Here is a 72,089-nt window from a genome sequence, read left to right as displayed (position 1 = left end):
CTGGGACACGGCAAACTTGTAGCAGTCCTCGTGCGGCAGGCCCATGCCCTCTACAGGTCGCAGGTACTGCTGCAGAGGGCACAGGGGACAGGACAGGGACATGTCAGTAGACACAGAGTCACACATCGATGCTGCCTCCAAAAATGACCGCTATTCAGGAAATATAAGATATCCTAGAAGGCAGCGAAATTAGTCGTTTCCGTTTCAAACCGCACTTGCTGCCTCGCTCCCCAGTTAGATATCTTAAAAGGCAGCAGCTTTTCCCGTTTCAAACAGACCCATAATCTATCTCAAATTGTCAGCTGAAATGTAAGCTCTCAGGACAGCTCACAGAGGAATCACAGCGCCCTCTATAGGTTACTAATCGATATGAATGAAAATACTTGTTCAGAAATCTCCCTTCACCCCAACACATTTTAAAAGGTGTTATATTTATTGTCTTGGAAATGGAAAAGATTATATGTCTCCAACAACCACATCCACCAGAGTTCTTGAGGACATACGTGTTAAAGAACTTTCAACAGACCAAAAAAAATTCAAATCGTCCTTACCTGTGGCAGGATGGAGATGCGGAAGGACTGGTTGCGGTTTTCGCTCATCAGGTACAGGGAGATGACGGGGAAGATGTGCCAGGGGGTAGTGCCCGCCTGCCAGCACACCAGCGCCTCTCCCAACCAGAAGCCTGTGGGGAACAGCTGAGTCTGCAGGAGGACAAGAGAGAGCAGCATCTTACAGGATGAAGGCATTTTTCCAAGGCAAGTGATTTGCAAAACATATATTTTTATAAAACAATTTATAAGTATAAGTAAGTATATATACTCTTTTGATCCCATGAGGGAAATTTGGTCTCTGCATTTATCCCAATCCGTGAATTAGTGAAACACACTCAGCACACAGTGAACACAGTGAGGTGAAGCACACACTAATCTTGGCGCAGTGAGCTGCCTGCAACAACAGCGGCGCTCGGGGAGCAGTGAGGGGTTAGGTGCCTTGCTCAAGGGCACTTCAGCCGTGCCTACTGGTCGGGGTTCGAAGCGGCAACCCTCCGGTTACAAGTCCGAAGCGCTAACCAGTAGGCCACGGCTGCCCCAATTTATATGCATCTTTACAAAATAAAATACGAGACAGGACGAATAAAGCATTATGTATATGGCAATACAATAACATACACACAATAACATTGAAATAGGCATGCATGATCCTAATAAAATTATAGCACAAAATTTGAATGCTTCTATTTTGGTTGAAGACATTTTCCTTATGTACATGTATAAGGATATTGTCTTCCTTACTATTGCTTGGAAAAAAGCACAGATGCACAAAGCAGAAATAGCAATAGAAATGGTATAACTGATAGTAGAGTGTAAACTTATATGTCAACAAAAGTTGGTGATTGGACAGAGAAGTAACTGAATCAAGGAACAATCTGTGCCTCTGTATGTCAATGGTTAAACAATGGAAGGACTCACTGACTGACTGACACAGAGACACTACTGTGCTGCATGTGACTGTGACACTCTGCAGTGATCAAAAGCACCACTACAGAACCCTTCTTTCTTTTATGCTGCACATGAGGAGACAAGAGCAGAGGGAGGAGAGATGAACAGAAGTACTGACAGAGGCGGCTGCTTCAATGGCCTTCACTGCTGCCTGGAAAACTTTATGAGGGAGGAGAGATGAACAGAAGTACTGACAGAGGCGGCTGCTTCAATGGCCTTCACTGCTGCCTGGAAAACTATACGAGGGAGGCGCAGGTCTGTTGTGCCGCTGTCCACAATACTCGTCATAGTTATACTGCAAAAATACACCACAGGAGAACAGAAGTAAACAATAAACATACAAATCATATACATGTACACAATAAATAACACAACACAAACAAAATATGTCAAATATACAAAACATTTTCACAGACCACTCTGATCTACCATTACATTTTTAAAGTATCATACATAAACAATACAATTACAATAAAATATATCTTTTAGAACTGTAGGTTTTCAAGCATCCCTAACTGTAGAGTGAAAACAATTAACCGACCTCTTTACAATCCATGCTGAGATCCTGTCCATTGACCTCAATGCGCACAATGATGACCTCATAATACCACTCCCGACGAATAGGAGTGTACCACAGGTCTCCTGTATACAGAGAAGGATCCGTGCCACCAATGATCTATGGGAGGAAGATGTTAATATGCAGGTTTATAGCCTTGCTCATATGTTGAAAATTCATTTAACAGGTCTTACTAGACCCTAGACAGTAAATTTACAGAACTATATTTTCAGCATCCTTTCTTTACTTTACCAACAGTGGAAAAAGGTGCAACGTTTCTCTTCCTAAAAATGGTGATATTCTATTTGGGCCCCAATCTACTTCCTCTGCATTAAGATAACATATGGAATGTTAAAAAGGAAGTCTTGTGGGGCCAACTATGATGCTGATAATGGAACTCTCTCGAAAGGGTCCATAGAGCCTTTCAAGTGATACCCAGGGGGCAAAACACCCGTTTTTTAGGAAATCAGACATGGGCTGCTGTTAAAGGTTGTCATATAAAAATGAAATCTATGATGTCTGAGGATCACAACCTGGGTGGACAACCCGGTCAACAAGCTGCTGGAAACTTGTAGGATGTGTTTAAAGTATGCGTGTCCCCCGCAAAGAAATGCGCGTTTGAAGCTCTTTGCAGTTCCCTATCAGGCAGCTAGCAGCAGCCGCGATCAAATGTCATCATCCATAACTGCTTTCATATCTCTGCTATATATCATTTTAGTTTTGAAATCAACAGCCCTACCAACACAACGGGAATACAGCTTTCAAACGACATCTTGATTGTACAAGCACTATGAAATAAAGTTGTGATCGTGTAACGTTACATTGAAAGACTTTGAACTTCTGTTGTTGCTAATTATCCATTTTTCTCCACTAGCACTAGTTCTAGCTTAGCCTGCTGCAAAGAAAATAGCTTTGATTGATCAAATAGTTTTAATGTATACTACTTACCAAAAGGTGATCTTGTAAAACAGACCATGTAAAGTTAAAACAAATAAGACATCAGTCGGTTCTGTCTTTGTATCCTTGCACATTTACTGCGAATTTAGTCCATAAACGCATCAAAAACACAACGTCTTCTTCTGCAGTGGTGCACGATTATGTTAACGCTACTTCCTGTATTGTTGGCAATCCCATGTAAAATAGGCTATTTAGGATACTTGGATTTTCATTTCACCACTAGATGGCAATAAATAACCACTTATTGCTGCTGTGGACTGCAAAGACATTGGCTGCGATAAAATATCGAGAAGCTGGCGAAATCAAGGTCGAGAAATTTCATGGTAAGTTATTTTCAGTTTTCATTATAAAACAATCTTATTTTAAGTCGCTATAATATGAACACTATAATAATGATGAATAGCTTGGGCAGTAAAAAATCAGATCCTCACAGAAACAATGTTTCAAGGACTTATTTTTTAAAACAGTAATAGCCGGTAACTCACCCCATGGGGGCATCGTTTCTTTCCATCCTAATTAAAATGGTCATGTTATGTGTCCTGATATCCATATCCATTGTGTTTTACTACACAAATTGGCTAAGTGACTTAGACATAATATATGAATTTAATATTAAAAAAAAAAATACCTCAGGATAGTAACGGATAGCTAATGTTACCCAGTTAGCTGTAGGCTAGCTAGTCAACAGCCAATCGTATCTTATGTAAAAGCCTAGGTCTTAGGCTAGCCTCCTATCAGTATTTTTTTACATGATTGTTGTGGCCTAAATGTGGACTGTAGTTGATCGACAGTGTTAATCAACTGTATTTAAATATTTAAATGGTCAAATCTTCAGACCACTTAAGAAATGTGTGCTTAGCCTACGTATATACCTAGACAAATAGGCATAGGCCTACCTACTACAATCCTGTGGCTCTTTAGATAAGAGAGTAGCATCCCCCCCTTCCATGCTGGTACATTACATGTGTCAATATAATTCAGTGAAATATGAAATGTGTAATTGACAAGTACAACTTTAATGAAATATTTGTTATTTGTTGGCAAAAAAAAAATCCCATTTATTTATACATCCCCACACACACACTCAGGGGGCCCAGCCCTCATGTTTTTGCTATTGATTTAGTCAACTTGTTTGAACTAGGCAAATAACTATGCTAATTTCAACTCAATTTTCAGATCTGGTTCCTGCACTATGACAAGCCAGAGGAAACGTGTGGCAGAAGTTGCCGTGTCACTAAAGCATGAGGTCAAAAGACATTCACGCACAGACTACACCAAGTGCATTATATGTCAAAGTCAGAGCACCATAGAGCTGCAGTTGATTCAGGCCTCAACAACAACCAATTTCATCCAAGCCATGAATGCTCGGCAAGACAATGGAAGACAATGGAAGACAATGCACCAAGATGGCACAGGAAATGTCGAAACTTGTATTTAAATGAGAAGATCGTTAAATATGCTGAGAGGAAACGACTGGGTGAAGCAACTGGAGGATGCAGTTCATCACAGCATGGTGCTGTCAAGGTCACCAGGCAGAACAGTGGGGTATTTGATCCAAAGACGATGTGTATCATCTGCAATAAACAGTGGTTTCAGGGAAAGCAGCCAATGTCTAAAGTCTCTACAAAAACCACCCAAAATGCCATAGAAGAAAAGGCAAAAAAACTGGGGAGAAATGACATATTATTAAGACTGATTGGGCAAGGACATGACATGATAGCAAATGATATAGCCTATCACAAATCATGCATGAACAAATTCAAGGCTCAGCGTGTTCCATCTGGAGAGTCCAAGCCAAACCCTTATGATGCTGCATTTAGTCGTCTTGTCCTGGAGGCCCCTCTTTTCCAAGACCTGTCGGGATTCCTTCTGAAGTCACTATGTGACCACTACCGCGACATACTGAGGGAGCTTGATGTCAAAACTGCAGATCTTTACCGAACCCACACATTGAAATCAAAGTTACAGCAACACTTTGGATCACACATTTCAGTCCTTGACCAGACATGGGGTTCAGGCTTCATATGTGCATCCAGTGTACCCCTTGGTGATGCTCTTGAGAAGTTAAGACGACTAGAGGGTAATATGGATGAGAAACACCACATCCTACAGAAAGCAGCTAAGATCATTCGAGCAGATTGTCATAAGTGCAAAAAACAAAATCGTGAGAGGCACTCAACCGACATATCTTTAACATCTGCAAGTCATATGGTGCCAGACTCACTATTCAACTTTACAGCTATGCTACTCCATGACCGGGTGCTCAAACTTTCTGAAGCAGGAAGAGTCATTGTTGATCAGGCAACAACAGAGAAGTCCCTCATCACCTCACAGCACATCCTGCAGAATTTCTTTGGAGTACCAACACCTTTGGGCATAGCCACTTCGTACCATATATTCAATCAGACACGCAGCAAGTCGTTAATTACACTGAGCAATAGACTTGGGGTGGGGATCAGCTACGAGCGTCTGCAACGTCAGCTGACAGCAGAAGGTGAAAAGGTGATGCTGCAGGTAGAGATGGTATCTATATTCCTGAGGCCATGACCAAGAACCACAGGATTCCCCATGTCTTTGCCATGGACAATTTGGATTGGAAGAAGAAGACGCTGGATGGGGGAAGTTTCCATGCCACAACAGCACTCATTGTCGAAAATAGAGAGAGTAGCAGAGTGCAGGAGGGTGTCAGACTCCCTACTTCAACAACCGATAGGAGAAAGACCCTTTCTGATGTCCCTGACGAACCAGCTCCTATATGCCACATCTCAACTAAAGACAGACAGAGATCCAGGTCACTTGAACACATTAAGAGCCTTGACAGTGTGATGACTTCCTCAGATGGCACAGCTGAAGACCTTTTGCTTGTGTGGCGCCTAGCAAGGATAACTAGAACTTCACAATTGCTGGAATCTCCTCCAGAGGCCGAAACAGTACTGCCTGGCTTCTCTGCCTTCTGTGCGGATCTCCTCCCACACAGAGTGGCCAGCACCATTGGTTATCTTCCTCTTATCCCAGCATCTCCATCTGATCCATCTGCCCTCAAAGAAGAGAGGAAGCGGCTGGTCAAGACATCACATGCACTTGGGGATAAGTACACCATCATTACTGGAGATCAGGCCACTTATGAACTAGCAGTTACATTCAGAGACAAACACAGAGCAGAGTTTTGCAATGTAGTCTTACTGCTGGGGGGATTTCACCAAGCACACAATTACATGAAGGCTGTTTGCAAAATTATCAGGGATGCTGGTGCAGAAGATCTTCTTGTTTCAGCTTGTCTGTGTCAGGAAGGGACCGTCAAGAAAATGGTTGGTGAGAAAGCTGACTATTACCAAACTATTCATGCCATCAGGATTCTCAGTGAAGCCATGTGGCGCCTGTACTGGGAAGCATTTGAGGCATGGGTCACAGAGACAGGCACAGAGCATTGGCAGTCAGAGGTAGAAACGGTCTTGAAGATGTTGTTTGGAAAAGCATTTGAGGCATCCAAGGTCACCCAGAGACAGGCACAGAGCAGATGCTGCAGAAATCACTGCATAGACATCCAACTGCAACTTTCTGGTCTTTTCTGGAGATGTTGTTTTAGATGAAAATGACACCACTGGGTAGGACATCTCTGTGAAGCAACTACCACCTCACTGCAGCAGGTCACTACAAATATGGGCAACAGTCTTTGCCTCTGTATTTGATGACGAAACTGGCAGAAACGGCCCCATAGGTACATGCTGCTATGATGACAGGGGCATTCGTTGGAAGGAGAGCTGACGGCAGCCATAACAGTGTGTCTCCAGACATGCTTCTGGAGCAGACTTACAATGCAGATGCCAAGGAAGCGAGTGGACTAGATGGAATTACACTCAAACCTGCAGCCCGAACAAAGTGGGTCTACACCAAACCTCTCACTGCAGCTGTCAGCAGAGCTGAAGTCCATGTTACATCTCCATTCATCCAGCCCACACCATGAATCTGGCCATAGTCGTGTCACCAGGGATGCAGAAATGGTTATCAAGGTTATTGCAGCAGTGGAGACCAACCCATTCACAGTAGCCACACCATGCTTGATAAACATATCAACAGGACAGTGTGCAGAACCCACAGTAAAGGACAACCTAACACATGTGAAGGAATTGGGTCTACAAGCACTGTCTGAGTCACTGTCCAATGCTCAGAAGAGAACAAGCATCGTGAAGCTCAACACTTTCCACACACAAAACAAAAAAACAAAGACATCTGGTGGAAAATCTTCAGCACCTGGCAAGAGCCAAGAAGTCACTGCCCTTCTGCGTAAGACACAGATCATTGCCAGTGGTGGAGAGCTCAACATTATTTACTTCATTGGCAAGCATGAGTGCAGTGACATCCCCCCATCCCTCTTCCAGGAAGATGGCAGTATGAGGACTGATACCAAGGCGAGCTTAGTGAAGATCCTGAAAGAGGAGACCAGAGTGACCATCATTCCTGATCTGCCTCAAGGTGACAGAAAAACATCAGTTGTCATCGACGCTATGTGTGCCATACGCCACTGGTCTTTTCACAAAGGTGAAACATTTGGACACATTGCTGATAGATACAAAAAAATGCTGATGAATGATGTACCTGCTGGCACTGAGATTATACACTTCTGTTGTGACCGATACAGTGGACCCAGCCTTAAGTCTGCTGAACAAAGCCGGAGGTACACACCAAAATCTGCAAAGGTATATGAAGTTAGTGAGCAATTCACAGCTCCAGATCCACAGGATTTTTTTTCAGTATCAGCCAATAAAGCAAATCTCCTTCATTTCCTCTGTGAGAGGTGGTGTGAGCATGAACAACTTGAGCCTCCTATGAGTTCCATTATCAGCATCATAGTTGGCCCCACAAGGCTTCCGTTTTAATATTCCATTATGTAAGAGATAATGTATAGAACGCCGGTCATTATGGGGGAAACTAGATGTACCGCAGAGTGGTACAAAATATGACCGCCACCCAGTCCAGCACATTTTTTCCACAAAAATAAATCACGCTGAAAGGCCTATATAAGTCTAACTGTCTCACTAAATTGCATTATCCACACTCAATTCTCACTGGTATCTGCTAGACAACAAGTACCAAAACATGATTAGTTTATAGATTTCACATGTAAAATTCATTTTATACAACCCGACCCCCATCTTGCCTGTTCATAATTCTGAGAAATTCTTGAATTGTGTGCCTGTGTGCGTGTACATGTTTATGTTTATGTGTGTGTGTGTGTGTGTGTGCGTGCTTGTGTGTTTGCCTGCGTTTGTGTGTTTGTGGATGTGCATGCATGCGTACATATGTCTACTGTGTGAGTATGTGTCATACGTATGATTATTGTGAATGTATGTGTGTGCGTGTGTATCTGTTTATGCACATGTGTGCACATGGAATGGGTTAACATGACCCCTGGAGGCAAACATACGGAAAAAATTGGTCATCCTAGGCCCTACTGTTCTCAAGATATTCACAGAAAACTGTGTCTGCCCTACCCTCCTTTCGGGGGGTCCAGTACAGCGGGGGGGCTACAGATCAAAACGAAAAACGATGGTTCCATGCTATCCATGTGGGGTTACATGCCCACCAAATTTCGTGGTACCCGGTCTTTCAGTGTCCCGGAATCCTTGTTGGTGTAATGGTCACTAAATGTACACATAAATTATTTTATTGTAAGGCCCCCCATGAACGAAAGTTCACAAAACTTGGCATGCATTCGGAGGGTGTCATAATGATCCTACACTTTCAATTTCGTGCAGTTTTGACCATGTCAGCCAGAGATATTGTGATGAAAACACCAAATTTTTTGCTTTTTAATTTTTAAGTAGGTGGCGCTATACATGAAATAAGTGGTAATGGGATGGGTTGACATGCCCCCTTAAGACCAACATAAAAAAAAGGTGGACCTCCTAGGCCCTACGGTTCTCGAGATATTCACAGAAAACTGTCTCCGGCCACCTACAGGCCAGTTGGTGTATAACATAAATTAATTTATTGTGTGGCCCCCCATGAACGGAATTCCACGAAACATAATGATCCTACACTTCCAATTTCGTGCAGTTTTGACTATGTTAGGTAACAGATACCTGCAATTACAACACCTCATTTTTACTTTTTTGTGTTTAACTAGGTGGCGCTATACATGAAATGAGTGGTTATGGAATGGGTTGACATGGCCCCTCCTTTCGGGGGGTGCAGTCCAGCGGGGGGGCTACAGATCAAAACGAAAAACGATGGTTCCATGCTATCCATATGGGGTTACATGCCCACCAAGTTTCGTGGTGGGCTTCGCTGCGCGGCGGTCATAATAAGTCCCGACAGGGCGAACCGGACCCCAACGCGCCAGCGGAGGGGTCTTGTTTCGCCCTGAAGGGACTTATTTTCCCATAATGACTGGCGTTCTATACATTATCCCGCTTATTGTACAGCTACTTGCCAAAATGAAAAAATAAATTCCACGATTTACACTTATTTGTTACCGTTTCGTCGTGGCTTTTGCTGAGAAACAAATAGTTCGCAACACACGCTGAACTTGAATCAAACATTCTTTAGAACACAGCTGATCAACCGTCTGCTTTCACTTTTGAATGAAATTCCAATGCAAGAAATGACCGGAATACTTGCGGAGTGATATGATCAGCAGCACAAAACCCGTTGCCATTGACAGCGGTAATTATATGTTTGCAGCGATGTTTGCAGCGGTAATTATATGTTTGCAGCGATGTTTGCAGCGGTAATTATATGTTTGCAGCGGTAATTATATGTTTGCAGCGGTGTTTGCAGCAGTAATTATATGTTTGCAGCGGTAATTATATGTTTGCAGCGGTGTTTGCAGCGGTAATTATATGTTTGCAGCGGTAATTATATGAATTTATTTTACCGTAGAACGTTACGTCTGTCTCATTCTCACCACGCTTCCCTGTGGCACATCACACATCACACACCACACATCACACATCACACACCACACACACATCACACACCACACATCACACACCACACACCACACACCACACATCACACACCACACACACATCACACACCACACATCACACACCACACACACATCACACACCACACACCACACATCACACATCACACACACACACATCACACACCACACACCACACATCACACACCACACATCACACACCACACATCACACATCACACACCACACATCACACATCACACACCACACACCACACACACATCACACATCACACACCACACACCACACACCACACATCACACATCACACACCACACACCACACATCACACACACCTGGAAGTCTTGGTGAATCCAACACCACACAGCTGCAGGGAGAAAAGGTCGGGTACATTTGTCTGACGAACCAGTGAGTCAAAGAAAGGCTCCAGCGTCTTGTCTGGCTGTAGGGTAAAAACACAAACAACCACTCCAATTAACACTGGGTCCACATGCACTTAGTATGTGTGTGCACTTGCTCGTCTTACAAAACACAACTCACCCGTGCGATTTCAGCATAGGCCAATCCCAGGATTCCTTCCCTGTTGGAGCCCTTGATGAAGAAGTGGTCCGACTTGGTGATGGCTGCGATGTTGGCCCTCAGTGAGGCGTTGGGCCCATGGGGTAGGGAGACCACATCAGTGCCCAGCTCCCCCTTCCAGCACCCCTGTCTGTAGGGAACAGGAACAAGAAGTGGAGGTTAAGTGCCACGGACAGAGAAACCTTCTAATGCATTTTTAACATCCAAATACAGCCATAACAGGATCGCAATAGCAACTTAAACTTTAAAGATTTAGCAATTTAATTACACAATTTAATGGCAAAAGGTCTGCAGCATGTTGGTACTGTATATGATGATTAACTGGGTTAAATCTATCATAGGCTATTGTGGATAACTGGATTAAAGCTACCATCACACGTGATGCCAAGAAACAATTCTCAATTGAAAAAATATAATGTCCGCAACACTGCTTTGGACTCCCAATTATTTAATACACTGTACATTAAATAATTGGGAGTCAAAAGCAGTGTTGCGGACATTATATTTTTTCAATTGAGTATAGTTTTCTTTTGCCAGAAGGTGGGATGTGCACACATTAACTGTTTGCTGAACGAAGAAACAATTCTCAACCATTATAGCAGTGCCACCTCTGCCCATGCAATGCAGTGGTGACTAAAGAGCGTTTAACATGGGTGCTAACTCACAGCGCCCGATGGTAGTATCTGCGGAGGAAGGAGCTGCTCCGACCCATGGTAGTATCTGCGGAGGAAGGGGTGAGGAGCTGCTCCGCCCGATGGTAGTATCTGCGGAGGATGGGGTGAGGAGCTGCTCCGACTGATGGTAGTATCTGCGGAGGAAGGGGTGAGGAGCTGCTCCGACTGCCAAATTACTGCTGCCCGTATCTACCAGGATATGCAACTGCAAGGAAAAACACAAACATTCCATGCCCTTTAGCTTAGTCTAATATGATTTGTAATGCCACATACTGTGAAGTGGAGGTGGATCCTAGCTACTGACACAGGAGATTAATGATGATGACACACAGAGCACAAGCCACGAGCAGAGCATCATGGGTAATCATGATCTATCTTAGACAGTGATTGATCATAAGAGTGATTTGAAACTGTGTTAATGAGAGATAATTAAATGTGAAACACATATAACATACTCTCAAATTGTGACTGTCAAGATTAAAAATGTATGTTTTTTTCTCTCTGAAATAGGTCCTTTTTTTCAAGATAAACACAGATTTCTTGGCAGCAGACTTTCAACATCTTTCCACACACTTTTCATCAGCCGACGATGCAGTGGGCTACTATAACAGCCATCTGAGCAGCCTCCTGGACCTCCATGCCCCTGTCAAAACCAGAACAGTCACCTTCACCCGCTAAGCTCCCTGGTTCACAGATGGGCAGCAGGGCGGGTCCTTGAGCGGCGCTATAAAGCCTCTGGCCTCAATTTCCATTCCTGAGCGGCGCTATAAAGCCTCTGGCCTCACTGTCCACAAACAAATTTACCGGGAGCAACGACAAAAATATGCACAGTCCCTCAAAGATGCAAGGTCACAGTTTTACTCCGATGGCATCAGAAACAGTCCAGGAAATTCCAAGCAGCTTTTTTCCACTGTCAATCACCTACTCAATAAATTCACTTTTTCACATCAAAAATTGCACGTATTCGCTCTGCCCTTTCTGGTCCTCCCAGCCTAACTGTTTCTCCAACATATACTGTATCGCAACCCCTAAACTGTTTTCCTGAGGTTTTATCAGAAGAGGTGCAGAACATCATCAGGAAGATGAAATCCTCCACCTGTCCCCTGGACCCTCTCCTAACCTCCCTGGTGAAAACCCATATCACTGTCCTAACCCCCCTGATTACCGCTGTCATCAACCATTCCCTCCAAACTGGTCACATTCCCCCTGCCTTGAAAAATGCCATAATCAGACCATTGCTCAAAAAATCCACTCTTGATCCGGAAGTCCTATCCAACTACAGGCCCATCTCCAATCTCCCTTTCATATAGAAAGTACTTGAGAAAGCTAGCCTGACGAGCCAGACCCACATTAAAATGTAGGGTCTGGGCACTCACCGTTCGCAGTGCTCAGTCCAAGGTTCGGGATAATCGGTTGTCTTTCAAATTCACTCTGCAAGCAATAGGACAGCGCTATGAGTCATGCGTTTCCCACCAACGGAGCTAGTTGGCTAGTTCAAACTTTTGCCAACTTAATAAAAGCTTAACCCGTGTCACACTGTTCGCCAACAGCAACATCCATCTTCTTTGTTTTCAAGTAGCAGGGAATTCAAGCCAAACCGTTGCAACTCTGCCATCAATCATTATGTTAAGCCCGCCTAACGACTCTATACACGATTTGATTGCCCTGATAGAAGTTTAATTTTTCGAGCTCACAAGCCAACGGAGAGTTGCTAGACTAGCCCTGGAAGTAAATGCAATTTGCTGCCGCTAGGGTGCGTCTAGATTTCTAGGCTATGAGAAAGCAGTTGCCACCCACCTTCAGGACCACCTCAAACACAATAACCTCTTTGAAAAATTCTAGTCCGGTTTCTGCTCCACCCACAGCACAGAGACTGCCCTGATGGTGGCTCTCCCTCCCTCCTCATCCTCCTGGACCTTTCTGCTTCATTTGATACGGTTGACCATGACATTCTTTTAAACCGGCTCTACCATACCACTGGACTCAATGACACTGCTCTCAGTTGGTTCAAATCCTACCTCACAAACCGGACAGAATACATCTCCCTGGGCCACTCCAAATCAAATCCACACACAGTCACCTGTGGTGTCCCCCAGGGGTCAGTCCTTGGCCCCCTCCTCTTCATCCTCTACCTCACCCCCCTTGGCCAAATCATCAGCCGTCACAAAATTTAATTCCATTGCTATGCTGATGACACACAGCTCTATGTAAATGCCACAGCTGCAACCCCATCCTCACAGTTATCCCCATCAAAACTCACCACCTGTCTGGAGGAGATAAAGATATGGATGGAGCACAACTTCCTCCAACTAAACAGCTCCAAAACTGAAGCCATACTGATGGCACTCCTCACCTGACCAAATCATCATCCATAACCAGCATCAACTTTTCTGGCTCCAACATCCCCCTCTCATCAACAGTCACAAATCTTGGTGTGAAAATGGACTACCAACTCACTTTTGAAGCCCATATAAATCACCTCTGCAAGACCTCATTCTACCACTGTTGGAGCCATTTCTGCTATTCAAGTTATTTGTAATTTATAAGTTAGTATGAGTATAATTTATGTATGATTATTTTATAGTTTGTAATATGTAGCACATTTGTGTCACAGGGTGCTTGATTGTGGGCACGGATTGGGTGCCTCTGCTTCGCCTACTTTAGATACACACCTACACAGGTGAAGCAGCTGATGAGTTTGAATGGGCTGGCGGGAGTGGAGGAAGAGAGTTTTTTGACCGTGGTCGTGATCGTAGCCTACTCTAATTTATGTAACATATGCATTCGAACATAATAAATACATAATAAAACATAATAAATACTGAAGGAATAATGATACCTGCGCGTACAAGACCTTGTCTACTCTTGGCAAAAACGCGTCGGATGCCACAATAACCACCTCCGTAACATTTTCCAAACTCCGCCCCATTCTCTCCCTCTCAGATGCTGAAAAGCTGGTTCATGCCTTTGTCTCCTCCAGACTGGACTACTGTAACACACTTCTCATTGGGATCCCTAGCAAGAGTCTGCAGAGGCTTCAGTACATCCAAAACTCTGCAGCTAGGATCCTGATGAGAGTGCGGAAACATTAGCACATTACCTCCATTCTCCACTCACTCCACTGGCATCCCGTCTCCACCAGGATTGAGTACAAGATTTCCCTCCTCACTCACCAATGCTTCCATGGACATGCCCCCCCCCACCTCAAAGAAATGATCAACCCACAAAACACAACACGCTCCCTCCGCTCCACTCACTCAAACCTCCTCCACACACCCAGAACCAGACTCAGGATCATGGGAGATAGGGCTTTCTGTGCTGCTGCCCCATGTCCGTGGAATGCCCTTCCTGACACCTTGAGGGCACCACAATCCACTGACTGTTTTAAAAAAGGTCTTAAGACATTTCTTTTTAGCAAAGCTGTTGGTCCCCTTTAGATGTTTCTCTTTAGCAAAGCTGTTGGTCCCCTTTAGATGTTTCCCTTTAGATGTTTCTCTTTAGCAAAGCTGTTGGTCCCCTTTAGATGTTTCCCTTTAGATGTTTCTCTTTAGCAAAGCTTTTGGTCCCCTTTAGATGTTTCTCTTTAGCAAAGCTTTTGGTCCCCTTTACAGTAGATGTTTATTTTTAGCAAAGCTGTTGGTCCCCTTCAGATGTTTCTTTTTAGCAAAGCTGTTGGTCCCCTTTAGATGTTTCTCTTTAGCAAAGCTTTTGGTCCCCTTTACAGTAGATGTTTCTTTTTAGCAAAGCTGTTGGTCCCCTTTAGATGTTTCTCTTTAGCAAAGCTGTTGGTCCCCTTTAGATGTTTCTTTTTAAAAAAACTTTTCTTTTTTTTCTTTTTTCCGTAAACTGCTCACATTTTGTGTGTGTGTGTGTGTGTGTGTAGCACTTTGAGATCTTCCGATGAAAAGTGCATTATAAATAAAATGTATAATTATTATTATTATTATTATTATGAGATCCTCTACTCTTTATGTATGCCATCTACATTTGAAGTGTTCCTGTAACCTTCTTGATTGCTAGAAACCTTAATTAGGTCTAACGTGCAGATGGGTTTTGAAGAGACTAGTACACTCTCCTTATCACTATCCAAAACACTATGCAGAAGTATTGTGAATCTCACTTACAGGTGTTGTATGATGTATGATGTATAATATGATAAATTCTCAGTGCAAGGTTTTGTGGCTCCTTGGGTACCACTTGACTTGGTGAAAAATAGAAAATAGTTTAGTTATCTTACAGCCACACTACACTGAAGTTTATTTGAGGTTATATCAAAATAACATCTTTGATATGGCATCCTCAGGTGTGTGTGTGTGTATGATGGGGTGGTCCTGCAAGTCTTTTGAAGCTCTGCAAAATGTGATCCTCATTCAACCTCACACTGAGTGAATGGGAGCAAGGGAGAGACAGACCAGAAGTTGAAACAGAGAGGGCAACCTGAGCACAGTCAAGGTGTGTGTGGAGAGAGAGAGAGGGGGCCGAGGGGCAACAGGAGCCAGTGGATTCCACTCAGAGCAGGGTAATGAGAAAAAGAGGGACAGAGAGATTGAGACAGAGCGATCAAGATCAGTGAGAATTAGAGATATCTAACAGACAGTGACGGACTGGACGGTCTGGCATTTGGGCAGATGCCAGAAGGGCCGCGGCCCCTCGTGGGTCGTTTGGGCCGGCCAATCACGGCATGCTTGTCGGGTTTGCGCGGCCCATTTATCGTAAAGACGATTTTACAATATCTCTCGTCCCACTCAAGTATCAATAGTGTTACATGGCTTCGAATCAGCCATTTATCTCTGACTCCCTTTTCCTCCTCCTTAGTAGCAAACTGATCAGTATTTATATCAGACATGAGTCTATACACTACAGTCATGGTGACCCTCAATATTTACATCAGTCTACATTCTTTTGTAACCTTATTCAATCAAATGATTTAAAAGTGCATTGTTTGAAATTGGAATACAATAAATATGCTGCCTGTACTGTATCTTTTATTTTATTATTGGTTTACAAAAGTTAGGCTACATGAAGCAATGACTTCTGGGAATTTCAAAACCGAATGCATCTACTTCCTTCAGCACGGGGAATTGCCGATCTAGCATGCCTTGATCCTCGGAATTTTCCCCTTATAAAAGCTAATAAACTGCCCCCAAATGCACTTCGAAACATAAGAGAATGTCTGCTTAAATTCAGTGAAGGTGCTACGGTTGAAAATCTACAGTCGGAATTGACACATCTCGCCACGCACTGGGACAGCCTAAAAAAAAGTCTCCTCTAAACGAGTATACAGTCAAAGCGTCGGACTTTGATGATGCCGCGGAGATAGAGGAAGATACAGAAATAAACCTGGTGAGCAAGAAATGTGCTACCTGCAAGAATTGTGCAATCTGTTTCTATTTCCTTCTCCAGCAGTTAAACCTCTTTACCTGTGCCTACAACTATATATGGTTAGCAAATGAATTCCTACTAACACTGTCATGTACTTAAGTGGCATGCAAACTGAGTTTTTCCACTCTTAAATTCATCAAGAATCGCCCAAGGACACGATTGTCACAGGATATGCTGATAGCGACAGAGAAAGAGGTCCTATAATGAACTTGGAGGCTGATGACGTGATAGACAGGGTTGCGGAGAAGAGCAAGCTCCTTCGCACCTTGTTAACTGCATGACGCTAATTAAGACACGCCAGGAGCGGCTGCTCTGATGGGTTTCCCCGCTTACCAACAAAACTAGGCCTACATTCGCTACAAGCAGCCGTGGGCAGAAGACGCTTGGTGCCACAACGTTATAAACTTGACTTAAATAGTCTACAATCGGAATTTTTTATATACCCCTGGTCCCCTGTTGTCTCAATGATAATAACATCTCATTTCAGGCTATATTTCAGAGTTTGCCGTTCATTTGCATTAACATCGTATTTTGTCATTTTTGGCTAAGACATGCATTCCTTTTAGGATATTGAACATATTGAACATTCTCTAACCATCGTGATTTCGAATTGGTGCAGTTTCCAGCACAAAAACTCATTTTGTTCTTTTCATGGAGAGCACTGCTCTATGCTGTTCTATGGTGCTTTCTGCCTCTTGCGCACACATGTTTTCGTGACGTTGCATAGAAATCCATGTAGCCTATTCTAGGCTATTTTTTTTTTCATTTTCATATTTCATATTGCGTTCATTTTTTTGGAGTTGTGCATTGATATATCCATGTTCTTTGTTCAGTCTTTATGCATATTAAAGTTAGAGTTCATCACCAATGGGGCTACAAACGTGTTATGTCTGTGCATGTGAAGTTATATCTGTGTGTTGCAGGCACATGCATGCACGTGCGTGCGCGTCCCCGTGTGGGCCGCTGGTTGGTAAAAATGCCAGGGCCGTTTTTTAATCCCAGTCCGTCACTGCCAACAGAGCATCCTTTTAGGAAATACTGAAAGTGCACAAGAACTTCAATGAAGGCTGACTTTCAGTGAAGTCCTTAACTGAATGAAAGGAAATCCAAAGGTTTCTATGTGCCCAGATCATCTCTTGTTTTTTTTTGACATATCACCAAAGGCAGGGAATTTCACAACCATTGTGGTTTGTCAGCATGGATGCCTCTTTCCCTCGCTTTCTGTGCCCCTGGCATCCGGCCACGCAGTCTGCCGTCTGAGGGATGATCCGTCTTGTGCCTTGTGCCAGCTCCTCCCCCCTCTCTTCCTCTGCTCTGTCAAAAATACGCGGAAGTGTGCTCAGGTCATCTACGAGTTCTGGACACACAGCAAGCATATGACAAGGGGCAGGTGATCTGCTGATGCAGGGGAAAAATGAGCAAATAACACAATGGGAATATGAGCTGTACTAAGCAAGAACACACACACACACACACTATACACACACTATACACACACACACACACACACACCCTACACACACACACACCCTACACACACACTATACACACACACACTATACACACACACACACACACACACACACACACACACACACACACACACACACACACACACACACACTATACACACACACCCTACACACACACACACTATACACACACACACACCATACTAAGCAAGAACACATGGGCTACTACTGGCCAATCCTCTCCAATTGTTTAGAATTGGACTCTGGGCGTTTGGGAACAGCTGAGGGAGGAGGCTACTTGAAACCGCGAAGTTTCGGGTCGGTGTGAGCGAAGCCGGACTTTCAGTTGACAGTAATTAACACCCTTTTGAACAATCTAAGCTGTGCGAACGTCAGAGGGCGGTCTACGCTGATTCATCATTAGTGAGACACGAGGACAGCTGCATGCAATTCCTGTCAGCATAACAATAGTGGCTGTAGCTGAAGCGTCAGCCCTCATTTCAGCCGTCCTCGTTTAAGACGGACGCGGTCAAGACGAGCAAGTTTACCTGTGAAAGTTCACCGAGCACAGGCGCCGACAAAAGCAAAAATGTGCCATTCCACCATATCTGTTATCACCGGCCATCGCAGAAAACGACATCATGCCAAAAGGGGCAGAAATCTGCTTAACCTCCAGCAACTTAAACGGTCCTCACCTACAGAAACCTCCTTCTCCATGGGCTTGTGGAACTGTCAATCCGCAGTCAACAAAACTGACTTCATAGCTGGCTATGCCAACCACCTTTCATTGGAACTCCTTGCTCTCACTGAGACTTGGATCAAACCTGAGAACACTGCCACCCCGGCTGCACTCTCCACCAACCTTACACTATCCCACACCCCTCGCCTATCTGGACGAGGAGGCGGGACGGGCCTGCTGATCTCCAACAAATGGAAATTCACCCCGCTACTGCCTTCAAACAAATATGTCTCATTCGAATTCCATGCCATCACAGTGATCGCCCCAGGCAAAACTCTACGTGCTGGTCATCTACCGCCCTCCAGGCCAACTAGGCGACTTTATGGACAAACTTGACACTCTGCTGTCCTCCATCCCTGAGCATGACTGTCCGCTTCTTGTTCTCGGTGATATGAACATCCACTTAGATGCCCCAGGCTCAGCAGACTTTTTGGCCCTGATCCACTCCTTTGACCTCAAACTGGTTCAAAGCCCACCGACTCACAAAGCTGGCAAAGAGCTTGACTTGATCTTCACTCGGAACTGCAGCACAGACACCCTCATGGTGACGCCTCTCCGTCTTTCTGACCACTTCTTCATCCAGTTCAACATCTGCCGATGGTCCTCAGCCAATGGTCACGTTCCGCCGCAACATCCGGAACCTGTCTCCAACGCACTTCTCCTCTGTGGTTGCCTCCGGTCTACCTCCACTCAACACCTTCTCCTCTCTGGAGGTTAATGAGGCCATAGACTCGCTCTGCTCCACACTGACCTGCAGGTCTAGACGAGCTGTGCCCCTTACCACAAGGCCAGCTCGATCCAAACACTCTCATCCATGGCTAAATGATACCCTCCGATCAAGATGCACAAACTCAGAGCCGCTGGAGAGGAAATGGCACAAATCCAAACTAACTGATGACCTCAAAACTACCAGACACTCCTGACCTCCTTCTCAGCCAGCATCACTGCTGCTAAGACGGCTTTCTACAATGACAAAATCAACAGCGCTACAGACACTTTCTCAAAACTTTTCTCAACCTTCAAATCGCTATTCAACCCTCAGCTGCCTCCTCCTCCATCCAGCCTTTAGATACCTCGCCTCATTTTTTTACAAACAAAGTGGCGGCAATCAGCAGTCAATTCTCTACATGCCCACTCAACGATCTGACTCAGATACCGCACTCCTACAACCTCTAGGGACTGCTGGAACATCTTTTTTCAGCATTCACGCCTCTCTCTCCTGAGAGTGAAGTATCTAGACTCCTGACATGCAACCGTCCTACCACATGCTCGCTGGACCCTATACCCCTCACGAGCCTACTTCAGTCCATCAGCCCGACCATCGCTCCAGCTATCACACATGTGATCAATGCCTCCTAGCCTCCGCACATTTCCAACAGCGTTCAAAATGGCCCGGGTAACACCGTTATTTAAGAAAGCTTCTCTCAACCCTGCTCAAGTCGAGAACTACCGCCCTGTCTCACTCCTGCCTTTTCTATCCAAAGGCATTGAACAAGCAGTCTCCAAACAGGTCTCTGACTTCCTTTCACAGAACAACCTTCTGGATCCAAATCAGTCTGAGTTCAAAAGCGGCCACTCTACCGAAACGGCTCTGCTGTCTGTAACAGAAGCCTTAAAAGAAGCCAGGGCGACCGCCGGTCATCAGTACTCATTCTGCTTGACTTATCGGGCTGCCTTTTGACACAGTTAATCACCGCATCCTTCTCTCTATACTCGCTAACATGGAAATCTCTGGTTCTGCTCTCTCCTGGTTTGAATCCTACCTCACAGGACGCCACACGATCATGGCTTGGTCAGCTATCTGCACCTCACCATCTCACCACAGGGTCCCCAGGGCTCAGTGCTGGGCCCCCCTTCTCTTTGCTATCTACACCACCTCCTTGGGACAGATTATCCGTTCGCATGGCTTCTCATACCACTGCTATGCAGACGACACACAGCTCTATCTGTCCTTTCCACCTGATGACCCCTTGGTTTCAGCACGGATCTCGGATTGCCTCTCAGGCATAGCTACATGGATGAAGGCACACCACCTCCAGCTGAACCTCTCAAAGACTGAACTGCTGGTCCTCCCAGCTAAACCTACCATACACCACGACATCAACATCAAATTTGACTCCCTGTCTGTTTCACCTACCAGGACTGCAAGAAATCTAGGAGTTGTTCTCGACAACCAACTAAACTTCTCAGATCATGTTGCCTCAGTCGCCCCACGTCATGCCCGTTTCACACTCTACAACATACGGAAAATCAGGACTTACTTGACTCAAGATGCTACCCAACTTCTGGTTCAGGCAATAGTCATCTCACGACTCGACTACTGCAATGCCCTCCCTGACAGGTCTCCCCAGCCTCATGAGTGAAACCACTTCAGATGATCCAGAACACGGCGGGCGGCCGCCTGGTCTACAACCAACCCAAAAGGGCACATGTTACCCCCTGCTCATCCAGCTACACTGGCTACCTATGGCGTCCCGCATCAAATTCAAGGCTCTAACGCTTGCCTACAAAGTAGTCTCCGGTTCTGCTCCCACCTACTTGAATGCCCTCATACAGACATATGCTACCTCCAGACCGCTCGCCCTCAGACTAACGACGCCTAGCTCTACCACCGGGTAATGCTCAAGCCAATCCAAACTTTTCTCATCTGTTGTTCCTCGTTGGTGGAACACACTGCCAGTTCCTACAAGGGCAGGGACATCCTTCTCCATTTTCAAAAAAAACCTGAAGACCCAGCTCTTTAGAGAACATCTCCTCTCATAGCAACACTTACAACAAGTCTTACTGATCCTAGCACTCACCAGCCGTCTTAATCTGACAAGTAACTGTTAAAAACAGTACTCACTGATGCACTTATTCTTACTGTACTCTAATGTTTTTAAATTGTCCTAAAATTGTTGAGAATTGCTCTAAAACTTAAACTGTTTACCATGTTGTTAGTCGCTTTGGCTAAAAATGCGTCAGCCAAATGTAATGTAATGTAATGTAATGTAATGTACAGCACAATATTAACAATGATAAGCATGATATTAAGTTGGCACACACAGCTTTCATTCCTTTGGAAATAGAAGCATGTAATGACATGATGCTTGCTGGACATTTTCTGTTTTCAAGACTCACCAGTTCCATTACACAAAGGCAAAGACAACTCTTATTTTCTTGTCCATTTTCCAAATCACAGTCAGTGCAGCCCATATATCAAAGTGCCCTGGCTCTCAACAGGGACGTCACTAGGGTTGAAAGACAAGGGGGACTTAGCGGCATGGAGCGCTCCAAAATCAAACCTTAAAAGGGATTCTGTGAATTGGTAGCTACCCTTTGAGGCCTAGGCTATTGTCAGTTCAATTTTACTATTATGCTCATTGGGCCAAGACAGTATAGGTTACCCATATATGGGAAAGTATGATGTGTAATAAATAATACCCCTCCCCCTTCCTACTTGTTACAGAGTGGAAAATGGTGCTAAATGGTATGCTAAATGGTTACATAACTGACAGAGAAGTGGAGTGTAAGACAGGGAGTGCAAAGGTGAGATGTTCTCAGTGAAGAGAAGTGAAACCAGACTAAAAGAGAACACTGACTAGACTTGTACTAAAATACTCTCTTGAGCCATCACTGTCTGGGTGTGAATGTTGCAGAATACCATCAAATTCTAAAAGCAGACGTACAGATTGAGAAATGATGCCTTCTCTCTCCACCCTTCCTCTCTATTTTTATTTTTTATTTAGCACTTTTAAAAAGACAGAGTCAAAAAAGAAACAAAGAAAATAAATCAGTGCAGAAAAGTAGAGTAGAGTAGTGTTACCATCTGAGAAAATTGAGGCAAAAAGCCAACAGTTATGACAAGCTAACAATTCCAAAGGCGGCCTAATAAATAAGCTATAGATGAATACATAAACACATCAGATGAACACATCGACAGCAACAACACACACCAACGTATCACAACAACACACACCCCAAGCAGAGAAGTGATCAAACACAGCTTTCACCAAGAAAGAGAAAGCCTGAATGCCACTGTTATAGCCTAGAAAATCTAGACGCACCCTAGCGGCAGCAAATTAAATTTGCTGCCAGGGCTAGTCTAGCAACTCTCCGTTGGCTTGTGAGCTCGAAAAATGAAACTTCAAATTGTGTATAGAGTCGTTAGGCGGGCTTAACATAATGATTGATTATGGCAGAGTTGCAACGGTTTGGATCCCTGAGGCACACCTGTGGTGAGGTCATGAGACTTAGATACCTGTCCCTGCCAAGACACGTTGAAAGAACGCCCTTTAAGGTAAGATTCAAACCAGTCAAGAGCTTTTCCAGAAATTCCCAGTTCAGATAGTATAGAAAGGAGAATGTCATGGTTAACAGTATCAAAGGCTGCAGATAAATCTAGTAGAATGAATACTGATGACTGAGCAGAGCTACTCTCAATGCTTCAGTCACAGACAGAAGAGCAGTTTCACATTTACACGTCTAATGTGTCTGTTTCAGACACACACATACATTCACAGTAATCATACGTATGACACATACACACACAGTAGACATATGTACGCATGCATGCACATGCAAACACACAGGCACACCCACAAGCACATGCATGCACACACACACACAAACATAAGCACGTACACGCACACCTGCACAAAATTCAAGAATTTCTCAGAATTATGAACAAGCAAGATGGGGGTGGGGTTGTATAAAATGTATTTTACATGTGAAATCTATTAACTAATCATGTTTTGGTACTTGTTGTCTAGCAGATACCAGTGAGAATTGATTGTGCATAATGCAATTCAGTGAGACAGTTAGAATCATACTGTATATGCCTTTCACCTTTTGTTTTTAGCCAGCAGCCAGACCAGCAGATACCCTGACTTTGCTGAATTACTGAAGCTAAGCAGGCTCCTTGGAAGAGTAGGTTCCTGCTAGAAGTGGTGTTGGTGGCTGGCCAGTAGGTGGCACTCTTCCCTGTGGCCAAAAGCCACCAAACAAATATCAATCCCAATGTTCTATTGCAGTGATAGGGACACTGTACTGCAGGAGGTGTTTTCCTTGCATGAATGTTAAATTGAGGTCCTGACTCACCATGGTTGTTATAGATCCCATGGCACTTATTGCAAAGAGTAGGTGGTTCCCTGATTTGCTTTATTTATGTACACATACATAAAGACACACACACATGCACACACACATAAAAACACACACACACAAAGACACGTAAACACACACACACACTACACATGCACACACACATACATGCACACACACGACATGCACAAACACACACACGCACACATAAACACACATACTTACACACACCCTCACACACATGCACACACATACACACACACACAAAAAACACACACAAAACACATATACACAAAAACAACCACACACTCTGCACACACTCAATTACAAACAATCACAAAAAAGGAACAAAGAAGGAAATGAACACAATTTGACAAGCGTGACTTATTTTTGTGGAAAAAATGTGCTGGACTGGGTGGTGGTCATATTTTGTACCGCTCTGCGGTACATCTAGTTAATGTGTGGTATGGACACATGGATAAACCGCATTCCTCTTGAAGGCTAAATCCCCAACTTTTTACAGATCAAATCTTTCGCCAATATTTAAAAGAACAAATTTCCTTATATTTTCAGAAGAATGGCATCTCTGGGACCTGGGAAGCATTTAAAGCTTTTATTAGGGGTAGTATACTCTTATTTGAAGCATCAAGGAGGAAACAAAACATGACCAAATTAAAGGAGCTGGAAAAGCAGATCAAAGTTGTGGACAACAAAAATGCTCAGTCGCCATCTATGGTTCTTCATAGAGAAATAGCAACACTAAAATACAAATACAATCAAATTATGTCTGGGAAAGTAAGTTGGGCTTTTCTGTATGCAAGACAAAGGTTCTTTGAGTTGAGTTCTTTGAGCCATTTAGATAGATAGATAGATAGATAGATAGATAGATAGATACTTTATTGATCCCTAGGGGAAATTCAAGACAGCTCAGAAAAATGGAAAATGATAGGACTATACACAAAATAAAAGAGAACACAATGCTCACAAAAGCTAAAGATGTTAATAAGTGCAAACTCCCCAGACTAGACAGGAAAGATTGTGAATTGCTGAACAATGAGCTTACAGTTGGAGAGATTCATGTAGCCATCTCCTCGCTAAAGGCCTCTAAATCTCCAGGCCCTGACGGACTCTCTGGGGAGTTGTACAAGGCATTTAGTGAAAAACTGTCTCCTTATTTATTAAGAGTATTTGAACACGCCCAGACAACAGGTAACAGTAATTCATAAAAAAGGGAAAGATCCAATGGAGGTTGGTGCATATCGTCCTATTTCACTACTCAGTGTTGATGGGAAATGATTTGCTAAAATATTACCTAAATACTAGCTAAATTATTTGCTAAAATACTAGCTAACAGACTCAATCCCGTGCTAGAGAGACTAATTCATCCAGATCAGACAGGTTTTGTACCTAAAGGAAACTCTACCTTCAATCTTAAGCGTCAAAGAGAGGATTGACCTCTGATCTCGTTATACTTTCACTTGATGCCGAAAAAGCATTCAACCAGATAGAATGGCATTACTTATTTGAAGTCCTTAGAAGATTCAATCTTGGGACAAAATGTCTGTCATTAATTAAACTCCTTTACAAAAACCCCACTGCCAGAATCCTAACCAATCGACCAACCCAACATTATCTTCCCTACTTAAATTGGACTGGGGGACAAGGCAAGGATGTCCCCTTTTACCTTTGTAAAGTCTATAGACTTGTAAAGTATTAGACTTGACCCCCAGATACATGGTTACACAACTAGAGGAACAACTAGTAAAATATTCCTGTATGCAGATGATATTCTGCTCCACATAACACGTCCATAAATCACACTTCTGGACAAAATCAGTTTCTTCGGAACCTTTTCAGGCTATCAAATTAACTGGACCAAGAGTGTTTTAATGCCAGTCAACATGAGTGATCTGACGCCCCTAAGCAATTTCCCCTTTAAAATCGCCTCAGAAAAATGCACTTACCTGGGGATAGAAGTAACTAAACAATATACCTCTCTCTTTCAAGAAAGTTTTCTCCCTCTCATAGAAAATCTACGGTCCAAATTACCTTTCTGGAATTCTCTTCCAATCTCTCTGATTGGAAGAATTAATGCTATAAAGATGGTGTTTCTCCCTCCAATCTTTCTTAAGAAGTCATTTTTTAAACGTCTGGATTCTTTAATTAGTCCTTTTCTGTGGGAGCACGAAACCCTGGAATAGAATATCTGTGCAAGCCTAGACATGCAGGAGGATTAGCACTCCCACGTTTCTTGTTTTGCTACTGGGCCTCAGCAATGAAGACGTTCACTTTTTGTCTTAATACCACAACACTCCACCTAAATGGGTACTGATGGAACAGGAGGACTGCCATCCTTATTCACTGTCTGCAGTTCTGCTTGACCCAACTAAAATAAGTAAATTATTGTATAATAACAATCCTATTATTCACAACATGATCTGTATCTGGAAACAAATACAATCCCATTTTAAGATGAAACTTATTTCTCCTGCATTGTCTATAGATAAGAATCACACTTTTACCCCTTCCAGAATGGGCGGAGCATTCTCTGTCTGGAGTCAGAAAGGTATTAAATGTTTTATATATATTTATATATACAAGGGATTTTTGCAACTACAGCAGAAATTTGAGTTAGGAAATAATAATTTTGTTCAGTATTTGCAAATCAGGGATTACATACGAAAACATATGAAGGAGTTTGAGACTGAATCAAGAACATCTATAGATGATTGTTTGAAACCATCAAGACTACCAAAATTGATTACACACATTTATCACACTCTCTTATCATTAAGCTCTCCATCTCCCAACATACATAGGAGCAAATGGGAAAAAGAACTTGGTGAATCAATCACTAACGACTTATGGGACAGTGCCCTGGAAAAGATTAATACCTGTTCTTTCAGTGCAAGACATTGTCTAATTCAATTTAAAGTTATCTATATGCTGCACTTCTCAAAGGAAAAATTACATTTATCATTTATCCTGAAGTATCACCCATGTGTGATAAATGCAACTCCTCTGTGGCAACTCATCTTCATACAGTAGTTATGCTTTGTGCCCAAAAAATTATTCTTTTTGGTGCAATGTTTTTGGCATAATGTCTGAGGTCATGGGAACAGTGATTGACCCAGATCCCATACTTATCATTCTGGGTGTATCTGAAACCTTTAAAACATTCTCCAACGCTCAACAGCGTTTCATTTCATACAGCTTCATAATAGCAAAAAAACTGATCCTCTCATTATGGAAGAGTGTAAACTCACCAACATCTAAGATGTAGCTTGACAGTCTTACTAATACACTCCATCTTGAAAGAATAAGACACATTCTGAAAGACTTAAGCATTTTGATAAAACCTGGCAACCATTCTCATCGTATCTTGCAAATACAAACCCAAAGCAACAGCCTGTCTCTTAATATGTAGTAAGCAGCACTGATATAGTTAAGAGTAGGGTCTTCAGGGGTGGGGAAGAGGGAGAGGGGTCCTAGTCAACCGAGTATGTTCTTTGTGGTACATTGTCTGTTTTGTTTATTTGTTTTTTCTGTTTCGTTTTATCAAACACACTTGTAAACAAAAGAGAGCCTGAAATGTATTAATGAATGTATCTGTATTGTAAAAGCTCAATAAAATACATATGAGGAAAAGAGTGGACACAAAACGCAACAAGGTGATAGCCTTTTCACAATAGCTACAGAATATTGCAACTAGTGTGGCGACCACCACGCGCAAAATGGTTACAGCGCTCCCGTGACGTCACATTGTCGCACTACAGGTCGGGAATGGTGAGCATGTAAAAGAAGGGCCACACTGCCACAGTGATAAAGCAAAGCAATCTTCCCTGATGACCACAGTGATAAAGCAAAGCAATCTTCCCTGATGACCACAGTGATAAAGCAAAGCAATCTTCCCTGATGACCACAGTGGTCGGCTGGTGAGGGACCAATATGTGTTAAATCAGTTAATATACGTGCTTTAAATTTAAGTTAAATATGTCCTGCAGTGGCAGAGGAATTTGGATTTACTTTTTTTTTATAGCCTTATAGGCTATGGGTAACTGTAAATTATTTAATAAATAAGTAAAGAGAATATACTTGAGAGTGCGGTTTTTCTATTCTAAAGTAAGTAGTTTTCATTCTATATTGATCTACTTTTGCACACAGCTTCACAAGACCTGATGCTAGAGCTCAGTTGTGTTTCTAAGTCATCTCATGTGACCTAGAGGGCTGAAATGTGGTCAGTTCAGAGATACTTGTTATTCTGGCAGAATGAGAAAATAATATTCTAGCCTTTGTAACTCTGTGTCAGTACATCACACACTCCACCATCACCTGCTCACTCACCATTCACAAACATTTGTTTGTCCTTCACGTCCTGTTTCCGGGTGCCTGCCACCATAGCTCCACCCCTTACTTTCTCAGGTAGCTTCTTAAAGCACCAGTTCAGTTTTTCAGTTCAGTCTATAAAACACACATTCTGGCCACCTGTATTACTGAACTGATAAGCGTTACACGGACCATTCTGGCCACCTGCATTACTGAGGCTTTTATGAATAGCAGCAAAACACAAGAGATGAGTAAATAAGCACTTAATATGGTCAACCTTGCCATGATTTTACACAGTCTTTTTTTCATGGAAGCGCTGACTGTATACATAATATATAAACACCATTTACTTCTCATGTGTTTGATTTACTTTGAAGAATAGAAGTATCAGGTCAAAGCTCCTTTACCTTCCATAATGTGTTCAGTTTGTCAGTAACAATTTGTTTTTATGATCAGTGGCATTCTTCTTTATTGTCATTGCAAATTGTCTGTTGGGTTAATTTGATGAACTAAATACATTTTACAGGAACCCATCCCTAGAAAATAACTGTCACAACAGAGAAAATGAAGAATGTCATTTATTCATTAAGCAGTGAAGTAAAGGACATTATACCCATTTATGTAAATAAAATCTGAATATTTAATCTCACATCATAAAAACAGAAGCTATTATCAGAACATCATAACCCCAAATAATTGCGAGAAACAGTCTAATAGTTTCCTAATACTACCTTAAAGTATATTATCCCTGAGAATATTGTTTATCTATTAATTATGCAATGAAGTAAAGGGCGGTATACCTATATATCTAAATAAACCCAGCATCTCAATATAAAATGTATCTATATAAATCCCACTTTAAAAACAACTGAAGCTATTATCATAACATCATAACCCCAGATAATTGAGAGAAAGTGTCTATAGTGCTTTCCTAATTCTCCCCTTTTGAGTATGTTCAGTTGATCATATGCCTTATTTTCCCTGAGAAAATCTGAATCTGAAAAGCAAACACCTGTGTCTGATATGTCTTTTATATGTGAAGGAACATAGGCAGGGGTAACAGGAGTAGTCCACTATCTGGCCAATGAAAGCTGCTATTTCAAATATCCGGGGATGGCACTCTCTCATATTTGACCTTTGACCCTCTAGTCTTGTAGATCAGTACACACACCATAGCAACAGCTACCAGGAGACCCCCAACAACAACAACAAGGTTCATGTTTGCAGTGGGTTGGGCCTGCAAAGAAACTGCAAAACAGAAAAAGTACAGGTTTCTTCTTAGAACAAAGCACAGTTGTATATGTTTTCCCAAAGGGAAAGGATGATATTTTAGTGGGGAAAAATGATATTTTAGTTTTTGCCCTCAAAGTAATCTGCTGTTGCTTTAACACACTTTGCTATGGAGTGATTCAGTACCTGGGCTGGCCACATCTCGTCTGAGGCGCAGGGGACCCTGGGAAATGTAGTGCTTGGCGGTCTGGAATGGAGCCTCCCTCTTGCTGATTCGGTGCCCTGAGACGGAGCTGTTGGTGCAGCCCTGAGAGCACCTGCTGCCAGGTACCCCAGCCTTACACAGGATGACCGAGCAGGTGATGAACACCTGCACACAAACATGAACACACCTTATAGAACACCTGCACACAAACATGAACACACCTTATAGAACACCTGCACTCAAACATGGGGACACCTTATAGAACACCTGCACTCAAACATGGACACCTTATAGAACACCTGCACTCAAACATGGACACCTTATAGAACACCTGCACACAAACATGAACACACCTTATAGAACACCTGCACACAAACATGGGAACACCTTATAGAACACCTGCACTCAAACATGGACACACCTTATAGAACACCTGCACACAAACATGGACACCTTATAGACCACCTGCACTCAAACATGGACACCTTATAGACCCTATGTTATCACCTTTCTCCACTAGTTGACCTACAAGACCTTCATGCCAAATTCAACGCAGGAAACAATGAAACTGCTGAAAGACATTAGAAACCTACGGGAGACATTTGCATCTCAGGCATGTCAGTGCAAAACACTAACTGACTAAATCTGACCCTCTAATGCAGCACTCAGTCAACACTACGGCCCGGGGGTCTCAGCGCTACGGCCCGCCAGCAGGTTTCATACAACCCCCCCAGAAACTGACCCTCTAATGCCCTCCCTGAGAGATGTACTACTGACCCTCTAATGCCCCCCCTGAGAGGTGTACTACTGACCCTCTAATGCCCTCCCTGAGAGGTGTACTACGAAGCCAGGTTACTTACCCAGGTTACCTTTTGGTTACTGCTGATCATTAGGCTATTGATCATTGATATTGCAATTCCTATTGTTTTTTTCTCAATGTCGTCTTACAAACATTTTAAAGCTGTTCACTGTTAATTTTAACTATTGAATTGTTTTTATTTGTAAGTCGCTTTGGACAAAATCGTCTGCCAAATCCCATAACCACCTCAAAACTAAATGTCACTTCAGAAGCAATACTTGCAGTTAAGTGTTGTCTTGGAGATCAGCGGATACTCCCCAAGTTACTGGGGTAAGTCAGTAACCTCTCTTCATAGTATACTCCTCTGCACTTTGATCTGTCCAGCTAGCCTATGGACCCATAGGTAAACCAGTAACCTCTCTTTATAGTATACTCCACTGCACTTAGATCAGTCTAGCTAGCCTATGGAGCCATGGGCTGAAGCCAGTCTTTGTGATGAGACTCCTAAAGAACAATGTGCATGGGCACTAAGCTCTTATCTTGACCTGGTCATGCAGCCCAAGGAACTTGAAGGCCTTCATCCCCAGCTGGACTTTGGACTGGTGGCTGGAGTACATCTGCACAGTCTCGTCCACCTTGCATCTTCAGTAGGGGAGGGAATCCATATAAGAAGATGAGAGATTACATAAAAAAATAATGTTTTTTTTTTTTTATAATTCATTGCATTTGATAATACATGATGTGGAAGTCCAAGCAGGTCTTACCCATTCTCAATGATGTTGTAGGAAAGAGGTTCATTCGGGTTGTCACTAGGGGCCGCAATGCAGGACTCCACAAAGAGCTCTGTGTTTGGGACAGAGCAGATGGCTTCAATCTGCCAGTACATCATGTCTCCCAGGATGAAGTCCAGTGGGTAGGTGTTTGGGTCCATCATCTGCAAAAACTGAGCAGACTGAAAGAACTCAAACTGGTAGGTGAACGAGCCAAAGCCTTTCTGTTTGAAGGTGTGGGATGGTCTGTGGATGTCAAACTCGATGGTCACTCCACTTCTTTTAGGGTACTTGCAGCAGAACTCAATCTCCACTTCATGTCTCCTGGTGATGATGTCATTGGGGTCATCGAACGATGTCACCTCATTTTTAAAAATTAGATATTCTCCATCGTCCTTCATAAAAGACCAACAGACAGATGTGAGATGCTCATTTGGGAAACGGGGTCACTCAACCAGGGGTGGAATAAGCCTGTAAGCAAGTAGGAGTGTCTCACCTCCATCAAGGTCCCACAGGCGGTGAGCGACATGTTGACCAACACATGGGTGCCGTTGGAGTAGAGGGTGCAGTTGGGGTCGTTGAGCCGCAGGTGGTCTTCATGGAGCCCAATGGCAGCAGATCTCTCCAGCTCAAAGGCCATGAACTTCTCCATACAGATCACACGCACTGCAGGCACTGAGGAGGCCACAACGTAGAGCACATCTCTTCAAATCTTCTGCTTCGGCATTTTATGCTCATTATGTTAGAACCACGGGATATAACATTTTAGCGCAGAGGTGGAAAAGTCCGGCTTCAGAAATGTAAAGTCCTACCACATATCTACTACAACCATTCCCTTAAACCAGCCGATTCTAATTAGCTCAACCCTTCAGCCAGGTAGATCAGCTATTAGTGGAATCGCCTGTGTTCAAATTCCAGAGAATTTCTAATAAGGGGAGAACTTTAACTCTAAAAAATCTTGTCTAGTAATTTGAAAGGGGAGGCAAAACAAATCGCACTGCTGAGTATTATATTTTTATTATAAGTGCAATTTTGGTCTAAAAATCCTTTAAAAAATGTCTGACGTCATTCATTAGCAGAATGCTAGTGTGTTATGGGCAATGATGACCCAACCTATAAGAAATCAAAAGGACAAGTACTTGTTCATTCAACTTTCGATTTTTCAACGACAATCAGGTGAGAGAGACAAATTTAGCCATCTAGCTCCATAGACCCCATTCATTCTGCACTTAACCCTCCATTACCCCCAGTGGAAGTTAATAGGAAGTGAACAGGCTATCTGTAGATGGCTCTTGTAGGACTTTTACTTTCTAAAGCCAAACATTTACACCTCCGCGTGAGAATGTTATGAGGAGAACCAGTGGGACATGACTAGTGTGACATAGACACTTAATTCCAAAATATATTTATTCATTTGGCAGATGTGTTTATTCAAATAAAATAAGAACACTTCAATGACCATAAATATATAGTATCTTCATTTCTCATATAGGCAGTATATAAATACAGTAAAGGTTTGCTGTCTCTATGGACATTAAGGTACCATTTAGTTTCAAAATATAAATGATCTTACCTTTGCTGGTATTCGTGGGTAAACAAACTCTAGTGACCCCTGTAGATAAAGATATGGTTGTGAATGCCTGGTACAAGAGTCTAAACTAGGGCTGTCAAAATAACTGATTCATTTTGATTAATTAATTTGAGAAAATATAACTGATTAAAAAAATAGCGCAGATTAATCGATTCCGTATGACCTTGACCCCGAGCCGTTCTAGTCAGTAACCATTAGACTGTAAAATGAAGGAGAGAGAAGAAAATGTGTTGCCTAGATCATTGATTGGAACATTTACTTAAAAAAAATGGCCTGATGGTGTTGATAAAAATAAAGTGTTGATTAAAATCATCTGCAATGTCTGCAGTAAGGAATTTGCATATCACCAGAGTTTGTCAACTCTAAAGTTGCACATGAATGGAAAGAAATAGTGTTGACAATGAGGGGAGTGTTAATTTATTTTCATTGTGTCCCCTAGGTTATATCTGTGGCCTGAAACGCCTTGTGTGTGAAAAAAACTTCTTCCCGAAGCACTTTTGAATTTATTTCCTCAGCATATTAGGTCATATCATAGATTATTATGGCCATTATTTAAACAGTGAAAATAATAATAAAAGAGTTTTTGAACTTTAATGTCACTAATGCTGATTATTCAATGATTCATTTGAATTTAAATATTTAAAATACTTTCTCAGCAAAAATTAAATATGAGATTAATTTAGATTAATTAATCACAGAGTGTGTAATTAATTAGAACTTTAAGAGACCCCCGGTGCTGTTCCGTCTCCAGCTCTCAGTGCTGTATCCCCCCTCCCACCAGCTCTCAGTGCTGTTCCGTGCAGCGTAGTGGCTAAAGAACTGGGCTAGCATAAAGTAGCCAGAAAAGTTGCTACGGATAAAAGTATTAGCTAAAGGAATAACTAAGTGCCATTCTGCTGAACCTTCCCACTGGGCTATTCAATCAGTAGCATAGAGCTATCTATCTATCGATCTACCCTGCTCTTCCTCACCATAGGCAACAGCCTTGCCTCTGAAATACAGCTAGAGAGATTCCTCACAGAACCAAGGTTTCATTCATAACCAGGACGTTCTGTTTCAGTGTAACTCTTTCCTTCGTAACCAGGACGCTCTGTTTCAGTGTAACTCTTTCATTCGTAACCAGGATGCTCTGTTTCAGTGTAACTCTTTCATTCGTAACCAGGACGCTCTGTTTCAGTGTAACTCTTTCATTCGTAACCAGGACGCTCTGTTTCAGTATAACTCTTTCATTCGTAACCAGGACGCTCTGTTTTAGTGTAACTCTTTGACGTCACCTTTGGGCTACATCTACCAACCACCCTCATGAGCAGGTCATTTGCAACGTTGGAATGTGGCGGAAGTCAGCTAGCGACGATGAATCCAAATTTCATTCCTACCTTCTATGGCCATGATGCTCTTCTCCAGTCTGCTGCTGATGTTGTCCAGTGCCTCAAAGTTGTCCACTCTAAACACGTAGTCTGATTCTGGTGAAGATGCAATACTCCTGAGCTCATCTTGTGCTGACTGACTGATAAAGGCACTTCCAATCTGCCACATAAGGAAAAGAATTAGCATGTCACAGTAGGGGCTATTAAGATTTTACAAATCACATCCAGAAAAGTTTTATTCTGTGGATAAAAGATGTGAGGTGCAGTGTGTGGTGTGATGTGCAGTGTGTGAGGTGAGGTGTGGTGTGTGGTGTGAGGTGTGGTGTGTGGTGTGTGTGCAGTGTGTGAGGTGTGATGTGAGGTGCAGTGTGTGTGATGTGTGTGTGTGTGAGGTGTGTGTGTGTGTGTGTGTGTGTGCAGTGTGTGAGGTGTGGTGTGAGGTGCAGTGTGTGAGATGTGTGTGTGTGTGTGTGTGTGTGTGTGATGTGAGGTGCAGTATGTGATGTGCGGTGTGTGAGGTGTGGTGTGTGAGATGCAGTGTGTGAGGTGTGTGTGTCATGTGAGGTGCAGTATGTGATGTGCGGTGTTTGTGTGATGTGCAGTGTGTGAGGTGTGTGTGAGGTGTGGTGTGAGGTGCTGTGTGTGAGGTGAGGTGTGTGAGGTGTGGTAGTGTGAGGTGCGGTGGAAAAAACAGTGAAGGTAAACATATTAGTTAGCACCTCATACCCCAATAGCGTATCTAGTAATATTTTTTCCATCAGCCAGTGCTGTGACACTGGGGTAGTTTGAAGCATCCGAGGATTGGCCATCTGTGAGGACAATGAGGATTCTATGGGCATCAGGTCTCGCTCCAGCAGAAGAATCAAACAGGCTGTTCCTGTGTAAATGAGGATAGATTCATGATATACCTCAAAGAGATCATAGACTATTGTACTATTATAAATTCTTCGTAAACAACAGACAAAGATACATCATTCAGCTCATATAAGATAAATGACTTCATTGCAAATCCACATGCAGGTAAATTAGTATAGATTCATGACATACTTCACATGATCACATACTATTATAAGCTCTTCATAAATAACATGTTTATTAGCTCATATATGCTAAGTTATGAAAAAAACAATGCGGGTAAACCTTTTCCGTTTTAATGAAAAAGATTTAGTTACAATAGATAAAAGTATAAGGTTCATATAAGTGTAAGACTTACACAACTGTCTGGATAGCATTTGCAGTATTTGTGCCTCCTCTTATCTGGCTGATACTGTCCACCTGATTTTCCCATCCTGTTCTCTGGAACTGATGAAAGTTCACATGGATGCTGGTTCCACTGGAGTACTGTGCAAAGGCAAACTGCAGAGACAAAAAAATAGTTATTCAGTATACAGTGTGATGTCCTCTGGATACATAAATGGATATCTGGACCGTTTATTTATCATTTTTCTCAAAGCTATTGAAGCAACAACATAATCGAATCAGGAAGGAGTCAGACTCACTGAGGTGTTAAACTCCAGGAGACTTGCGGTCACATTTTTTACAAACGTTTTCATGACAATGAAGTCGTCTGCCGCCACACTCCCAGATCCATCCAGCAGGAAGGCAATATCTGCAGCCGCTGAGGAGGGAACATGTTACAGATGAGCAATACGAGTGCAGATGAGCTGGGTACAATATGAGTGTGACTGTGTTATTGCAGATGAGCTGGGTACAATACGAGTGTGACTGTTGATGCTCTGTTGAAGACATGTTTTGTCGCAACGCGTAAGCCCACTTAAATGAAAGGCTTTTTAACTATAAAAAGCAGTGTGCCTTTGGAATTTTTTGGTCAAACCAACTCTTTTAAGACAAGAAGTATTCCCTTGAAACCAAAGAGCACCTGCTTTCGAGAAACATATCAGTGATGAAGCACTTCCGACAACCAACCTTTTTTGGTATTTGACGAGTGTGACTGTGTTTGGAACATATTCATTTAGACCAAGAGAAAGGTATTTTGCACTTTTGCGAATGTTAAAAGGACAGTTACTTTGTGAACTATGTTTTTGCTGAATCAGGTAACATCAAATGTCAAATTAAGCGGCTTGATTGCTGTTATGCCTTTTCAAATATTTCTCCAAGTATCTCTCTGTAATACTCAGTTGGCTAATAGAGTGTGTCTGTGCTGTACACATTGGGGTGTGGACACTGAGGGGATTAGCGGAGGCTCCATTCATCTTTTATGGGAGTAAAACAGCCAACAACGCTAAAAGGAATCAATCAAGTTCAATTATGAAGTAATACAATACAATACACAATAACATGTCAATAAAGAGAGAGATGATGCAGGGCAGTTATTCTACTCAACTTAAAGCAACACTTCAGATTTAATAGACTAGGTGGCATAGAAGTGAATGACATGAAAAAGCAAAATTAAGACATTAAAAGGCAAACAAAAGTAAAGGCTGTACAAAAACAAATACTAATCACTTGACTCTGACGAAGACGTGGCACACGTCGAAACGTTAGTCCTTATGTTGACACCTGATTAATAAAAACGACTAAAATTCAACATCTTTGTCGCTCCGGTGAACTCTCTCTCTCTCAAAAAGTAAAGGCTGCTTTTGAGATACTAGGCGGGTGGGGCCAGGCTACACGACTACAACCTCTGGATTGGATACTAGTCAAGAGTTCTGCCCATAGGGGCCGCTACACGACTACAACCTCTGGATTGGATCCTAGTCAAGAGTTCTGCCCATAGGGGCCGCTACCGTTGAGGCATTTCTGTACCCCAAGAACCGCTTAAGCAACAATTTGGACATTTTGCATGTCTGTTGGTCATGTCTGTAGTCAGTGTGTGCGTCCACAACCAATCATAACACCGGCCGAACAAAAGGAAACGGCCATGTTCATTTGTGTCCTAGAACCACTACAGCCCTACTGTGTAATGCTTCTGTTTTTGCACAATTTCTAAATGCCCTGAACTTGCCCTAAACTTTTCCTTCTCTGTCGGGTAGCAGTTTCATGACTTAGTTTCACGACATGCCCTGCATGCAGATACGGCAGTTTCCTTGTTAGGGGCCGGCCATAGTTTAAGAAGCGCTGCTCTATAATGTCAACTCACATATCATCAACATTAACATAACTATCGTAGACAATATAGATAAACATAGATAAAGTGGCACCCTTGTGCCTGATTAAACAGGCCTGTTAGACCCAAATCTTATGAAATCCTTACATCCTGATTGGTTGGGAATTTTCATGATTTATGTCATATGTGATTGCTATAAAGTACTCTTTGTCCATACAAGTTGTCTGTATTCAACAGAGTGTCTGTATGACTGTGAAATTTGCTTTAGTTATGCAGAGTTTTGCTGGTGGTGAAGATTGACTGAGAGAGGTATTCAGAAAGTTTGGGAGAAGTGCATTTAGTACCAAAGCAATATAGAAGTATACACAGTTTAGTTCACATAGTCTATTGATATGATGAATCTGTAAAAACTCCTACCTTGGTTCGTATGGTATGTGAGTTCAGACGTGGCTACAGGCAAACAAGTTGCAGAGGTCACCCCTATAGAAAACAATATGATTGCAGATATGGGAATGTGTGGCACAAATGTTTAAACGTTAATATTTAAATGAGATATCTTTACATTTATTACAATTCATAAAATAATAATAAAAAGCAATGCTCAACACCATATTGTAAACTATACTAGGTGCTGAATTTTCCCAACTGATGAATACAGTTTTGAAATTTCAATCACCCAACCTTAAAATCATGAAGTATTGGACAGCACATTTTTGTAAGCATGAATTTGTTTCAAGAAGCTCAAAACTGATTTACTACAATTAGGCTTAATATAACTAGATGTACCGCAGAGCGGTACAAAATATGACCGCCGCCCAGTCCAGCACATTTATTCCACAAAAATAAGTCACGCTTGTCAAATTGTGTTCATTTCCTACTTTGTTCCTGCTTAGCTTCAGTAATTCAGCAAAGTCAGGGTATCTGCTGGTCTGGCTTCTGGCTGGTGAAAGTCATATATGATTCTAACTGTCTCACTGAATTGTATTATGCACACTCAATTCTCACTGGTATCTGCTAGACAACAACCAAAACATGATTAGTTCATAGATTTCACATGTAAAATACATTTTATACAACCCGACCCCCATCTTGCCTGTTCATAATTCTGAGAAATTGTTGAATTGTGTGCATGTGTGCGTGTACGTGTTTATGTGTGTATGTGTGTGTGTGTGCATGCGTGCGTGTGTGTGTGTGCATCTGCATGCGTGTGTGCATGTGCTTGTGGGTGTGCCTGTGTGTGCGCATGTGCATGCATGCGTACATATATTTACTGTGTGTATGTGTCATACGTACAGTGTTGGGAGGGTTACTTTCAAAACGTATTCCGTTACAGAATACATGCCCAAAAATGTAATCTGTAACATATTCTGTTACGTTACTCAATCTGAGTAACGTATTCTGAATACTTAGATTACTTTCGCATTGAATTGCATTTTATGTGTAGGAATGCGGCCATCAAATTCTGCTTAAGCCTGCTAAACAATAGCAAGGTGACCACTAAAACTACAGCGAGCGACTAGGCTAATTAACACAAACAAATTATAATTAAGGTGTGCCTGTGAGATTTTTCGGTGGCATCAACCCAGTACAAGTGAGGGGCGCATATGACAGGTGGAACGCAAATGACCTGTAAATGTAAACACTATGGGCTACTGTATATCAGTGCTCTCAAAATGAACGTGATTGCGTAATGACAATCAAAAACCGCACGTTAAAATATGCTAGGCCTACTCGCAAGAACAATTCTTCAGAGGCTGCACCATATAATTCATTTTAAAACGTAAATGTAGATCTAATTAGAAAAAATAATAATCCATAAAGCTATTTTAAGTTAGAATAAAAAATTTAGAATGCAGTGCCTATTTTAGAGATTGGTTTTATTGTAGGTCTAAATCAACACGTGAACTAGGCTTTGCTTGCTTAGCAAACTGTGTAACCGATTGGCCGAAGTAGCCTGAGCTATTAATACTTGGGAAAATATCCTTTGAACAGACATTCAGGAACCACGATCAGTGAGGAACAGGAGTTACCTCCACTTACTTTACTCCTAATTTGCTGTGCAAACAGTCATTTCAGGGTCTCCGATGACGCGTCCATAATGCGCACTGGCTGCGTTTTGAGGCTAGTGCAAGACGGCGGGGCTTGGATTTAAACATGTAAACAATTTCATCATAGATTGCTTTCAGGAGCTTCTGGGAAATGGAGTTGCCTTCATTTATTTAGAGTGAACAAACTTATGAAACAGAGAAGTATCATCATGTAATCCATTGATTTCAACAATGTAACTGTATTCTAAATACCAACTATTTAAATTGTAACTGTATCGGAATACAGTTACTCATAATTTGTATTCTGAAGACGTAACGCCGGTACATGTATTCCGTTACTCCCCAACACTGCATACATATGATTACTGTGAATGTATGTGTGTGTTTGAATATCTGTTTATGCACATGTGTGTAAATGGAATTGGTTAACATGACCCCTGGAGGCAAACATATGCAAAAAATTGGTCATCCTAGGCCCTGCGGTTCTCAAGATATTCACAGAAAACTCTGTTGGTGTACGGTCACTAAATGTACACATAAATTAATTTATTGTATGGCCCCCCATGAACGAAAGTCCACGAAACTTGGCATGCATTCAGAGAGTGTCATAATGATCCTACACTTCCAATTTTGTGCAGTTTTGACCATGTCAGCCAGAGATATTGTGATTACAATACCTAATTTTTTGCTTTTTAATTTTTAACTAGGTGGCGCTATACATGAATTGAGTGGTAATGGGATGGGTTGACATGACCCCTTAAGACCAACATACACAAAAAAGGTGGTCCTCCTAAACCCTACGGTTCTCGAGATATTCACAGAAAACTGTGTCCGCCCTACCCTCCTTTCGGGGGTTCCAGTCCAGCAGGGGGGCTACAGATCAAAACGAAAAACAATGGTTCCATGCTATCCTTGTGGGGCTATATGGCCACCAAGTTTCGTGCACCCCGGTCTTTCAGTGGCCCGGGAATCCTTGATGGAAATTTGGCCATGCGAAAAAGAAAAAAAAAATCTGACGCTGCGCGGCGGTCATAATAATGGGGAGTGTAACATTGATAAATGCATTCTCAGTTGCAATTTCCTTATTTGTCCTGTGGGTGGCCCCAGTGAGAAGTCCCTATGAAGTCGCTTTTAAACCTAATTTATGCTTCTGTGTCGACTCAATGCTGTTGCTTCGACACCGTTATGAACCTTTTTCAGTTCTGTGTGTCCTGTGTCGTTGTAGCTTTCCACCAAAACAGTGGTTAGAATGGCAAACTCTATAGACGCCCATGCCTAAATATAATTGTTATTTCTTTAGCCTTTTCTTGCTTTCATGAAAATCAGGCCATAAAACATTGCATTTGGACCCTGAGCAAAAATGTCAAGATCATTACATGCTTACATGACCAGCAGCACTATCTGTATAATAACTGTATTGTTGTGATTATTATTACGATTGTTACTATTATAATGTGAAGCAACAGTTTGATCAAAGCAAAAGGGAATTGGGGTGAGAGCCATTTAGAATAAACTTAAAGGGCTCTATTTTGACAATCAGAAATGCAGCGCAAAGCTTATTCTTATCGTGCCGCAAAGCTTATTCTTATCTTACACTCAGTCAGAGGCGAATTTTGTGCCATGCCTTCACTTTTATGAAGCCTTATGAAGAAGGTGTGGTCTGGTGCATGATCCAAAAAATCGCTGTCTTAAAATCTTCACACCACTAAGAAAAACCTGGTCTATAGCGAAAGGCGCATCTAAAGCACAGCTGAAGATGCACTGTCATGAGATGAAAGCAGATTTTAGCAAGAAGTCCCAAGCAACTTCTCTGCAGGATAAATAGCCTTAGGATTTTTATTCAGTCATTCGAACATTACTGTTCTGACACGTGAGTCTAGCCCATTTGTTCAATTGCCTGAGTCTTCTTGGCCTACCCGTGACCTGAACTCTGCCTGAGCCCTGCCACTTTGAATATCTGCCTGAGCCCTGCCACTCTGGAGATCTGCCTGAGCCCTGCCACTCTGGAGATCTGCCTGAGCCCTGCCTGTCCTGCTGCCTGTGTGTTTGTCTGCCTACCTGTGTACCCAACTCTGCCTGTTTTTTGCCACTTTTTGATTATTGACTGAGCCCTTCCTGTACCTTTGCTGTGCTTTTACATTTTCTGAGTTGACGCTGCCTACCAAGTGGTTCTGCCTGCCTAGGTGCCTGTCCATCAGCAATAAAACCCACATGACCCCCTCTCTGCCTCTGAGTACCCACATGACCCACTCTCTGCCTCTAAGTCAATAAAACCCACATGACCCACTCTCTGCCTCTGAGTTATTAAAACCCACACGACCCACTCTCTGCCTCTGAGTACCCACATGACCCACTCTCTGCCTCTAAGTCAATAAAACCCACATGACCCACTCTCTGCCTCTGAGTTAATAAAACCCACATGACCCACTCTCTGCCTCTGAGTACCCACATGACCCACTCTCTGCCTCTGAGCTAATAAAACCCACATGACACACTCTCTGCCTCTGAGTTAATAAAACCCACATGACCCACTCTCTGCCTCTGAGTCTGCTTTTGGTTCCTGGTTCCAGGTTTCTGTAAAACAAGGTTTATTGGAATCCCTGTGTTCTATACACCGTCTCACACGCAAATGCATCCTTCATCCTTCAAATGCGCCGCTAACTCGCTACTGAGCATGCGTTTTAGATCGTCAAAATAGGGCCCAAAGATGTAGCAGTCTATTTTGAACCACTCAACTGTTTGATTAGCCCAAGTTCTGGCCTGTCATCCATTTTTTTTCAACATCACCTCAGTGTTTCCCACAGAATTGGATTCAATTTGTGGCGGTAGCTGACTTGGACAACGGGGAGGGCGGGTGTTCGTGATTAACACAGTTAACGTTAAAAAGCTGCTGATGTGTGAATGCAATTCATAACGTTTTCTACAGAGTTAAAATAAAGGTTCCTACTTCTCCTTGGGACAAGCACTTTTGAATTTTGGAAAACCCTTTTCCATTTACATCGGGATTTTGCAAACATTCAGTGTCAGAGTCAATAAAATGAGCCCTTCAACGAAATTGACAAGCAGCTGTAAGTAGGCTAAGCATGCTAAATTCGACATCCAAACAGTATTCTAACGTTAGCTTTGAGATACTGCTTAATTGCATAACTTCACTTAGTTTAGTCTCTTCAATGTAGCCTACTATGTTGTGATAAGACCTTCGCAGAGTTAACTTCAATGCAGCAGTTTTGAACAAATTTGGCGCAGCATGGTCCGCGATGCTAAAAGCGGATTTAATAGCAATTTAGCCAGACGTCTTCTATGCAATGCTTCTATGTGGTAACAACAATCCTTCAACAATCGTGAATATTTTGTTAAATGCACATGCAGAGGAGGGGCAGCGGGCTACGAGAGAGAGCGGGACGGGGTAAGGAAAGGCTGCGTGCGTAAAAAGCGCAGCCGCAGCTCAATGGCAATGCAAGGATTTGATCTTATATTTAATTTAAATTAAATTAAATTAAACATAGACTATTCATCTGTGGCGGCCGATTTTGATTTTGTGGCGTCCCGCCACAGATTAGTCAATGTATGGGAAACACTGCGCCTTGATTTAGGTGATGTTTTAAAGCTAATTCAGACCAAAGGCTTAAATACTGTTGTGGCCCCAGAACGTTTTTTACATTTCTGATCAAAAAATGGCTCTTTTGAAAGTTAACCACATATAGTCTACGGATCTCTCTTACCTTGGATTGCAGTCACTGGTGGCTCAGATGCAGTTATGGGTGAACAAGTTGTAGCGATCACCCCTGTAGACAAAGATATTGTTGTAAAAGTAGCACTTTCTGGTAAAAGTGTCTAAACCTTAATATTCCTTGAGATATCTTTATATCTATTACAATTCACTCTGTGTGTGATAACAGGCTCTGGTTTTAAACATCTGCTGGAACTGGAGGCTTCAAATGGACTTCTTCAGCTACTTATCTACGTGCCAGATGGAGACTCTTGGCCTTCTAGGTCCAGCAGATTGGTTTCTGGTTTAACTGGCCAATGTGATGGCCCATGAGATAATGTGCCCAATGAGCAAAGAGGTAAACGCGTCTGACGTCACTACTATAATCACCAAGATGCACCAGTACACAGGTAAGGTAGTCTTGTAACTGCGTTAGTGCGGCCATGATAACAGATGTTAACTAGTTAGGTCCTTTTTTTGTTACACCAGAAAGCCATAATTCTTGAATAAATTCAAGTCTATTTGCAAGTGCCAATGAATGCAAAGTTTTAAAGACCTTCTAAGACCATGATGCTCTTCTCCAGTCTGCTGCTGATGTTGTCCAGTGCCTCAAAGTTGTCCACTCTAAACACGTAGTCTGATTCTGGTGAAGATGCAATACTCCTGAGCTCATCTTGTGCTGACTGACTGATAAAGGCACTTCCAATCTGCCACATAAGGAAAAGAATTTAGCATGTCACAGTATAGGAAATTTGTCTGGTAACATTTTGCACAACACACCCAGACAAGTCCAATGTTGGATTTTAAAAATCAATACATATGTTCCTTTAAGTCAACTTGTTTCACAAGGTACTGTGCTACCAACACCAAGATCACAGAATCAATAAGGTGTACAAATAAGTATTTTTGTTATTACTTTGGTAATACTTTTCGTGGCTTGTTCCCCCTGTACACATTGAAAATGGTTTTGTTGTGGAGGCAAGGCGAACAGGCAATCTCCAAAAAGCTATATATCATCAGGTCGACTTACTATTCTTGAAGTTGCATGGCTGGTTCTCTCATTAGCGACTCGCTACGGCAATGCTATATGGCTATGCTACTGTAGGTGAACGATTCCCCTATTACAAGTTTGTTTAACATCAAATTGGCTTCATAAAGGTTATATTAAGGTGAAAATCTTGCATAGTGTACTATACCTTTAAGGTGCATTGGATAAAAATGAAAACAGTGAAGGTAAACATATTAGTTAGCACCTCATACCCCAATAGCGTATCTAGTAATATTTTTTCCATCAGCCAGTGCTGTGACACTGGGGTAGTTTGAAGCATCCGAGGATTGGCCATCTGTGAGGACAATGAGGATTCTATGGGCATCAGGTCTCGCTCCAGCAGAAGAATCAAACAGGCTGTTCCTGTGTAAATGAGGATAGATTCATGATATACCTCAAAGAGATCATAGACTGTACTATTATAAATTATTTGTAAACAACAGACAAAGATACATCATTCAGCTCATATAAAATGACTTCATTGCAAATCCACATGCAGGTAAATTAGTATAGATTCATGACATACTTCACATGATCACATACTATTATAAGCTCTTCATAAATAACATGTTTATTAGCTCATATATGCCTGAGTTATGAAAAAAACAATGCAGGTAAACCTTTTCCGTTTTAATGAAAAAGATTTAGTTACAATAGATAAAAGTATAAGGTTAGAACATAGTTCAGCTCATATAAGATAAATGACTTCATTGCAAATCCACATGCATATGACTTTTACAGTTTTTCTGCAGATTGGAAAAAAGTGGTTAAAGTCTAAAGCGACCGCCTAGTGGAGGAGTTAAAAGGTTTTGTCTATGATTCTGAATGACATACTGTAAACAAACACCAACATACTGTAAACACCAACACCAACATACTGCACCGTCTCCAAGGAAACACCAGTGAACACACTGCAAAATGGCTCCTGGTCCTAATATACGACAAATAATTACAAATCCAAGCATTTGTACTTAAAGCTAGCCTGGCTAGCGCCACCACTTCTCAATGAGACGTGGTCTGGGAACCAAACGTTCATTTTCTCGTATTTGAAAAAAATGCCCAGATCCGTTTATTGGGTGCCACGGATGTCTATCAAATCCGTCTGTGCATAGCTCATCATCGTCTTGCTTTCCCACCTGTTCTGTGATTGGTTCCCTATCTCAGGCGAAAATTTGCTCCATGGTCTCCAGGCTGCCTTAGCAGCGTGAATCAAATCGCGCGCAAGGCAGCATGGGAACACCCAGGCTAACTTAAAGCAGGACTTTGGTAGGGAACAAAGTGAAAGCAATCGGTGCTACTGTACCTAACAAGACTTAGCCTGCTAGAAGCTAATGAAGCCATGCAGCTACAAAGCTATGCTCTGGGGGCATCACTTAAACTGTGCCTTTGTACCACTTGTACTACCAACAGACTCAAAAACTCATGACAAGTGTTGTGCAACATGAACAGGGTCCTTACATGGCACCATAATGTGTTCATTCAACTCATGGAGAGCTAGTAGGTTGTGAGGAGATATGTAGCTAGGCAGATAATAGACAAATCATGCAAATAGTGATACAAGCACCACATTTGGCACAGTTGTTTTCTAGGGCATGCTAAAACAATTACTTAAAAAACATATGAGTCCAAAGTTAGGCTACATGCATTGGCACAACATCCAGCCAAAAGGCATGTTTGCTGAATGCAGTGCCCCCTAGAGGTCAAAGGGCACCAAATTGTATGTGTGTCCTCACAATGAATTCACCAGTCCACATACCAAGTTTGGCTTTGATACATGAAAGTGTTGCTGAGATAAGACCTCACTGCAAATTTTTAAAAATGAGTTACTGTTTGAATCCTTGGATCCTCTCCTGTATGTTACTGTTGGTGAAATTGAGCCAGTATATGCATTTCTTCGGGAAAACCATCTAGTCAGGTCAATTTTTGGCAGCCATCTTGAAATATGGCTGCAATCTTGGATTTTCCAGTGGCCAATCTGACACATTGTTTTAGCATGCCCTAGAGAACAACTGTGCCAAATTTGGTGCTTGTATCACTATTTGCACGATTCCACTGAAAAACTGCTGTTAGCCACCCTACTAATTTGTTGAATGTGATAATAATAAGTGTTACAGGGAAGCAATGGCTTAAAAGCGCTGATGGTTTCTTTAACAGGGCAGTTGAAACATATAAAGGTCTCAGGCCAGACTACACACATCTTCATGTAAGACTTACACAACTGTCTGGATAGCAGCTGCAGTATATGTGCCTCCTCTTATCTGGCTGATACTGTCCATCTGATTTTCCCATCCTGTTCTCTGGAACTGATGAAAGGTCACGTGGATGCTGGTTCCACTGGAGTACTGTGCAAAGGCAAACTGCAGAGACAAAAACATACAATGCTCAGCAGATGGCGTAACGTACCCAGGAAATGTATGGATATCTGGACTGTTTATCAGGATACTTTATTCATAGTGTATTACTATTGCTAACACACAGATTCTGAAATTAGGGCCCTCTTTACCAAACATCCAACAAAAATAGAAAGCATCAGATAAAGTCACCTGATGTGTGGCAAAAGCCCAAACTCTCAGTACCACAACCCAAGTTTACCAGGAAATGGAATTGATAACCTCGACAATGAATTCTCTAAGTTCCAAAAACTCCCTAACTCAAACTTGTGGCTTCCAGGAAAAATTCAAGTGAGACTAAACCTCTTAAAACACTGCTGATTAAATACAAATGATTTAATAAATGTAAAATGTCATGAAACACACGACATGCTATACATGCAATTCAAAAAGTGCAATTACAACAAAGCACTTGTTCACTAGCCTGGCATGGCCAAACTTAAATTCTTATTGTCAATATCTTGTATAACAGAACAGATGTGATAGCGAAATCTCCAGACCGAATTTCCTGCTCTGTAATGTTAATTTAGCTATTGTAAATGTAAATCAGGTTATAGGTCAAGTATAGTTGCATATACAAGGAATTTGGTCTCTGAATGTATCCCAATCCATGAATTAGTGAACACACAGAGCACACAGAGCACACAGTGAACACACACTAACCCGGAGCAGTGAGCTGCCTTGCAACAGTGGCACTCGGGGAGCAGTGAGGGGTTAGGAGCCTTGCTCATGGAAACTTTAGCTGTGGATGTGGGCATGGCAGAGCAGTGCTCAACCACTCCCCATGCCCACATTTTTCTTACTGGTCGGGGATCAAACTGACAGTCCTTCGGTTCCAAGCCCAAAGCCCTAACCAGTAGGCCAAGGCTACCCTGATTATTGAACCAACAATAATACTGAATCAGGAGTCAGACTCACTGAGGTGTTAAACTCCAGGAGACTCCTGGTCACATTTTTCACAAACGTTTTCATGACCAAGAACTGGTCTGCCGCCACACTCCCAGATCCATCCAGTAAGAAGACAATATCTGCAGCCGCTGAAGAGGAAACATGTTGTGGATGATTTTATATTATGACAATATGGAATGTATTCAAACATGTTTGCTCAATACCTGGCCTTCACTGCACATATACACATTTGCCCATAATTTACATACAGCAGTAATTTTGCTTAATATTGTGTTGTTGTTTTTGTTGTTATAGTTTGATGTGTTTTAGTGTATATCCAGAAAATGTGCGCTCATTTTACTAATCTGTGTGCTCATTTTACTAAATTATGTGCTAATTTTACTAAATTGTGCTCTCATTTTAATCTTTTGTAAGATGAGCGCACAATTTAGTTAAATAAGTGTACTATATTCAGTAAAATGAGCACACGATAAGCTAAATTATGCACACAATCTAGTAAAATGAGTGTACAATCTAGTAAAATGAGCGCACATGCTAGATATACAAAAATATCTTGACACCTCCTGGGCTCTGTAATTGACAGAAGTGTTGATGAAAAGTACACAGAGTTTAGCTCACAGTGACATGGTGTACGTGTGCTCTCTTACCTTGACTTGTACGGTTTGTGAATTCAGTGGCTGAGGATGAACAAGAGGTCCCTGTAGACAAAGATGCAGTTGTGGATGTAATGTCTGGTACAAGTGCCTAATCCTCAATATTTATTCAGATATTCCCCCCTTGCTGGTTGCTATATAATCATCATATGTGCTTGACTTTTTAAAGTTTGCTGCAATCAAGACACGTCACTAAACTGTACAACATGTTCAACTGAAGACAAAAATGTATGTTTGGTAGGGCAGATTTCAACTATATGGGCAACCTTGCCTGTTTTTATGTTAAGGGTTTTCATATTCTGGCAGGTGAAAGTGTTTTGAACAAAGTGTCAACATTTTCTGTGGTTCTGAAGAGCTTCCCTTATGGTGAACATTGACTGAGAGGTATTCAAACATTTTGTAAGAAGTAGTGATTGTATGTGTTTAGTATCAAAACAATGCAAAAGGTATACACTGTTTGGATCCCATACTGATATGGTGAATGTGCACAAACTCTCTTACCTTGGCTTGCAGTCACTGGTGGCTCAGGTACAGTTATGGGTGAACAAGTTGTGGCGATCACCCCTGTAGACAAAGATATTGTTGTAAAAGTAGCACTTTCTGGTAAACGTGTCTAAACCTTATTATTCCTTGAGATATCTTTATATCTATTACAATACATGAAATCACTACACTCTGTGTGTGAAAACAGGCTCCTGTACATTTCAAGCTGTTTTTAAACATCTGCTTGAGCAAGGCATCTAACCCATCACTGCTCCCCGAGCGCCACAGTAGCAAGGCAATCACTGCTCCGGGATAGTGTGTGCTTCACCTCATTGTGTGTTGACTTTGTGCTCTGTGTGTTCACTAATTCATGGATGGTATAAATGCAGAGACCAAATTCCTTGTTTACACAAGTATACTTGGCCAGGAAACCTGATTTACATTTACATGTAACTGCATTAGTGCAGCCAGTGTAACAGATGTTAACTAGTTAGGTCCTTTATTTTGTTACAGCAGAACTCCATAATCCCTTGCTAGATATGATGCATCATTCATTGGTTTCAAGTCTATATGCAAGTGCTAATGAATGCAAAGTTTTTAAAGACCTTCTAAGACCATGATGCTCTTCTCCAGTCTGCTGCTGATGTTGTCCAGTGCCTCAAAGTTGTCCACTCTAAACACGTAGTCTGATTCTGGTGAAGATGCGATACTCCTGAGCTCATCTTGTGCTGACTGACTGATAAAGGCACTTCCAATCTGCCACATAAGGAAAAGAATTAGCATGTCACAGTATAGGAAATTTGTCTGGTAACATTTTGCACAACACACCCAGACAAATCCAATGTTGAATTTAAAGAATCAATACAAATTTGTTCCTTGAAGTCGACTTGTACAAGGTAGTACCAACACCAAGATCACAGGATCAACAGAGAGCCCAAATACTGTCTGTGCTGTGCTTTAAAGGTACACTATGATGTTCCAGGTATCTTGGTAACTGAAGAGCTCCCCCTAGAGTCACAATATATATTTTACTCCACCGTTGTAAATAGTCTACTTCTTGTGGCTTGATCCCCCTGTATACAATGAAAATACTTTTGTTGTGGAAGTGAAGGATTACCAACAGGCAATCTCCAAAGTGCTATCTATACTGACAAGGTCATTTTTCCATGACTCTCACGAGATGTCTTCAGGTCGACTATTCTTGAAGTTGCATGGCTGGTTCTCTCATTAGCGACTCACTACGGCAATGCTGTATGGCTATGGTGAACCATTACCCTATTACAAGGTTGTTTAACATCAAATTGGCTTTGTAAAGGTTATATTAAGGTGAAAATCTTGCATAGTGTACCTGCATTGGATAAAAATGAAAACAGTGAAGGTAAACATATTAGTTAGCACCTCATACCCCAATAGCGTATCTAGTAATATTTTTTCCATCAGCCAGTGCTGTGACACTGGGGTAGTTTGAAGCATCCGAGGATTGGCCATCTGTGAGGACAATGAGGATTCTATGGGCATCAGGTCTCGCTCCAGCAGAAGAATCAAACAGGCTGTTCCTGTGTAAATGAGTATAGATTCATGATATACCTCAAAGAGTTCAACGACTGTACTATTATAAATTATTTGTAAACAACAGACAAAGATACATCATTCAGCTCATATAAGATTAATGACTTAATAGCAAATCTACATGTATGTAAACTTTACAGTTTTTCTGCACATCGAAAAGAAATTGGTTAAAGTCTGAAGCAAAAGCCTAGTGGAGGAGTTTAAAGGCTTTGTCTACGATTTTGAATGACATACCATCTATTGATTTTGTAAACAAACACCAAGAAAACACCACAGAACACACTGCAAAAATGGCTCTCCAGATATAAGACAAATTATTACAAATCCAAGCATATTTGTACATAAAGCCGGACTCTGGTAGGGAACAAAGTCAAAACAATCGGTGCTACCTAACGCGACTTAGCCTGCTAGCAGCTAATGAAGCCATGCAGCTAATTCGTTGAATGTGATAATAATATGTGTTACGGGGAAGGAATGGCTTAGAAGCGCTGATGGTTTCTTTAACAGGGCAGTTGAAACATATAAAGGTCTCAGGCCAGACTACACACATCTTCATGTAAGACTTACACAACTCTCTGGATAGCAGCTGCAGTATTTGTGCCTCCTCTTATCTGGCTGATACTGTCCACCTGATTTTCCCATCCTGTTCTCTGGAACTGATGAAAGGTCACATGGATGCTGGTTCCACTGGAGTACTGTGCAAAGGCAAACTGCAGAGACAAAAACATATAATGCTCAGCAGATGGCGTAACGTACCCAGGAAATGTATGGATATCTGGACTGTTTATCAGGATACTTTATGGGTAAGGCTATTTGCACCCCTGGTACAATTAGCAGTGTATGCTATTCGTACCCTGGTGCAATAAGAAGTGAATTCTATTCGTACCCATGGTGCACACAGTAATGTGTCCAATTAGTACCCCGTCTGGTACAAATATCAATGTATGCTATTCGTACCCCGGTGCACACAGCAATGTGTTCTATTAGTACCCCGTCTGGTACATATATCAGTGTATGCTATTTGCACCCCTGTGCATTTAATCTGGCATATTTTTATTTTTTTAAAACAAGCAACATGTTTTTTTTGTTGTTACATAACAGAGTGTGAATAGCTCAGCTGTGTAATAGACACTCTGAATAAGGTATGCTGTTTGCATCAATGTACAGTTAGAAGTGGATGCTATTCTTACCCTGGTGTTTATAGTACTGCATGCTATTTACACCCTGGTGCATGAACTAGCTAATTGTTGCAAACAAAACTTCCGGAGAACCGATTTCTTGTTCAAATTATGCGCCTTCTCTCCAGAGACGTTGGTACACATGCACACTCACTCTGCCAAAACGCATCACAAAAACGAAATGAACCCGGTCTCCCACGTGCCGGCCCTTGCCTGTTACCACTGCACTATCTGCTTCCACACAATGATGATGTTTGCAGGTAAACTTATACTGTAGTTTATAACGTCCTATTCACGAAATTTCTGTTAGCTAACAAACTGACGGTTGTATGTGTTCACTGAACAAAGATTATGAAAATAAAACACAACTTTTCCATCTCAATTTTAATTTGAACAGATATTAGTACTGAAACCGCTCAGAATTCTTCACTTTCTGCTGACGAAAAATGTCGGCCATGTTTTTTAGGCGCGAGCAACATGTTTTTTGTTGTTACATAACAGAGTGTGAATAGCCCAGCTGTGTAATAGACACTCTGAATAAGGTATGCTGTTGCATCAATGTACAGTTAGAAGTGGATGCTATTCTTACCCTGGTGTTTATAGTACTGCATGCTATTTACACCCTGGTGCATGAACTAGCTAATTGTTGCAAACAAAACTTCCGCTTGAGAACCGATTTCTTGTTCAAATTGCGCGCTTTTCTCTCCAGAGACGTTGGTACACATGCACACTCACTCTGCCAAAACGCATCACAAAACGAGTCGAACCCCGGTCTCCCACGTGCCGGCCCTTGCCTGTTACCACTGCACTATCTGCTTCCACACAATGATGATGTTTGCAGGTAAACTTATACTGTAGTTTATAGGCTGGAACGTCCTATTCACGAAATTTCTGTTAGCTAACAAACTGACGGTTGTATGTGTTCACTGAACAAAGATTATGAAAATAAAACACAACTTTTCCATCTCAATTTTAATTTGAACAGATATTAGTACTGAAACCGTTCAGAATTCTTCACTTTCTGCTGACGAAAAAACGAATGTCGGCCATGTTTTTTGGGCACGCGAGCAACATGTTTTTGTTGTTATGTAACAGGGTGTGAATAGCCCAGTTGTGTGGCCAAGGCTATTCGTACCAGGGGTACGAATAGACACTCCGATACTTTATTCATAGTGTATTACTACTGCTAACAAATACAGATAAAGCCACCTGATGTGTGGCAAAAGCCCAAACTCTCAGTACCACAACGCAAGTTTACCAGGTAATGGAATTGATAGCATCAACAATGAATTCTCTAAGTTCCAAGAACTCCCTAAGTCAAACTTTTGGCTTAAAGAAAATATTAAAGTGAGGCTATACCTCTTAAAACACTGCTGATTAAATACACATGAATTAATAATAAATACAACTGCACGAACATATTAACATATATTCATATAATACACAATTATTAATATAATAAGCAATTAGAATAATGCAAAAACACAATACACTACAATACTACATAATATAATTTATATGCATGACAAAATATATAACAATGCAATCCAGCCCAGATAAGTTGAATCTACTTCAAATATTTGAGGAAACCGGTTGCCCTAAACTAAAGCATTTAAGTTTTAGTAAGTTCATTAAACTTAAAATCTGTTTGTAATCTTAATTGGTTTGTCTAATTCCAATCCGATTATTATCTTAAGTTGTTAAGCGAATGAAAGTTTAATTTTAATCTTTTATTCAAATGTCATGAAACACACTACATGCTATTCAAAAGGTGCATTTACAACAGAGCACTTGCTCACTAGCCTGGTATGGCCAAACTAACAGCTGTCAGTATCTTGTATAATAGAACATACATGATAGGGAATCTCCAGACAGAATTTCCCCCTCTCAAATGTTAATTTATTGAACCAACAATACTGAATCTGGAGTCAGACTCACTGAGGTGTTAAACTGCAGGAGACTCCTGGTCACATTTTTCACAAATGTTTTCATGACCAAGAACTGGTCTGCCGCCACACTCCCAGACCCATCCAGTAAGAAGACAATATCTGCAGCCGCTGAAGAGGAAACATGTTGTGGATGATTTTACATTATTACACTATGGAATGTATTCAAACATGTTTACTCAATACCTGGCCTTCACTGCACATATGCATATTTGCCGATAATTTACACACAGCAGTAATTTTGCTTAATATTGTGTTTAGCTCACAAAGTGACATGGTGTATGTGTGCTCTCTTACCTTGACTTGTACGGTTTGTGAGTTCAGTGGCTGAGGATGAACAAGAGGTCCCTGTAGACAAAGATGCAGTTGTGGATGTAATGTCTGGTACAAGTGCCTAATCCTCAATATTTATTCAGATATTTTCATATCAATTATGATCATGAATTGGAGGTGCCATTTAGTTCATTTCAAAGTAAAATCACTCTTGCCTTGGCATTACTAGTGACTAGGCCTACATATTACATAGTCTACTGTCTTAATAGTTAGCGGCTTACTTATTGGTTTTGGCAAAAAGATTCAGAGTGTCCCTCTGTTATCATAGGCCTATGTAATTCAGTGACAAGTCTGTGACACTGCTGTCATGCTATCAGGCAAAATATTCTTTGGTCACCGCTATAAACCGATATACGACTCCCATTGACTTCCATTCAACACATCAAAACAATACTTCAATCATGTGCTCAAACTACCACTGACTTATGCTAGCAACCATTTCACTTTGATAATAAACTACTTTGCTAATAAAATACTTGGTACAAGTAATACCATTATACAGGTGATCTTGGCGGCCATTATCCCTTACATGTCAGAGTGATTATTTTCAAAAACATAGCTTCATATTACATCACAATTTATAAATAATTAGTAAGGAAAACCAAGAATGATACAGTAATTTTCTGTTAGATTAAATATTTCATGACGCTATTGGGCTGCACGGCCACCAGATGACGCCATTTCACTGCTTGCTATTACATCCAAAAAAAGGCCCGAAGTGCAGTACCAAGCTGCCATCTGGTCGCCTGAAATTAATGTAGCACATTATATTTACAAGAAAAGAATAATCGAACCTTCGAATAATCTTGTACTTCCTTGGTGGTGTATCATTAAGGTAGCCTACGTTATTGAATGTAATTACTCTGACAATCGACATTAGATGACCATTAGAGTTTTAGGGCCTGTGGCCGGTTGCACAAAGCACTTTAGGTTAAGTTTTTCACTTAAAATCTGATTTAAGGGTTCCTTTAAATTAAACCCAGTTGAACAAACACAAGTATTCTCCTTAAGGTTTCATTAACATTTTCCCTTAAGTATTTAAGGTTTTGTCATTATCTTGTAAGAAAGTGTATCAAAGTGAAATGGTTGCTGGCATAAGTCAACAGCATTAGTTTGAGAACATAATTGACGTATTGTTTTGATGTGTTGAATGGAAGTCAATGGGAGACGCAAATCGGTAAATAGTGGTGACCAAATAATATTTTGCCGGATAGCGTGCCAGCGGTGTCTGCAACGGCCTAACTTCCCTTCTCAAAACACCCTTTGTCTCTGCCCCTATCCTGGTGGGTCGTGTCATCACTGCACCTAAGTGCTGCATGGAAAGTGGTGTAGCTCAAATAAAAAAAAAGCTGGTGCAGCACTTCCAACATGCTGCATGATTGTTACTGGACGTGGCCTACGTTGTAGACTTGTTCTACACCCGTTGTAGTCATCTCCCATCCCCCTGACAGCAGATGCTAAGGCCTCTCTCTTACATCTTCCCTGGTCATTTTGATTTATTCATTTAGCTTTTATTCAAAGCGACTTGCATAATCATGTCAATTATATTACAATGGCCATTATCCCCAGAGCAACTCAGGGTTAAGATCTAGAGGATATAAAACCCCTGTATATCTTCATTAAGTAGGTAAACCTTTGAACTAGCTGATAGCCTAATTAGCTCGATTGCCACCGCTTGGCAGCAACAACAGTCGTCTTGCTATTTCGCCGTCCACGACCCCGAGGCAAAATTTGCTATTTACGGTATTCGTGAGGTGTTTTGCTGTCTGGAAAACCTACTGTTACTGTTAAGGAGGCCCTGAAACAAACACCTGCACTTCATGATGTTCTTAAAGGTATCTAATGCAATTCTAATTAGCATTGCAATATGGCTGCCGAGTGGAGGGACTTGCCTAAAAGGACTTTGTTATAACTCGTTAAAAAAAATTGCTGTGCTGCCAAAGATTTTTTATTTTACACTGTCTTCTTCTATTACCAACGGTCCTCTTTGGCTGCTACTATTTTGATCCTTTGGTGCACCGTTTCTTGTCCTCAAACTGCCACAGACACTTAAGTATAGTATAAGTATATATACTCTTTTGATCCCCTGAGGGAAATTTGGTCTCTCCATTTATCCCAATCCGTGAATTAGTGAAACACACAGTGAACACACAGTGAGGTGAAGCACTAATCCCGGCACAGTGAGCTGCCTGCAACAACAGCGGCGCTCGGGGAGCAGTGAGGGGTTAGGTGCCTTGCTCAAGGGCACTTCAGCCGTGCCTACTGGTCGGGGTCGACGCCTACAAGTCCGAAGCACTAACCAGTAGGCCACGGCTGCCCCCACTTCCTAGAAGGCTCCTAGTCATGGAGATTATAAACACCAACGCAGATCTGAACTTCCAGTCGGCTGATTGGTGCTTTAAAGCTCTGCAGACACCGGCCCCAACATGAGTGTGGCGCACTCTGCTTTCGACATTCGATTAGATTAGATTCCATTGTTCTCAATACAACTCCACACACCAGCATCGCACTGTCGCCACAGCCGTGTAAACGGTTCGGTACGTTTCAGTTCTAATGAATATAGGCTATAAGGAGTATTTTTTTGTTTGTAATGCCCTTTATACTGTGTATATCCTACATTTTGTGCATGCACTTCTTCTGTAGCATTTATTTCAGTTTATATCAGCTATATTTCTGAAGAATACATTGTGTTGGTTCAGGCCCGGTGTACATCTTTTCAAATTTGATTTGACGTCTTAAAGTTTAGAAAGTAACTTCCTTTGCTTTCATTTGATTCCCAATAAAAAGATACACTAATTGCTTTTCTAAAATTGCTTTTCTTTTGCATTTCTAAACAGGAACATTTAAAAATGCAAAATCGTACCATTTTAATCATGTGATAAAATATGTGATTAATCACGATTAACTATAGAAATTCAGTGATTAATCCTGATTAAAAAAATTATCATTTGACATCTCTATGTTTTAATACATTAAGATGGAAAGAGAAGTGCACTTACCCTGGGCAGCGGTACACCCTGTTGAGCAAACACCAAGACAGCACACATGAGATGCACACACTCATTCCACTTACTAGAATAACTTTCTACTGTAGCCTTTTCTTTTCTGGTAATTTCTACGTGTCCATGCATGTAACTGTATGTGTGTGTGTCCATGCATGTAACTGTATGAATGTTTCCATGCATGTAACTGTGTGTGTTTCCATGCATTGAACTGTGTGTGTGTATGTGTGTGTGTGTGTCCATGCATGTAACTGTATGAGTGTGTGTCCCGTGAGAATCACGCATTAAACCAGACAATTGCAAGTGGTACCCACTGTAGGTGGAGGCAGAGAGAAAATAGCCTACTACATAAACTTCTGGAGACGGCAAAGAAGAATGTGGTGTGTTGTGTAGGTGGATCCTGCTTGAATAGAGTTTTGCAGTGACCCATCAATATTAATGTATGGATTAATCTATATACAATATGGGCTGTGGACGTTTCAGCATTTGCTCATCTATGATTAGCCGTCCATGTTGTGGACGTTTCAGCATTCGCTCATCTATGATTAGCCATCCATGTTGTAGCAGGCAGGTGGAGGCAGCTGGAGAAACCTACTGCATTGTTGATATTGATAGTAAGGATGAACATATTAAACAAGAAATAACTTGTAGTACATTTCAATAAACTAATCAGACAGACAACACTTACTCATGGCCACCACAAAGAGACACCATGCAATTGGATTCATCATAGTCTGTTTTTCTTTCTTTCAGCAGATCTTGTCCTAAAACTGGGAAAACAAAAGATCATTTTCATTTGATGTATTTCATGTTTGTTTGACTAACTGTGTCAGGATACAGTACTACTTTTGGAGTTTAATATCTAGAGTGCTGTACCATTAGACCTTTATTTTCCTTTAGTTTGTACACGAAAGTCTGAAGTTCAATGTGCAACTTGGTCTTGCAATATGCAACTCTCCATCAATCTGGATTATTTTGGTTATACATTAGAATAAACATTAATGAATTACTAAAAGAGCGTAGTGAAGTGTCTGTGTGTGTGTGTGTGTGTGTGTGTGTGTGTGTGTAGGAGGTGTAGGAAACAGAGGTGGGGTGAGTGATTAGCCTACAAGTTAGAGACAGGGCCCAAGCACAAATGCAGTTCACAGATTTATTTGACGACTCAGCTAATGAGGAACAGTCTCAGATATCTTATGATTGAGCCACAGGCATAAACAAGGCAAAAAAAGCAGTTCTACAAACTGGCAATTCAACTAAAAAAGTGCTCTAAACAGCGGGCAAAATCAGGAAATTCTGAAAATAGGCACATAATCCAAAATCCAAACACAGAAATTCAGACAGAGAAAATTCCAAAAACAGATTTGCAGATTCTGAGTCAACAAATAGATAGAGGAAAACTCAAAAACGTAGAGGTTCCACGACTGGCAGTGGACAGAGAGCAAGGATGTGACAAGCACATGGAGCAAGACATCAATCTGACAATGAGGCACAGGTAGAGCAGGGAGTACGTAGGGCAGGTAACACAAGCAATGAGGAGCAGGGCCTCGTTTCCCGAAAGCATCATAAGCCTAAGTAGTTTGTGAAGTCCCTCTTACGAACGTCTTAAAGCAACACCAAAGAGTTTTCTATACCTTAAAATAATGTTTCCAAACTCGTTTCAGTGGTTCATCAACTCGTAACAGGGTGAACGGCAATTCTGCATTCGCTTCGCGGCCCTCTATCGGCTATAACCGCACTATGTAAGTTTACCAGATCGGGTAGCGGATCTGTAGTTCGATGGAATGAGACATAAGAAACTACAAATTTGACTTGCATCTGATGTCGCAATACATCGTACTTTTATAAGTCATGCAAAATATTCTACCTTGCCTGTGGACATTGTTATTTGCAAAGCCGGTGCTGGATAAACAAATAGCGTGCGTGCGACAGAGGGAAAGTTCTTTGGTGTTGCTTTAAGATTTGCAGACTGTTTCCATCGTTGCTTAAAAACATTATGAAAACATTCCTAGATTAACGAATGGTCTGGAGTAGTCATAGATGGCTTCTCACTGACGGACATACAGGGAAATTACAACTGAGAATATAGTTATCACACTTACGTTCCCATTCTTTATTATATTATATTCACTTGAATCACAATGAATCAGATTTTAGCGTTCAAAATGTCATAAATGTAATTTGGTTAAAACAGACATAATTGCAATTAGGTTATGAAATGAGACATTGGCAGAATAGTTTCTGATTCTCTTTGGCAAAGTGTAGGCTACCCTTTATTAGGCCTATAAGGTATGAGCAGATTATTACTATTAACGTGGACAGCTGCCCTTAAGAACATCTTAAGAGCAGTGCACGCACATTCATCCTTACAGTTGGAAAAACCAAACGAACGTCCTTAAGATGAATCTTAGAAAAGCTTTGTAAGGCTACGTTTACAGCTGAATTGGTCAAGCGGTACAAAGTGGAGACAAGTCTCTGATATCGTCAGTGCATGCCCAGATTGAGCAATGTTGCAAGGTAACCACATAACTGGTTCCATGTTCCGATTGGATGATTAAAGTTAAAGTTAAAGAAACTGATCATTAAAGAAACTTGAGGGACTGGTATGAGGAAAAACTTGAGGGACTGGTATGAGGGACTGTTTTGTTTGTGTGAGCAACCTACAAGTTACTAATCTTGCACTGGGTCATCTTCCTGAATCTCAATATAATGATCACAAGTCTGGGCAAATTATTAATTAAATTAACTTTTCATCATGTTGCTTTATGCTAGGGGGGCATATAACATCTATTACTATTTAAAATTATGTAAAATACATGTATCAGAAATACTGCCTGCAGCAACTCAAGCTAGGTAGTACCAATTTGTTTGTGTTTATTTTGTGTTTATGTCCATTTTGATCCAATTTGACCACTTTGCTATGTTGCCCACACAGGATTTCTTCCAGCCCACGCTAATGTAGTAGGCTAGAGCCAGCCCTGTTCCTGGGACAGGGTGTGGGCAGGTGGCAGTGTTAGTGTGAATGTGTGTGACTCTGTGTGTGTGTGTGTGCGTGCGTGTGCCGAGAAACGCAGGTGGGGCAAGTGACAGCTATCCATCAATCTTATGGGCTCAGCCTGCTCCTGCCATATTCTGTGACAGGACCTTTAAGAATTTCATTATTCAAAATAGGTCACACATAAAGGGCAATGTCACATTTAAAAAAAAAATGCTTCTGGTACTGCTTAATTTTGTAAACAATCCAATGCACTGCAAAAAGTGATATTTTGCAGAGTGTTATAATCTTAGATAAAATGTTATTGAGATAAAAGATAACCCTGATAAAAATTAAATGTTTGCGGCAGATTTGTAGCTTGTGGGTAATTTGTGGAATACAAATGAGTTCACTAGAAAATATCGCCAGAAGTTTGCCAGTGTTGGCCGCTATAGGCAAACTTCCAGCAAAGTTCTGGCAACAATGAGAAGTTTGCCATTGATGGCCACTATAGGCAAACTTCAAGCAAAGTTCTGGCAACAATGAGAAGTTTGCCACTAATGGCAAATGTGTTCACCAATGATTTGCCACCACACTTGCCAATAATGGCAAACTTCCAGTGAACTTTTGGTGACAAACCTAATTTGCATGACTTTGCTGCAACATTGCCAAAAGTGAACCACAACTGTTTGCCTTTCTCGTAAGATTATTTAACTTAAAATAAGAATTAAATGAAGACATAAAAACAAGTACATTTATCTGCCAATGGATTAAGTAAATGTATCTGAATTTAAGATAAGATTTAAAACAATTTAAGATACATTTACTTAATCCATTGGCAGATAAATTGACTTGTTTTTATTGTATTATATAATTATATTAATCTTATATTAAGATAAAAAAAATTTTTTAGTATAAAGCGCAGTACATAGCTCTGTCTCAAGATAATTTTGACTTGATTTAAGAAGACAGATTTGCTTAACACACTGGCAGCCAAATTTGTTTGATTTTCAGATAAATTTGCTGGTAACACTTTACTTGACTCTACATAAGAGTGTCATGACACATGACCCTGTCATGACACATGAACCCTAACCCTAACTTGTCATGACAAAAAACTAGAGATGCACCGATAGATCGGCTGGTGACCGGAATCGGCCGATTTTCACGTGAACCATGACCGGCGACCGGCCGGTCAGTCTGAGACATGCCGATTTTATGCCGGTCAAATATACTCGTGCGCCGCAATTGTAACAACACCCAGCTGAGTTTGCAAAGTTTGAAGAAGCTAGCAACCAGGCCAACACTCAGGGCTGGATGTAGGGCTACAAAGAAAGCGCTAATAGGCTACTGAGTTTTTCTATGCAGCAAACGCTGTGCTTTACCATTGGCCTACTGCGTGGAATTTACTAAGCTGTCACTTCATTAGGCTACGTAAACATCGCCATCACCGCCCGTCACTGCCGCTTAATTATGCGTGCCCACAGCTGAACCACAAGCCTGCTGAACGGAGATAAACGATTGCGACATTAAAAATAATCAAAGTTTAGCGATCATAGACTAGGCTACATAATCAACAAGCAGCGACATACAGTAGCCCCAGTAATACTCTAAGCCTAACTATTTACTGCACATAGACTAGGGCTATGCCTTAAAATACCCTAGTCTAGCAGATTGAGAAGTGGATGTCGTGAAAGTGAACAAATGATAGCCTACAATGAAGAAAACTGATGCTCTGAATACTGAATCAGCCGTCTCTGAAAGTTTCTATAGCCTAATTGATGCATTTAACCGGAATTTGGATTTAATTTTTTCACCGCAAAACAGACGTGCACTGTTTTCATATGGTGGAGCACCTGATCGCTATTAGCACTTCTCCCCTGTGTTTGCGTGATAGCCTAGGCTACTACCACTTTTCCCTCGCCCTCCCATAAATTCATCAATGCATATGAAAATATGTTACATGGTAGTATGTTCAAATGTATCATGAAAATTGTTCTTAAATCTTTAGTTGGATATGAGAAGCATAAAATGGGTGTTCCATAACTTAACTTAATCCATAATTTGATACTGCATCTGAAGTTAGACAAGAATCTTCTTAGAAAAAGAATCTGTCTGCTCACCGGTTTCCATTTTCCTCAACAGCCATTTCATCATTGATAAGTTGATTACACGTCTATATTAACATGTTCTATCAAAGAAAAGATAGAACTATTTGTGTGTGTGCTGTAAAATGGTTAGAAGAAATGAAATCGGAATCGGCTAAAATCGGTATCGGCAGGTCAAACTCCATGAAAAATCGGAAATCGGTATCGGCCCAGAAAATTGCAATCGGTGCATCGCTACAAAAAACGAATGACACTTATTGACAGAAGGGTTATTTCATACATTTTTATGACTTGTTTATAATGTTTATGACACGTTCATGACAGTGTCATCATGTCACTCTTATGTGGATACCTTCAAGAAAAGTGTTACCAATTTTCTCAACCCAATGGCAGCCATATTTGCTTGTTTTCATGATAAGACATCTTAAAATGAGTCAAACTCATTTGAATTAAATTAAGTCAAATGTTTTTATAAAAAAGCACTAGGTACATCTCTTTACACTAAAAACAATACCATCTACATTGTTTTTATCTTAAAGGGACACCAGGCAAGGTTTTCATGTTAATTACTCATCTTCTTAAGTCGGTATATGGTTAAATGACTCATTACAGGGCGAATGAAGACTCTCTCGCCCGCCCCTACTGCCTGTAGGAAGAATATCCCGCTTGCAAGTTCAGTGTATCGTACCCGCCGACCGAAGCAGGATCAGTTTACATCCTGCATCCACAGCACAGAGGCAGGCTAACGAAACGCTAGCGATTGTTGCAAACGTGTGTATAATGGCAGAGCCGGCGAAGAAGCAGCGAAAACCCTTGATGGAAGACGCAAAGAAAAGGAAAAGAGCTTCAGACCGAGTGAGGGGGAGTTTCGTAGAGAAAAAGCATCAGGCTTGCCTGGTGTCCCTTTAACATAAGATTAATGACTTTTGGCTAGATAAGCAGTTTGTGCAGTGTAGAAAGGTGTTAACAATAGATTGGGCGACTGTCTTACAGTAAGTATTAATCCTCATCAATATTGCATGACTCACCCGTAGTACATGACCAACACAGCATTGATGCTTGAACAAGTCGAACCTCATATGACTCACCCGTATAGCACATGGGCAACACAGCACTGATGCTGTTTTATCTATTGAGAAGTTTTATCTCTTTGCATCTGAACCTTCTTTTTAAGTAACTCCCTTCTGTGTTTATTGAGGTTACAGTAGATGTGAACCCAGTTACTACAATTATACTTTTAATACACACATGAACCTGAAACAAGTCAATCAAAATATGAAGGGATTCAATCAAAACTGCAACATTAAGACTGCCAGTGACAGCATCCCAACCACATACAGGTCCAGGAGCCACAGCACCCTGTTATGATTCTGACCAGCGATGAAATCCTGATCCAGACTCGTATCTCCCTCTCCCTATTTGCCACCCTCAACTGACTAATTTACAGACAGAAAAGTCAAATGTCAACCCTTACCAGAGTCTCTTGTAGTTGACCAGGGTTGTAATGGCCCCTACTGGAATCTGCTGCGTCTGTAGGCCTGACAGCGACTTCTCATCCAGCACACAGTAACTCAGAAACACGGGCATATATGTAGTAAGAGTGACTCAAGGGGAGTGTTTAGATTTTTTTTGTACTGGACACAGACACCTCCCTTCTTAAGAATTCATAGCAGGATCGTCTCCCACACCACCTTCAGGGTTCCCGTGGGTCATGGAATTTCTGGAATATCATGCAATTTTAATAAAGTCTATGCCAGACATGGCAAAGTCAGGGAATATCAGGGAATTTTGTAGCAGTTTGAAATGTACTTGCCAAAATATATTAATAGAAGTATATTTCCACGCAGCATTATTAGCTTTTACCACTACTGCTTGCTCGAGTGGTTGTGGTTAGCCCCACTTTGGTTTTTTGTCAATGCCCATTTATCCATTTTCCACTCTAAAAGTCGAAGATTGTAGAATGCTCCATGGCTGCTCTGAATTCAATCATTCACTATATAGAAGGTCATGGAAATTCAGGTTATTTGTCAGAATTTTACATTTGACTTAAAAACACATAATTGTGGGGGGTTTTTTGTGACAGATATTGCAATTTGATTTGCAATATAATTCTTCAAAGTCAAGCTTCAGTTCAATATTCCAGATTTTGCTTTAAGTATGGCCTCTGCTTTAAGGTGAACATGTGTTATGACCAGGCACACTGACAACATGACATGACAAAAAGTCACTTGGGATAAATAACACAATAGGAGATAACCATCAAAGTAAGGAAAATGCAGTTTAGTTTAGTGTATTGGTTTATTTAAGACAGGGATCATGTACAAGGTTCCTTAATTACGTGGAGTAAAAAGATGGCTTGTACCAGATTATAGCTAAAAGCTAATTTCCATCTGCAGTCCCTGGGAAGGCCAACACCAGGCGTGGTAACCGGAACCAGTCTCCCACGGAACCAGTCTCTCCCAGATATTTAAAAGAGTGGTTTCAGCCGTGCCTACTGGTCGGGGTTCGAACCGGCAACCCTTCGGTTACAAGTCCGAAGCGCTAACCAGTAGGCCACGACTGCCCACAATAGTAGTCAGTTCAGTAGTCCGTCCGTCCGTCCGTCCAGAGATGGACTACTGAATGGGCCTACTGGACCCAAGGGCTCAGGGGTCTCTGCATGAAGCTTCTCCTCCACCCTTCACTTCTCTTTTCACAAAACTCACCAGAAGTCATCATTTAAGGGGTCATTTAAAAAACAATATTCCGGGAGAACATGTCCCCTGACCCCCCCCATCTTAACTGGGGGGGCGGGGGACTTCTTGCATCTATGCCCAGGGATTCATAATCCATCCATGCCTATGTTCGTCAAAAGTTTTGGAATGCCCTAATTGACTGACTAATGACATAGTAATATTTTTGCATGGCAGAAAATGTATTGAAATTCTGTTTGGGGGTCCCCAGACCCCACCACAGATTTGTTCCCCCCCAGTGTTGACATCATGACTACGGCCTTGATTGTGCGTACTCTCGGCTGGGGTGAGCAGCTCATACAGGTATATGGTCTATAGTGCGAGCTGGGGTTACCTCCCCCAGTGCAAGGGTAGCAACACTGACGTGTTCTCAGCTGCGCACTTGTGACCCTCCTGCACCAGCGGGCTGCCACCTGAAAACTCCATCCAATACGATCGGTGCAAAACACACCTGAAAACTCCATCCACTACGATCGGTGCAAAACACACCTGAAAACTCCATCCACTACGATCGGTGCAAAACACACCACACGCTTCTAACTACCCCTCCTGCACCAGCAGACTGCCCCTCTCTCAGTTTACCCCACGCTTCTAACTACCCCTCCTGCACCAGCGGGCTGCCACTAGTGCCGTTCAGCGGGACGTGCAGCTGAAGACTCGTACAGGAGCATGGTGCCGACCAGCGGCGGAGGTGGCCTCGACCAACCAGGGGGACAGTTAGCTGTTCAGGAGCGTGGTGCTGGTGGCCTCGACCAACCAGCGGGACAGTCAGCTGTTCAGTCTTGCATTGGGGGGGGGATCAGCGCAATCAGCAAAGAGAGTTTGTGTACTGAACTATTAATACTGTACTGTTAAAACTTCATTACCTTCACCAAAGAGGTGCTTTTTTCAGCGGTTTGTCAGTGCAGGATTGAAGGATGGAAGGGTCTCCCATAGCCTGGAAACCAGACTCTCTGACTTCGCAGTACTGTAGGGAAAAGAAATCGACCAGAAGTACGTAGACAGGCCAAGGCCAGGCTAGGTCTCCCATGTCCCAAGGACAAACCCATCGCTTGGTTAAAGCAAACATATTTTCAATGTGAATCAATGAAAAAAATATTTTAGTTCCTCATTTGGTAACTTATTATACAAACCAGTTTTCAAGTTCCTGGTAAGGGGGGTGGCTTGCATTCTTATCTAAGGGTGGCTCACCCAACAAGATGTACAAGATGTTTGTGAAATTTGCACAGTACAGTTCTGTATTTTGACTGCAATTGTCTTTGCATTCTGATTAGATTCTTCATTAGAATCATGAGTGGCTCTTTGTAAACAGCATCATTTTCTGGGGCCATGCAAAACTGCATTACCACTTGTGTGGAGTTATTCTACATCATGACAGTAAAATAGACCATCCTTAGTCAGTGTACTGCAGCAATTCCTCTCCCAACCTGTAGGAAATGCTGAACATGTGATAATGCATGGGGGAAAAAATACCGTCATATACCGTGAAACCGTAAGAATTTAGAAAAATACCGTGATATACATTTTTGGTCATACCGCCCAGCACTACAATCTACTGCATATTTCCTGAAGTACAATGCTGTTTTTAATGTCCAATATGCTGTATTCTGCAGTCAAGTGCAGTACAATATAGTTACAGTGCCATTTTTTTATGTCCAAAATATTGCATTCCTGCACAGGAACCGCAAGAACGCAAAAACAGCGGCGCTCATATACATATAGCCTACTTTAGAATCAACTTACATTGTAGGACTGTCGCTTGCCATTTACACAAGTGTTTTCACACTTCTTGAACTCCGAGCCATAATGGTGCATGCAAACTATATCATTTTTTTCAACTGCTTACACACTTCTCCCGTTCACTCCAGATGTGGGTTTTGAAGATGTGGTTGACACCGACATCTAGGGCTTGCAGCTTGGCTGTCAAACCTCCCAGAATGATTGCCAGATTGGTTTTGAGGTCTTTTGAGGGGCAGCCATGGCCTACTGGTTAGCGCTTCGGACTGGTTAGCGCTTCGGACCCCAACCAGTAGGCATGGCTGAAGTGCCCTTGAGCAAGGCACCTAACCCCTCACTGCTCCCCGAGCGCCGCTGTTGATGCAGGCAGCTCACTGCGCCGGGATTAGTGTGTGCTTCACCTCACTGTGTGTTCACTGTGTGTTTCACTAATTCACGGATTGGGATAAATGCAGAGACCAAATTTCCCTCACGGGATCAAAAGATTATTTATACTTATAACATTGAATTTAATTACCAAATTACAGATTGAGAAAGTTTTACTATCATACATGAATTAAGGTGCACCATGGTGTAGGCCTTTTAACATAGGGCAGTATTTTGGGCACCAGCGCATGGCGTAGTTCGTTATTCACCCGCGCAAAGTTGAATTCGGTATTTTGCACGTTTATTTTTTAAGCATTGCGCCCAGGGGTGTGGCAATTAACAACCTAGGGAGGGGCCTGGCGCGTCTAAAAATCGCTATCATACACCACCTAAACCTGGTCAGAAGTCAATGGCGAGTTGTTCATATGCTATTTTAAGAGCGCATGTCAACAGTCATATTGGCAGGTGCACGCACCATCCTTCTATCATTCATGAACGCACGTCCATGCAAAGCATTACAAATTGCATGATTACAATGGGAAAAATAATTAGAATAAAGATATTACGAAATACTGTACATCTCATGATGATTAGTTATTCACCATCATTTGCAAATTGGTAATGACGGTTAAAAGTGATTAGGGGAGAGGCGAGAGACACGTATGGAGCACAGCTGAAGACGCACTGTCACGAGATATTAACAACTCTTCTGCAGGATAAATGTTGTTTTATTCAGTCATTTGAGCAATATTAGGGCAAGTGTTGCTTTTTCCAGCCTATGTTTTCGGTGGTAACCCATTGTCAGTCAATAGTGAAAGTAACTGCATATAACTGTCTTGTCGTTGACTGACTCCTCAGGAGTATCCCTTAGTTAGTTTCACTTTGCCAATGAGTTCGAATAATAGACGAGTGGAAATGCGTGAAGGCTATGCTAGGTTTTAGTAAAGCATGGTTTAAGAATGACTATTCCATACGGTCTCGCAAGCAGCCTCCTTCAAATGCGCCGTTGAATGCCAAAATACAGATGCATTTATTTGACATATCGCGCTTTGCGCCGTTAAAGGGAATGACAGATGTCATTCTCATTGGTTTAAAATGATGTTACGCCCCAAACACACCCATATGACTGATTAAAAAGCTAGGAACACCTTGTTGCGCCATGCGCTCCACGTTTGATAACGAAACCCCTCCCAATGTGAACTGGACATCCTACTAAATTTGAATAGACTTTTGACGAGTGACGATGCACTTTAGAATGTCATGATAGGGCCCATAGACTTTACAGCAGGGGCGGAGCCAGAGGGGTGGCTCCGGGTGGCACAGGCCACCCTTGAGATTCGATTGGCCACCCTAGGTGCCACCCCCAAATCCTAGTCTACGATTGGCCATTAACATGGTCTAAGACGGGACCTTTCTTGATGCACTTGCAGCAGTTTGAAGTGTCAGACGTCAGAAATGTAAGTGGCAAACACGCTTGCTTTTATTGGCCTACAGGCTTTTGCTTGTGCTAACACGCAAAGATATCTATTTACCTATTGTATCTGTCGGTGCCTATTTATTTAATCAAACACTTAAGTCGCCGACATTTGCTAGGTCATTAAGTGTTAACTGTAGGCTAGGCCTATACTTTTGTAAAAGTGTTTAATGGCAATAATCTCCTAATGTAATGTTAAGAAAACTTTTCATTTATGGTTCATCAAGTTTAGGCCTACTCACTAAACACTCGTCGCATCTAGGCTACATATTCTGAACATTTGTTGTAAAATATAGAAAGTATGGGAAGTTTACATAGCTTATGCTAAACTGTTTCTTTTGTCCCCCATGTCTGTTTATTTGTCCCGATCAGGAGGGATAAATGAAACATTGCATACGTTCCACTTTTGCTTAAATAATTCCTGAACGCAGGGCTGGACTGGCCATCTGGCATACATTTTTCTTTTTTTGTTTTGTTGGCCGAGCCGGTCTTTATAAAGTTCATTTTCTATAGTAGCGTGTGACAACAAAATCATAGGCCTATGCCTGCGTTCTATTCACAGAGCTTTCTCTGTCTATGATCTGCAGCGTTTATCAAATTATGAGCCTCCTCGACGAGTAGATTGCTGGTCTACGGAGCCATGAATTTAAATCACGCCCTCTGTCTGTTAATTTGCGGCACAATTGAACCGTGGACCGAAAGGTTTCCCTGATCAGAAAATACTCCTTAATTCGCAACTTTGTGTAGGCCTAACAGAGGTAGCCTAAATATCGTGCCTATGGCCTAAAGCAACAAGTTGAACATTTTATTTAATTAACTTCATATGGGACGGGCATTTTTAGGCTTTTCCCCCTCGGAATTGTACTGTGCCTACATCAGAGACCACTGTTCCCACCTATTGTAGTTTGGCCTACCATCAAATTCTTGGTCTCTTTAGAAAGCTGAGACCTTGTAGTTTCTTAGGGAATAATCAGAATAGCTGTGGGAAGTACTGGCACAGAGGTACAGAGGCTAGAATACTGTTTATATTATGGCCGGATATCTCTAAACTGACCACATTTCAGCCCTCTAGGTCACTTGAGATGACTTAGAAACACAACTGAGTCCTAGCACCAGGTCTTGTCAAGTTGTGTCCAAATGTAGATCAATATGGAAATAAAAAATGACTGCTTTGGACCATTATTTGCCACGGTATGCTCATGGACTCCACATAGGACTTTTGGGTTCCCAAAATGCATACTGACAATAAAAGGCTTACTGTATGGCAACCTCTTGGTGTAGAAGCATAATCCTGGTTTCAAATGAAAGGTAACACTTTGATGTTTCTTGTGGACTATTTAGATCAGGGGTTCTCAAAGTTTTGATTGGTGAGGGCCAATTCAGGAACCCAACATTGAACTGAGGGCCGCCAAAGGGGCGGGGGGAGAAAAAAAACTGGAAAAAAATCCCATTTGTAATCATTTTAAAAGAGGTTGCATCTCTACAGTTTCTATTTATTGCATTAAACACATTTTATGTGTTTTGGATGCAGTTCCATCAGAGTTCCACTGGGGGCGATCGCCATGAGTGCAGAATGAATGGGAGTCAATGGAGCTAGACGGCTAAATTTGTCTCTTTCACCTGATTGTCGTTGACAAATCTCAGATTTGAGTGTAGTTTGTATAACTTCAACATGGGTTATAGGTCAAAAGTTGAATGAACGAGTACTTATGTCCTTTTGATTTCTTACAGGTTGGGTCGTTGTTGCACATAACACGCTAGCATTGTGCTAATGAATGACATCATTGACACATGATACTCAACCAAGTGTATTTTCTTTGCCTCCCCTTTCGAATACAATACTCAAATTACTTGAAAAAAAATTATATCCCGAGAAAAGTGGATTTTGAGGGGTACAGCTCCATAGACCTCCATGCATTCTGCACTCGTGGATGAGCGCCCTCATGTGGAACCACAGAAGGAACTGCAACCAGTTCAGAAACCGGAAGTTTTCCGAGAGTGGCAGTTCTCCCCTTATTAGACATTCTCTGATTATCCCTTACTTATCGCGGGCCGCCAGAAATGTTTCCCCGGGCCGCACTTTGAGAACCTATGATTTAGATTGTATGCCAGGTGTTCTGATATAGACTGACTACACAACATATGGAATAATTACAAAAAAGTCTCTATTTTTGCATTTACTTTGTTGGTTCAAATGAGTGTGTGTAAGATAGACTATACATCTGTACAACTAATATTGGATAATAGTATAAGTATTAAGTATATATACTCTTTTGATCCCGTGAGGGAAATTTGTTCTCTGCATTTATCCCAATCCGTGAATTAGTGAAACACACTCAGCACACACTAATCCCGGCGCAGTGAGCTGCCTGCAACAACAGCGGCGCTCGGGGAGCAGTGAGGGGTTAGGTGCCTTGCTCAAGGGCACTTCAGCCGTGCCTACTTTCTATGGATTCTTGTGAATATTTCAGTACCCAATATGTTGCATTTACTTATTGTTAGAGATGCACCGATATGGAATTTTAGGGCCGATAACGATAACCGATATTTATTGGTTTGTTGTGACCGATACGATAACCGATAATATTACTCTTGAAAAAAAAAATGTGAAAAGTGATTTGGGGAAAGCATTTAATAAGCATAATTTTATTGCAGTAATTTTACCTACCACCAAATTATGGACAGAACTCATGATAGTCCTCAATAGTACGGCAGTCAACAACATAACAGTAGCCTAGCCCTACAGTATGTGTGGCTCCTTTAAGTGAACCTGACGTCAGTGAATTGCGAGTGAGTGGCTAGAAAGTTTGAATCGTTTTCATTTAGGACTAAACGCTCATAAACGGCTCAGCTTGGAATAAGCTACAGTATAGCGACCAAATCAGAGTTTGTGAGGGAAACTTAGGTTTAGTTTCAACTGCGGGTAACTGAATAAAGCTGCAACTCCTCAGACTGTGTCTTATGTCTACTCTGTTGCGCACAACCTGCTGCAGCAGAAATGAAACGCGTTAGCCCCGAAGGTTTTAATAACTTATTATGTTGACCTGTCTGGAACTGAAGCACGAATGGTTAGCATATTTCTAGGTAATAATACAAAACCCAAGCTAAAGTAATGCAAATATAATACTAAAACACAACTTAGAACTAGGCCTACTTATGTACTCTTCCCACTACCGAGTTTGTTTATTTGTTTCCCCGACCAGCCAAAAATAATTCTGTGAAAATGCATGGATTTCAGTTGCTGCTACGGAAGCAATTGAATCCATGCATTTCCACTGAATTATTTTTGGAATCTGATCCCTTATCATACCTGTTTGTTTGTACTCGTCGCTCGACTTATCGTGACTAAATTCAAGATGGCGTCGAACGGTAAAATTCCTTAAGTGAAAAAATTCCTTAAGGTAAATCGTCTTGTAAATAAACTACCAGTGCTTTTTCAAAGTTCTCTATGTCTCGTTTTAAATGTCAAGGCCCTAGGAAGTCTACCAATGAAGTATGGAGCTACTTTGAGCCTCGTAAATGGTGTAAAACAGTGATTTATTTGCATGGCTAGGCCGATGCCCGAGGCACCACAACGAAACACTGTGTTGGTAGCATTGGCTAACTAGCCCCAGATTTCTGAGTGCAGGGGACAAGCCGAGGTGAGCTATGAGACATACGTTCACACTCGGTATCATGTTTCAACACACTTTAGGTTAATGTCACACCGGAATTCTCCTTTAACAAGAATTAATGTTTTGTTTTTACAAGTTTAATGAACTCTAGAACTGGGCCAGACTACTAAATGCTGATGAAAAGCATGAAATTATGGATAATTATTAATCTTTAACTTCGAGTATTTTGAGGACATGGAATTGTTTTTTAAAAGAATTGAAAATATGAAGTTTAAAGTCAATTCATACCTTGCACGTGACGTCACAACCACTGGCTGGCGGGCAAGAACGTTGTTCTCCATCAACGAAATCCAGTAAATTAGTGTAGGATCTGGCCAGAACTTCGCCAGTTTTACTATACAAAAGTTGGTGTTTTGAGGTGTAAATAACATGCTAGATAGTTGTTGTGCGATTGGATGCACTAACTGCCGAGGAGATAAGCCGGGGTTATGTTTTTACCGGATCCCATCTGATAAGGAGAATTCAGAGAGAAGACAACTATGAATACAGGCTATCAGACGTGTAATCGTTTCAGGAA

The 72,089-nt window shown here is 41.7% G+C and overlaps 2 protein-coding genes across 2 annotated transcripts in view; both read right to left on the bottom strand.

Annotated features, from left to right (window-relative positions):
• Positions 1 to 11,964, bottom strand: part of LOC125295946 (beta-secretase 1-like) — a 12,962-nt gene extending 998 nt beyond the window's left edge. Inside the window, 10 exon segments of the mRNA XM_048245528.1 lie at positions 1 to 69; positions 552 to 701; positions 1,695 to 1,782; positions 1,784 to 1,794; positions 2,041 to 2,175; positions 6,345 to 6,368; positions 10,291 to 10,401; positions 10,500 to 10,686; positions 11,284 to 11,417; positions 11,905 to 11,964. The exon segment at positions 1 to 69 is cut by the window's left edge and continues 103 nt beyond it. Coding sequence (XP_048101485.1) covers positions 1 to 69; positions 552 to 701; positions 1,695 to 1,782; positions 1,784 to 1,794; positions 2,041 to 2,175; positions 6,345 to 6,368; positions 10,291 to 10,401; positions 10,500 to 10,686; positions 11,284 to 11,417; positions 11,905 to 11,964 — 969 coding nt within the window.
• A 16,814-nt stretch (positions 11,965 to 28,778) lies between these two features.
• Positions 28,779 to 63,138, bottom strand: LOC125296396 (collagen alpha-5(VI) chain-like). The gene is made up of 26 exons (XM_048246292.1): positions 63,064 to 63,138; positions 57,199 to 57,280; positions 56,508 to 56,525; positions 53,473 to 53,523; positions 53,168 to 53,286; positions 50,619 to 50,761; positions 49,888 to 50,038; positions 49,088 to 49,238; positions 48,501 to 48,563; positions 47,994 to 48,044; positions 47,356 to 47,474; positions 46,262 to 46,404; positions 44,260 to 44,410; positions 43,556 to 43,706; positions 43,013 to 43,075; positions 37,660 to 37,722; positions 35,675 to 35,793; positions 35,389 to 35,531; positions 34,902 to 35,052; positions 34,185 to 34,335; positions 32,791 to 32,829; positions 31,714 to 31,892; positions 31,212 to 31,612; positions 30,993 to 31,089; positions 29,630 to 29,813; positions 28,779 to 29,461 (listed from the first exon to the last, which is right to left on the bottom strand). Exons 2-26 carry the CDS (start codon positions 57,239 to 57,241, stop codon positions 29,313 to 29,315), a joined length of 3,093 nt encoding a protein of 1,030 aa, XP_048102249.1. The 5' UTR covers positions 57,242 to 57,280; positions 63,064 to 63,138; the 3' UTR covers positions 28,779 to 29,312.
• Between the last annotated feature and the right edge of the window lie 8,951 nt (positions 63,139 to 72,089).

This window comes from Alosa alosa, chromosome 6 (assembly GCF_017589495.1).
Source record: "Alosa alosa isolate M-15738 ecotype Scorff River chromosome 6, AALO_Geno_1.1, whole genome shotgun sequence".
In the NCBI taxonomy this organism is placed as follows: Eukaryota; Metazoa; Chordata; class Actinopteri; order Clupeiformes; family Clupeidae; genus Alosa; species Alosa alosa.
Note: the sequence above shows the minus strand (reverse complement) of the source record. Positions and strands in the feature narration are given on the sequence as shown.

Coding starts and splice junctions, on each gene's coding strand:
- LOC125296396 (XM_048246292.1), bottom strand. CDS start 57,241: ATGATGAATCCAATTGCATGGTGTCTCTTTGTGGTGGCCATGA. Junction 53,287..53,472: donor CACAAACCGTACAAGTCAAG/GTAAGAGAGCAC, acceptor TTTCCTCTTCAG/CGGCTGCAGATATTGTCTTC. Junction 47,475..47,993: donor CACAAACCGTACAAGTCAAG/GTAAGAGAGCAC, acceptor TTTCCTCTTCAG/CGGCTGCAGATATTGTCTTC.